A 65,264-nucleotide genomic window follows, 5' to 3' on the forward strand; every position below is an offset into this window, starting at 1 on the left:
GTAAGTGCTGAATGTGCGGGACTGAGAGATGGGTTGGAAATGGGGGGGATTACGGCCTATAATGGGAAGGAGCAAGGAGGGTCAGGGCACAACAGGGAGGCAAGATCAAATCAGTATCTTAGATGCCTATATACAAATCCAAGAAGTATGGGTAATAAGCAGGAAGAACTGGAATTGCTAACCAATAAATACAACTTTGATATCATTGGTATTACAGAAACCTGGTGGGATGGGACGCACGATTGGAATGTTGGTATGGAAGGGTACGGCTTGCTCAGGAAGGACAGACAGGGAAAAAAGGGAGGAGGGGTTGCCTTGTATATTAAAAATGTACACACTTGGACTGAAGTGGAGATGAACGTAGGAGATAGCTGTGTAGACAGTCTCTGGGTTAAGCTAAAAGGGGTAAAAAACGAGGGTGATATCATGCTAGGAGTCTACTACAGGCCACCTAGCCAGGTGGAAGAGGTGGATGAGGCCTTTTTTAAACAATTAACAAAACTAGCCAAAGCCCAAGATTTGGTGGTGATGGGGGACTTCAACTATCCAGACATATGTTGGGAAACTAACACAGCGGGGCGCAGGCTATCCAAGAAGTTTCTGGACTGCATTGGAGACAACTTTCTGTTTCAGAAGGTTGAAAAAGCTACCAGAGGAGAAGCTGTTCTGGATTTGGTTTTAAGAAATAGGGAGGAACTAGTTGAGAACTTGAAAGTGGAAGACAGTATAGGGGACAGTGACCACGAAATAATAGAGTTCATGATCTTAAGGAAAGGTAGAAGGGAGACCAGCACAATTGAGCTAATGGATTTCAGGAAGGCAGATTTTGATAAGTTCAGAGAACTTGTAGGTAAGGTCCCATGGGAAGCAAGACTGAAGGGAAAAACAACTGAGGAGAGTTGGAAGTATTTCAAAGGGACGTTGTTAAGGGCCCAAAAGCAAACAATTCCTCTGTGTAGGAAAGATAGAAAATATGGCAAAAGACCAGCTTGGCTTAACAAGGAGAACTTGCATGATCTCAAAATAAAAAAGGAGTCGTATAAAAAATGGAAACTAGGACAACTAACAAAGGATGAATATAGGCAAGCAACACGGGAATGCAGGGGCAAGATTAGAAAGGCAAAGGCACAAAATGAGATCAAACTAGCTACAGGCATAAAGGGAAACAAGAAGACCTTTTATAAATACATTAAAAGCAAGAGGAAGACCAAGGACAGGGTAGGCCCACTGCTTAGTGAGGAGGGAGAAGCAGTAACAGGAAACTTGGAAATGGCAGAGATGCTCAATGACTTCTTTGTTTCGGTCTTCACCGAGAAGTCTGGAGGTGTGCCTAACGTAGTGAATACAAGCAGAGAGAGGGTAAGTTTAGAAGATAGGATACACAAAGAACAAGTTAAAAATCACTTAGGAAAGTTAGATGTCAGCAAGTCACCAGCTCCTGATGAAATGCATCCCAGGATACTCAAGGAGCTGATAGAGGAGCTATCTGAGCCTTTAGCTATGATTTTTGAAAAATCATGGCAGACAGGGGAGATTCCAGAAGACTGGAAAAGGGCAAATATTGTGCCCATCTATAAAAAGGGGAATAAGAACAACCCAGGAAACTACAGACCGGTCAGTTTAACGTCTGTCCCAGGGAAGATAATGGAGCAGGTAATTAAGGAAATCATATGCAAACACTTGGAAGGTAATAAAGTGATAGGGAATAGCCAGCATGGGTTTGTGAAGAACAAGTCATGCCAAACTAATCTGATAGCTTTCTTTGATAGGATAACGAGCCTTGTGGATAAGGGAGAAGCGGTGGATGTCATATACCTAGACTTTAGTAAGGCATTTGATACGGTCTCGCATGATATTCTTATTGATAAACTAGGCAAATATAACTTAGATAGGGCCACGATAAGGTGGGTGCATAATTGGTTGGATAACCGTAGTCAGAGAGTTGTTGTTAACGGTTCTAAATCCTGCTGGAAAGGGATAACAAGTGGAGTTCCTCAAGGGTCTGTTTTGGGACCCGTACTGTTCAATATCTTCATCAATGATGTAGATATTGGGATAGAGAGTACGCTTATTAAGTTTGCAGATGATACCAAACTGGGTGGGGTTGCAACTTCTTTGGAGGAGAGGGACATAATTCAAAATGACCTTAGCAAGTTAGGGAAATGGTCAGAGGTAAACAGGATGAGGATTAATAAAGAGAAATGCAAAGTGCTCCACTTAGGAAGGAACAATCAGTTCCATACATACAAGATGGGATGCGACTGTCTAGGAAGGAGCATGGTGGAAAGAGATCTAGGGGTCATAGTGGACCACAAGTTGAATATGAGTCAACAGTGTGATGCTGTTGCAAAAAAAGCAAATATGATTCTAGGTTGTATCAACAGGTGTGTTGTAAGCAAAACTCGTGAAGTTGTGGTACCGCCCCAGGGTCAGGAGCATGTCAGGTCTCTTCAGACATGCATGTGCCTATTGGGCCACGGCCCCTGGGTGTCACGCAGCTGGAGCGTGGCATGGCATGTGCTTGCACGTGCACAGGTGTCTGTGTGATCCGTGGGAGGCATGGCCCACGTGCGCGGTCCCTGGTCTCCCTCCCGCCTCCTCCCCCGAACTACTTAATTGGAACTACTTCCCCGGTACGGTCTCCCTGGATGACCCTGCCGACTCCAGTGCTGGAACTCCTTGTGGTGGCCCCTCCGGTGTGCCCAGGTCAGGGCCCTCCAGTCCCGGCTCGCTGCCTCCCGGGCTGGCACGGACCGCCCCGCCCCCCAAGAGTCGGTCGAGGGCAGGGAAGTAGGGGCAGGTGGCAGCCCCTGCTGCGGCGCCGCCCCTGGTGGCCATGGCGTACGCCTGCCGCAGCTGTTTTACTTTCAGGTGCTCCCACGGCAGAAGATGCAAAAGGCCCTGGAAGGAAAGCCCTCCTGCTTTTTTACCACGGGAGGATGTGGGCTACCAACCGAAGCTCTGAGCCAAGGACTGAAGGACCCGTCCAAGCCGTGGCCGTACTCCCGAGACTTGACCGAAGCCAGCTCTCTCTTCCATGACTGCTGCAAGCCTCAACCGAGAACGTGGCGAGTGCTCCCACAATTCCCTCTCCCCCTTTCCATTGAGGATTCTGAAGGACCGTCAGCTGGTGATTTTTGGCTCTGACTGTAAGGGATGAATTGAGCCGGGAACGTAGCTGGTCCTCTTGGGCTGGGCAGAAGCTTTTGATGGGATGAGATGGGTTTTGGTCAGCCGGCGTGTGCCTAAAGAGCGTGGGTGGTGGCGATGCGGGAGAAGCGGCGCGTCGGAGGGAATTGCTCGCGTGTCCTGTTGTTGAGCAGTATGGCGAAGGCAGAAGTTCTCTTTGTGAGGGGTTTGGCGTGCCTGGGAGTAGTAGAGCAAGGCCAGTGTTGATGCTGTGGCAGCTCTCTGTCTAGGCGTTTTGTCTAGGCCTGAATGAAGGCTCTGGGTAGCGTGGTCCAGAAGTGCTTTGTTCCACGAGCGTCTGGAGAGCCTCCCTGGCGCGCTCCCTGAGCGGGTCCCGGCGGCCCTTGTGGGTGGGAAAAGGGCAGGAGGAAGCCCTGTTGCCTGAGGACAGAAGAGGAGGCCTCCGTGCCTCCCACACAGGAAGCGGGGGGCTGCCGAGAGCTTCCCCGCAGGCGGCATCCTGGCCTGGCCTTTAGCTACTTGCAGCCTGGAGTGAAGGCGCGGAGTCAAAAGAGGCCGGCCCACACGTAGCAGAGGATGGTTTCGAGCCATCGACCACTGGGTTATGGGCCCAGCACGCTTCCGCTGCGCCACTCTGCTCCCTTGGGGCTAGACTGCCCGCAATCCACTCTAGCACCTGGGCTGCACTGGCACGGCCAGGCAGAGGAGCAGGCTGCTAGGCAGCGTTTCGGAAAGCCCTTCGAGGTCTCTGTGGCGCAATGGGTCAGCGCGTTCGGCTGTTAACCGAAAGGATGGTGGTTCGAGCCCACCCGGGGACGTGGCTACGCTCGGCCTCCTGGCGCTTGCTAGCGGGCTCCCTTTTGCCACCTCCAAGCCATCCCTCTCGGCCTCGGTGAGGTCACCTTGTGGCCGGCAAGGTTCAGGGGCCGTGCCGTGCCACGGGAGCCCGTCTCCCAGCAACCGCGCCGGGGCCTCGGCCTCGGGGCTTAAGCCCCGAGCCCAAGCGCAAAAGCTCCAGCCGGGCAGGTTTCGTTCCCCTCCCGCCTCTACGCCAGCTGAGAGGGAGAAACGCACGAGCCGCGCGGGTTCTTAGCCGCCTCCCTCCTGCGGGCCTGTTTGCTGCGCAGACCTCTGGGCCTGTCTCATGCCTCCCCTGGGAAGCGTGGCCGCGCGAACTGAGCCCCAGTCGCAGCTCCTGAGGTTTCCTGTGCAGCCTTGGACTTGCATGGCTGCCATGGTTTCTCTTTGGAAGGGACTCGGTCCCGCTTGGACAGGCGACTCGCCCGTGTGACTCCAAACGCCATCTTGTGGCTGTCTTTTTCCCCCACAGCCAGAACACCAGGATTCGCCTCCCACGGCAGAAGATGCAAAAGGCCCTGGAAGGAAAGCCCTCCTGCTTTTTTACCTCGGGAGGATGTGGGCTACCAACCGAAGCTCTGAGCCAAGGACTGAAGGACCCGTCCAAGCCGTGGCCGTACTCCCGAGATTTGACCGAAGCCAGCTCTCTCTTCCATGACTGCTGCAAGCCTCAACCGAGACCGTGGCGAGTGCTCCCACAATTCCCTCTCCCCCTTTCCATTGAGGATTCTGAAGGACCGTCAGCTGGTGATTTTTGGCTCTGACTGTAAGGGATGAATTGAGCCGGGAACGTAGCTGGTCCTCTTGGGCTGGGCAGAAGCTTTTGATGGGATGAGATGGGTTTTGGTCAGCCGGCGTGTGCCTAAAGAGCGTGGGTGGTGGCGATGCGGGAGAAGCGGCGCGTCGGAGGGAATTGCTCGCGTGTCCTGTTGTTGAGCAGTATGGCGAAGGCAGAAGTTCTCTTTGTGAGGGGTTTGGCGTGCCTGGGAGTAGTAGAGCAAGGCCAGTGTTGATGCTGTGGCAGCTCTCTGTCTAGGCGTTTTGTCTAGGCCTGAATGAAGGCTCTGGGTAGCGTGGTCCAGAAGTGCTTTGTTCCACGAGCGTCTGGAGAGCCTCCCTGGCGCGCTCCCTGAGCGGGTCCCGGCGGCCCTTGTGGGTGGGAAAAGGGCAGGAGGAAGCCCTGTTGCCTGAGGACAGAAGAGGAGGCCTCCGTGCCTCCCACACAGGAAGCGGGGGGCTGCCGAGAGCTTCCCCGCAGGCGGCATCCTGGCCTGGCCTTTAGCTACTTGCAGCCTGGAGTGAAGGCGCGGAGTCAAAAGAGGCCGGCCCACACGTAGCAGAGGATGGTTTCGATCCATCGACCTCTGGGTTATGGGCCCAGCACGCTTCCGCTGCGCCACTCTGCTCCCTTTGGGCTAGACTGCCCGCAATCCACTCTAGCACCTGGGCTGCACTGGCACGGCCAGCCAGAGGAGCAGGCTGCTAGGCAGCGTTTCGGAAAGCCCTTCGAGGTCTCTGTGGCGCAATGGGTCAGCGCGTTCGGCTGTTAACCGAAAGGATGGTGGTTCGAGCCCACCCGGGGTCGTGGCTACGCTCGGCCTCCTGGCGCTTGCTAGCGGGCTCCCTTTTGCCACCTCCAAGCCATCCCTCTCGGCCTCGGTGAGGTCACCTTGTGGCCGGCAAGGTTCAGGGGCCGTGCCGTGCCACAGGAGCCTGTCTCCCAGCAACCGCGCCGGGGCCTCGGCCTCAGGGCTTAAGCCCCGAGCCCAAGCGCGAAAGCTCCAGCCGGGCAGGTGTCGTTCCCCTCCCGCCTCTACGCCAGCTGAGAGGGAGAAACGCACGAGCCGCGCGGGTTCTTAGCCGCCTCCCTCCTGCGGGCCTGTTTGCTGCGCAGACCTCTGGGCCTGTCTCATGCCTCCCCTGGGAAGCGTGGCCGCGCGAACTGAGCCCCAGTCGCAGCTCCTGAGGTTTCCTGTGCAGCCTTGGACTTGCATGGCTGCCATGGTTTCTCTTTGGAAGGGACTCGGTCCCGCTTGGACAGGCGACTCGCCCGTGTGACTCCAAACGCCATCTTGTGGCTGTCTTTTTCCCCCACAGCCAGAACACCAGGATTCGCCTCCCACGGCAGAAGATGCAAAAGGCCCTGGAAGGAAAGCCCTCCTGCTTTTTTACCTCGGGAGGATGTGGGCTACCAACCGAAGCTCTGAGCCAAGGACTGAAGGACCCGTCCAAGCCGTGGCCGTACTCCCGAGATTTGACCGAAGCCAGCTCTCTCTTCCATGACTGCTGCAAGCCTCAACCGAGACCGTGGCGAGTGCTCCCACAATTCCCTCTCCCCCTTTCCATTGAGGATTCTGAAGGACCGTCAGCTGGTGATTTTTGGCTCTGACTGTAAGGGATGAATTGAGCCGGGAACGTAGCTGGTCCTCTTGGGCTGGGCAGAAGCTTTTGATGGGATGAGATGGGTTTTGGTCAGCCGGCGTGTGCCTAAAGAGCGTGGGTGGTGGCGATGCGGGAGAAGCGGCGCGTCGGAGGGAATTGCTCGCGTGTCCTGTTGTTGAGCAGTATGGCGAAGGCAGAAGTTCTCTTTGTGAGGGGTTTGGCGTGCCTGGGAGTAGTAGAGCAAGGCCAGTGTTGATGCTGTGGCAGCTCTCTGTCTAGGCGTTTTGTCTAGGCCTGAATGAAGGCTCTGGGTAGCGTGGTCCAGAAGTGCTTTGTTCCACGAGCGTCTGGAGAGCCTCCCTGGCGCGCTCCCTGAGCGGGTCCCGGCGGCCCTTGTGGGTGGGAAAAGGGCAGGAGGAAGCCCTGTTGCCTGAGGACAGAAGAGGAGGCCTCCGTGCCTCCCACACAGGAAGCGGGGGGCTGCCGAGAGCTTCCCCGCAGGCGGCATCCTGGCCTGGCCTTTAGCTACTTGCAGCCTGGAGTGAAGGCGCGGAGTCAAAAGAGGCCGGCCCACACGTAGCAGAGGATGGTTTCGATCCATCGACCTCTGGGTTATGGGCCCAGCACGCTTCCGCTGCGCCACTCTGCTCCCTTGGGGCTAGACTGCCCGCAATCCACTCTAGCACCTGGGCTGCACTGGCACGGCCAGCCAGAGGAGCAGGCTGCTAGGCAGCGTTTCGGAAAGCCCTTCGAGGTCTCTGTGGCGCAATGGGTCAGCGCGTTCGGCTGTTAACCGAAAGGATGGTGGTTCGAGCCCACCCGGGGTCGTGGCTACGCTCGGCCTCCTGGCGCTTGCTAGCGGGCTCCCTTTTGCCACCTCCAAGCCATCCCTCTCGGCCTCGGTGAGGTCACCTTGTGGCCGGCAAGGTTCAGGGGCCGTGCCGTGCCACAGGAGCCTGTCTCCCAGCAACCGCGCCGGGGCCTCGGCCTCAGGGCTTAAGCCCCGAGCCCAAGCGCGAAAGCTCCAGCCGGGCAGGTGTCGTTCCCCTCCCGCCTCTACGCCAGCTGAGAGGGAGAAACGCACGAGCCGCGCGGGTTCTTAGCCGCCTCCCTCCTGCGGGCCTGTTTGCTGCGCAGACCTCTGGGCCTGTCTCATGCCTCCCCTGGGAAGCGTGGCCGCGCGAACTGAGCCCCAGTCGCAGCTCCTGAGGTTTCCTGTGCAGCCTTGGACTTGCATGGCTGCCATGGTTTCTCTTTGGAAGGGACTCGGTCCCACTTGGACAGGCGACTCGCCCGTGTGACTCCAAACGCCATCTTGTGGCTGTCTTTTTCCCCCACAGCCAGAACACCAGGATTCGCCTCCCACGGCAGAAGATGCAAAAGGCCCTGGAAGGAAAGCCCTCCTGCTTTTTTACCTCGGGAGGATGTGGGCTACCAACCGAAGCTCTGAGCCAAGGACTGAAGGACCCGTCCAAGCCGTGGCCGTACTCCCGAGACTTGACCGAAGCCAGCTCTCTCTTCCATGACTGCTGCAAGCCTCAACCGAGACCGTGGCGAGTGCTCCCATTATTCCCTCTCCCCCTTTCCATTGAGGATTCTGAAGGACCGTCAGCTGGTGATTTTTGGCTCTGACTGTAAGGGATGAATTGAGCCGGGAACGTAGCTGGTCCTCTTGGGCTGGGCAGAAGCTTTTGATGGGATGAGATGGGTTTTGGTCAGCCGGCGTGTGCCTAAAGAGCGTGGGTGGTGGCGATGCGGGAGAAGCGGCGCGTCGGAGGGAATTGCTCGCGTGTCCTGTTGTTGAGCAGTATGGCGAAGGCAGAAGTTCTCTTTGTGAGGGGTTTGGCGTGCCTGGGAGTAGTAGAGCAAGGCCAGTGTTGATGCTGTGGCAGCTCTCTGTCTAGGCGTTTTGTCTAGGCCTGAATGAAGGCTCTGGGTAGCGTGGTCCAGAAGTGCTTTGTTCCACGAGCGTCTGGAGAGCCTCCCTGGCGCGCTCCCTGAGCGGGTCCCGGCGGCCCTTGTGGGTGGGAAAAGGGCAGGAGGAAGCCCTGTTGCCTGAGGACAGAAGAGGAGGCCTCCGTGCCTCCCACACAGGAAGCGGGGGGCTGCCGAGAGCTTCCCCGCAGGCGGCATCCTGGCCTGGCCTTTAGCTACTTGCAGCCTGGAGTGAAGGCGTGGAGTCAAAAGAGGCTGGCCCACACGTAGCAGAGGACGGCTTTGATCCATCGACCTCTGGGTTATGGGCCCAGCACGCTTCCGCTGCGCCACTCTGCTCCCTTGGGGCTAGACTGCCCGCAATCCACTCTAGCACCTGGGCTGCACTGGCACGGCCAGGCAGAGGAGCAGGCTGCTAGGCAGCGTTTCGGAAAGCCTTTCGAGGTCTCTGTGGCGCAATGGCTCAGCGCGTTCGGCTGTTAACCGAAAGGATGGTGGTTCGAGCCCACCCGGGGACGTGGCTACGCTCGGCCTCCTGGCGCTTGCTAGCGGGCTCCCTTTTGCCACCTCCAAGCCATCCCTCTCGGCCTCGGTGAGGTCACCTTGTGGCCGGCAAGGTTCAGGGGCCGTGCCGTGCCACGGGAGCCCGTCTCCCAGCAACCGCGCCGGGGCCTCGGCCTCGGGGCTTAAGCCCCGAGCCCAAGCGCGAAAGCTCCAGCCGGGCAGGTTTCGTTCCCCTCCCGCCTCTACGCCAGCTGAGAGGGAGAAACGCACGAGCCGTGCGGGTTCTTAGCCGCCTCCCTCCTGCGGGCCTGTTTGCTGTGCAGACCTCTGGGCCTGTCTCATGCCTCCCCTGGGAAGCGTGGCCGCGCGAACTGAGCCCCAGTCGCAGCTCCTGAGGTTTCCTGTGCAGCCTTGGACTTGCATGGCTGCCATGGTTTCTCTTTGGAAGGGACTCGGTCCCGCTTGGACAGGCGACTCGCCCGTGTGACTCCAAACGCCATCTTGTGGCTGTCTTTTTCCCCCACAGCCAGAACACCAGGATTCGCCTCCCACGGCAGAAGATGCAAAAGGCCCTGGAAGGAAAGCCCTCCTGCTTTTTTACCTCGGGAGGATGTGGGCTACCAACCGAAGCTCTGAGCCAAGGACTGAAGGACCCGTCCAAGCCGTGGCCGTACTCCCGAGATTTGACCGAAGCCAGCTCTCTCTTCCATGACTGCTGCAAGCCTCAACCGAGACCGTGGCGAGTGCTCCCACAATTCCCTCTCCCCCTTTCCATTGAGGATTCTGAAGGACCGTCAGCTGGTGATTTTTGGCTCTGACTGTAAGGGATGAATTGAGCCGGGAACGTAGCTGGTCCTCTTGGGCTGGGCAGAAGCTTTTGATGGGATGAGATGGGTTTTGGTCAGCCGGCGTGTGCCTAAAGAGCGTGGGTGGTGGCGATGCGGGAGAAGCGGCGCGTCGGAGGGAATTGCTCGCGTGTCCTGTTGTTGAGCAGTATGGCGAAGGCAGAAGTTCTCTTTGTGAGGGGTTTGGCGTGCCTGGGAGTAGTAGAGCAAGGCCAGTGTTGATGCTGTGGCAGCTCTTTGTCTAGGCGTTTTGTCTAGGCCTGAATGAAGGCTCTGGGTAGCGTGGTCCAGAAGTGCTTTGTTCCACGAGCGTCTGGAGAGCCTCCCTGGCGCGCTCCCTGAGCGGGTCCCGGCGGCCCTTGTGGGTGGGAAAAGGGCAGGAGGAAGCCCTGTTGCCTGAGGACAGAAGAGGAGGCCTCCGTGCCTCCCACACAGGAAGCGGGGGGCTGCCGAGAGCTTCCCCGCAGGCGGCATCCTGGCCTGGCCTTTAGCTACTTGCAGCCTGGAGTGAAGGCGCGGAGTCAAAAGAGGCCGGCCCACACGTAGCAGAGGATGGTTTCGATCCATCGACCTCTGGGTTATGGGCCCAGCACGCTTCCGCTGCGCCACTCTGCTCCCTTGGGGCTAGACTGCCCGCAATCCACTCTAGCACCTGGGCTGCACTGGCACGGCCAGGCAGAGGAGCAGGCTGCTAGGCAGCGTTTCGGAAAGCCCTTCGAGGTCTCTGTGGCGCAATGGGTCAGCGCGTTCGGCTGTTAACCGAAAGGATGGTGGTTCGAGCCCACCCGGGGACGTGGCTACGCTCGGCCTCCTGGCGCTTGCTAGCGGGCTCCCTTTTGCCACCTCCAAGCCATCCCTCTCGGCCTCGGTGAGGTCACCTTGTGGCCGGCAAGGTTCAGGGGCCGTGCCGTGCCACAGGAGCCCGTCTCCCAGCAACCGCGCCGGGGCCTCGGCCTCAGGGCTTAAGCCCCGAGCCCAAGCGCGAAAGCTCCAGCCGGGCAGGTGTCGTTCCCCTCCCGCCTCTACGCCAGCTGAGAGGGAGAAACGCACGAGCCGCGCGGGTTCTTAGCCGCCTCCCTCCTGCGGGCCTGTTTGCTGCGCAGACCTCTGGGCCTGTCTCATGCCTCCCCTGGGAAGCGTGGCCGCGCGAACTGAGCCCCAGTCGCAGCTCCTGAGGTTTCCTGTGCAGCCTTGGACTTGCATGGCTGCCATGGTTTCTCTTTGGAAGGGACTCGGTCCCGCTTGGACAGGCGACTCGCCCGTGTGACTCCAAACGCCATCTTGTGGCTGTCTTTTTCCCCCACAGCCAGAACACCAGGATTCGCCTCCCACGGCAGAAGATGCAAAAGGCCCTGGAAGGAAAGCCCTCCTGCTTTTTTACCTCGGGAGGATGTGGGCTACCAACCGAAGCTCTGAGCCAAGGACTGAAGGACCCGTCCAAGCCGTGGCCGTACTCCCGAGACTTGACCGAAGCCAGCTCTCTCTTCCATGACTGCTGCAAGCCTCAACCGAGACCGTGGCGAGTGCTCCCACAATTCCCTCTCCCCCTTTCCATTGAGGATTCTGAAGGACCGTCAGCTGGTGATTTTTGGCTCTGACTGTAAGGGATGAATTGAGCCGGGAACGTAGCTGGTCCTCTTGGGCTGGGCAGAAGCTTTTGATGGGATGAGATGGGTTTTGGTCAGCCGGCGTGTGCCTAAAGAGCGTGGGTGGTGGCGATGCGGGAGAAGCGGCGCGTCGGAGGGAATTGCTCGCGTGTCCTGTTGTTGAGCAGTATGGCGAAGGCAGAAGTTCTCTTTGTGAGGGGTTTGGCGTGCCTGGGAGTAGTAGAGCAAGGCCAGTGTTGATGCTGTGGCAGCTCTCTGTCTAGGCGTTTTGTCTAGGCCTGAATGAAGGCTCTGGGTAGCGTGGTCCAGAAGTGCTTTGTTCCACGAGCGTCTGGAGAGCCTCCCTGGCGCGCTCCCTGAGCGGGTCCCGGCGGCCCTTGTGGGTGGGAAAAGGGCAGGAGGAAGCCCTGTTGCCTGAGGACAGAAGAGGAGGCCTCCGTGCCTCCCACACAGGAAGCGGGGGGCTGCCGAGAGCTTCCCCGCAGGCGGCATCCTGGCCTGGCCTTTAGCTACTTGCAGCCTGGAGTGAAGGCGTGGAGTCAAAAGAGGCTGGCCCACACGTAGCAGAGGATGGTTTCGATCCATCGACCTCTGGGTTATGGGCCCAGCACGCTTCCGCTGCGCCACTCTGCTCCCTTGGGGCTAGACTGCCCGCAATCCACTCTAGCACCTGGGCTGCACTGGCACGGCCAGGCAGAGGAGCAGGCTGCTAGGCAGCGTTTCGGAAAGCCCTTCGAGGTCTCTGTGGCGCAATGGGTCAGCGCGTTCGGCTGTTAACCGAAAGGATGGTGGTTCGAGCCCACCCGGGGACGTGGCTACGCTCGGCCTCCTGGCGCTTGCTAGCGGGCTCCCTTTTGCCACCTCCAAGCCATCCCTCTCGGCCTCGGTGAGGTCACCTTGTGGCCGGCAAGGTTCAGGGGCCGTGCCGTGCCACGGGAGCCCGTCTCCCAGCAACCGCCCCGGGGCCTCGGCCTCGGGGCTTAAGCCCCGAGCCCAAGCGCGAAAGCTCCAGCCGGGCAGGTGTCGTTCCCCTCCCGCCTCTACGCCAGCTGAGAGGGAGAAACGCACGAGCCGCGCGGGTTCTTAGCCGCCTCCCTCCTGCGGGCCTGTTTGCTGCGCAGACCTCTGGGCCTGTCTCATGCCTCCCCTGGGAAGCGTGGCCGCGCGAACTGAGCCCCAGTCGCAGCTCCTGAGGTTTCCTGTGCAGCCTTGGACTTGCATGGCTGCCATGGTTTCTCTTTGGAAGGGACTCGGTCCCGCTTGGACAGGCGACTCGCCCGTGTGACTCCAAACGCCATCTTGTGGCTGTCTTTTTCCCCCACAGCCAGAACACCAGGATTCGCCTCCCACGGCAGAAGATGCAAAAGGCCCTGGAAGGAAAGCCCTCCTGCTTTTTTACCTCGGGAGGATGTGGGCTACCAACCGAAGCTCTGAGCCAAGGACTGAAGGACCCGTCCAAGCCGTGGCCGTACTCCCGAGACTTGACCGAAGCCAGCTCTCTCTTCCATGACTGCTGCAAGCCTCAACCGAGAACGTGGCGAGTGCTGCCCGTGCTGCCACAATTCCCTCTCCCCCTTTCCATTGAGGATTCTGAAGGACCGTCAGCTGGTGATTTTTGGCTCTGACTGTAAGGGATGAATTGAGCCGGGAACGTAGCTGGTCCTCTTGGGCTGGGCAGAAGCTTTTGATGGGATGAGATGGGTTTTGGTCAGCCGGCGTGTGCCTAAAGAGCGTGGGTGGTGGCGATGCGGGAGAAGCGGCGCGTCGGAGGGAATTGCTCGCGTGTCCTGTTGTTGAGCAGTATGGCGAAGGCAGAAGTTCTCTTTGTGAGGGGTTTGGCGTGCCTGGGAGTAGTAGAGCAAGGCCAGTGTTGATGCTGTGGCAGCTCTTTGTCTAGGCGTTTTGTCTAGGCCTGAATGAAGGCTCTGGGTAGCGTGGTCCAGAAGTGCTTTGTTCCACGAGCGTCTGGAGAGCCTCCCTGGCGCGCTCCCTGAGCGGGTCCCGGCGGCCCTTGTGGGTGGGAAAAGGGCAGGAGGAAGCCCTGTTGCCTGAGGACAGAAGAGGAGGCCTCCGTGCCTCCCACACAGGAAGCGGGGGGCTGCCGAGAGCTTCCCCGCAGGCGGCATCCTGGCCTGGCCTTTAGCTACTTGCAGCCTGGAGTGAAGGCGCGGAGTCAAAAGAGGCCGGCCCACACGTAGCAGAGGATGGTTTCGATCCATCGACCTCTGGGTTATGGGCCCAGCACGCTTCCGCTGCGCCACTCTGCTCCCTTGGGGCTAGACTGCCCGCAATCCACTCTAGCACCTGGGCTGCACTGGCACGGCCAGGCAGAGGAGCAGGCTGCTAGGCAGCGTTTCGGAAAGCCCTTCGAGGTCTCTGTGGCGCAATGGGTCAGCGCGTTCGGCTGTTAACCAAAAGGATGGTGGTTCGAGCCCACCCAGGGACGTGGCTACGCTCGGCCTCCTGGCGCTTGCTAGCGGGCTCCCTTTTGCCACCTCCAAGCCATCCCTCTCGGCCTCGGTGAGGTCATCTTGTGGCCGGCAAGGTTCAGGGGCCGTGCCGTGCCACGGGAGCCCGTCTCCCAGCAACCGCGCCGGGGCCTCGGCCTCGGGGCTTAAGCCCCGAGCCCAAGCGCGAAAGCTCCAGCCGGGCAGGTGTCGTTCCCCTCCCGCCTCTACGCCAGCTGAGAGGGAGAAACGCACGAGCCGCGCGGGTTCTTAGCCGCCTCCCTCCTGCGGGCCTGTTTGCTGCGCAGACCTCTGGGCCTGTCTCATGCCTCCCCTGGGAAGCGTGGCCGCGCGAACTGAGCCCCAGTCGCAGCTCCTGAGGTTTCCTGTGCAGCCTTGGACTTGCATGGCTGCCATGGTTTCTCTTTGGAAGGGACTCGGTCCCGCTTGGACAGGCGACTCGCCCGTGTGACTCCAAACGCCATCTTGTGGCTGTCTTTTTCCCCCACAGCCAGAACACCAGGATTCGCCTCCCACGGCAGAAGATGCAAAAGGCCCTGGAAGGAAAGCCCTCCTGCTTTTTTACCTCGGGAGGATGTGGGCTACCAACCGAAGCTCTGAGCCAAGGACTGAAGGACCCGTCCAAGCCGTGGCCGTACTCCCGAGACTTGACCGAAGCCAGCTCTCTCTTCCATGACTGCTGCAAGCCTCAACCGAGACCGTGGCGAGTGCTCCCACAATTCCCTCTCCCCCTTTCCATTGAGGATTCTGAAGGACCGTCAGCTGGTGATTTTTGGCTCTGACTGTAAGGGATGAATTGAGCCGGGAACGTAGCTGGTCCTCTTGGGCTGGGCAGAAGCTTTTGATGGGATGAGATGGGTTTTGGTCAGCCGGCGTGTGCCTAAAGAGCGTGGGTGGTGGCGATGCGGGAGAAGCGGCGCGTCGGAGGGAATTGCTCGCGTGTCCTGTTGTTGAGCAGTATGGCGAAGGCAGAAGTTCTCTTTGTGAGGGGTTTGGCGTGCCTGGGAGTAGTAGAGCAAGGCCAGTGTTGATGCTGTGGCAGCTCTTTGTCTAGGCGTTTTGTCTAGGCCTGAATGAAGGCTCTGGGTAGCGTGGTCCAGAAGTGCTTTGTTCCACGAGCGTCTGGAGAGCCTCCCTGGCGCGCTCCCTGAGCGGGTCCCGGCGGCCCTTGTGGGTGGGAAAAGGGCAGGAGGAAGCCCTGTTGCCTGAGGACAGAAGAGGAGGCCTCCGTGCCTCCCACACAGGAAGCGGGGGGCTGCCGAGAGCTTCCCCGCAGGCGGCATCCTGGCCTGGCCTTTAGCTACTTGCAGCCTGGAGTGAAGGCGCGGAGTCAAAAGAGGCCGGCCCACACGTAGCAGAGGATGGTTTCGATCCATCGACCTCTGGGTTATGGGCCCAGCACGCTTCCGCTGCGCCACTCTGCTCCCTTGGGGCTAGACTGCCCGCAATCCACTCTAGCACCTGGGCTGCACTGGCACGGCCAGGCAGAGGAGCAGGCTGCTAGGCAGCGTTTCGGAAACCCCTTCGAGGTCTCTGTGGCGCAATGGGTCAGCGCGTTTGGCTGTTAACCAAAAGGATGGTGGTTCGAGCCCACCCAGGGACGTGGCTACGCTCGGCCTCCTGGCGCTTGCTAGCGGGCTCCCTTTTGCCACCTCCAAGCCATCCCTCTCGGCCTCGGTGAGGTCACCTTGTGGCCGGCAAGGTTCAGGGGCCGTGCCGTGCCACGGGAGCCCGTCTCCCAGCAACCGCGCCGGGGCCTCGGCCTCGGGGCTTAAGCCCCGAGCCCAAGCGCGAAAGCTCCAGCCGGGCAGGTGTCGTTCCCCTCCCGCCTCTACGCCAGCTGAGAGGGAGAAACGCACGAGCCGCGCGGGTTCTTAGCCGCCTCCCTCCTGCGGGCCTGTTTGCTGCGCAGACCTCTGGGCCTGTCTCATGCCTCCCCTGGGAAGCGTGGCCGCGCGAACTGAGCCCCAGTCGCAGCTCCTGAGGTTTCCTGTGCAGCCTTGGACTTGCATGGCTGCCATGGTTTCTCTTTGGAAGGGACTCGGTCCCGCTTGGACAGGCGACTCGCCCGTGTGACTCCAAACGCCATCTTGTGGCTGTCTTTTTCCCCCACAGCCAGAACACCAGGATTCGCCTCCCACGGCAGAAGATGCAAAAGGCCCTGGAAGGAAAGCCCTCCTGCTTTTTTACCTCGGGAGGATGTGGGCTACCAACCGAAGCTCTGAGCCAAGGACTGAAGGACCCGTCCAAGCCGTGGCCGTACTCCCGAGACTTGACCGAAGCCAGCTCTCTCTTCCATGACTGCTGCAAGCCTCAACCGAGAACGTGGCGAGTGCTGCCCGTGCTGCCACAATTCCCTCTCCCCCTTTCCATTGAGGATTCTGAAGGACCGTCAGCTGGTGATTTTTGGCTCTGACTGTAAGGGATGAATTGAGCCGGGAACGTAGCTGGTCCTCTTGGGCTGGGCAGAAGCTTTTGATGGGATGAGATGGGTTTTGGTCAGCCGGCGTGTGCCTAAAGAGCGTGGGTGGTGGCGATGCGGGAGAAGCGGCGCGTCGGAGGGAATTGCTCGCGTGTCCTGTTGTTGAGCAGTATGGCGAAGGCAGAAGTTCTCTTTGTGAGGGGTTTGGCGTGCCTGGGAGTAGTAGAGCAAGGCCAGTGTTGATGCTGTGGCAGCTCTTTGTCTAGGCGTTTTGTCTAGGCCTGAATGAAGGCTCTGGGTAGCGTGGTCCAGAAGTGCTTTGTTCCACGAGCGTCTGGAGAGCCTCCCTGGCGCGCTCCCTGAGCGGGTCCCGGCGGCCCTTGTGGGTGGGAAAAGGGCAGGAGGAAGCCCTGTTGCCTGAGGACAGAAGAGGAGGCCTCCGTGCCTCCCACACAGGAAGCGGGGGGCTGCCGAGAGCTTCCCCGCAGGCGGCATCCTGGCCTGGCCTTTAGCTACTTGCAGCCTGGAGTGAAGGCGCGGAGTCAAAAGAGGCCGGCCCACACGTAGCAGAGGATGGTTTCGATCCATCGACCTCTGGGTTATGGGCCCAGCACGCTTCCGCTGCGCCACTCTGCTCCCTTGGGGCTAGACTGCCCGCAATCCACTCTAGCACCTGGGCTGCACTGGCACGGCCAGGCAGAGGAGCAGGCTGCTAGGCAGCGTTTCGGAAAGCCCTTCGAGGTCTCTGTGGCGCAATGGGTCAGCGCGTTCGGCTGTTAACCAAAAGGATGGTGGTTCGAGCCCACCCAGGGACGTGGCTACGCTCGGCCTCCTGGCGCTTGCTAGCGGGCTCCCTTTTGCCACCTCCAAGCCATCCCTCTCGGCCTCGGTGAGGTCATCTTGTGGCCGGCAAGGTTCAGGGGCCGTGCCGTGCCACGGGAGCCCGTCTCCCAGCAACCGCGCCGGGGCCTCGGCCTCGGGGCTTAAGCCCCGAGCCCAAGCGCGAAAGCTCCAGCCGGGCAGGTGTCGTTCCCCTCCCGCCTCTACGCCAGCTGAGAGGGAGAAACGCACGAGCCGCGCGGGTTCTTAGCCGCCTCCCTCCTGCGGGCCTGTTTGCTGCGCAGACCTCTGGGCCTGTCTCATGCCTCCCCTGGGAAGCGTGGCCGCGCGAACTGAGCCCCAGTCGCAGCTCCTGAGGTTTCCTGTGCAGCCTTGGACTTGCATGGCTGCCATGGTTTCTCTTTGGAAGGGACTCGGTCCCGCTTGGACAGGCGACTCGCCCGTGTGACTCCAAACGCCATCTTGTGGCTGTCTTTTTCCCCCACAGCCAGAACACCAGGATTCGCCTCCCACGGCAGAAGATGCAAAAGGCCCTGGAAGGAAAGCCCTCCTGCTTTTTTACCTCGGGAGGATGTGGGCTACCAACCGAAGCTCTGAGCCAAGGACTGAAGGACCCGTCCAAGCCGTGGCCGTACTCCCGAGACTTGACCGAAGCCAGCTCTCTCTTCCATGACTGCTGCAAGCCTCAACCGAGACCGTGGCGAGTGCTCCCACAATTCCCTCTCCCCCTTTCCATTGAGGATTCTGAAGGACCGTCAGCTGGTGATTTTTGGCTCTGACTGTAAGGGATGAATTGAGCCGGGAACGTAGCTGGTCCTCTTGGGCTGGGCAGAAGCTTTTGATGGGATGAGATGGGTTTTGGTCAGCCGGCGTGTGCCTAAAGAGCGTGGGTGGTGGCGATGCGGGAGAAGCGGCGCGTCGGAGGGAATTGCTCGCGTGTCCTGTTGTTGAGCAGTATGGCGAAGGCAGAAGTTCTCTTTGTGAGGGGTTTGGCGTGCCTGGGAGTAGTAGAGCAAGGCCAGTGTTGATGCTGTGGCAGCTCTTTGTCTAGGCGTTTTGTCTAGGCCTGAATGAAGGCTCTGGGTAGCGTGGTCCAGAAGTGCTTTGTTCCACGAGCGTCTGGAGAGCCTCCCTGGCGCGCTCCCTGAGCGGGTCCCGGCGGCCCTTGTGGGTGGGAAAAGGGCAGGAGGAAGCCCTGTTGCCTGAGGACAGAAGAGGAGGCCTCCGTGCCTCCCACACAGGAAGCGGGGGGCTGCCGAGAGCTTCCCCGCAGGCGGCATCCTGGCCTGGCCTTTAGCTACTTGCAGCCTGGAGTGAAGGCGCGGAGTCAAAAGAGGCCGGCCCACACGTAGCAGAGGATGGTTTCGATCCATCGACCTCTGGGTTATGGGCCCAGCACGCTTCCGCTGCGCCACTCTGCTCCCTTGGGGCTAGACTGCCCGCAATCCACTCTAGCACCTGGGCTGCACTGGCACGGCCAGGCAGAGGAGCAGGCTGCTAGGCAGCGTTTCGGAAACCCCTTCGAGGTCTCTGTGGCGCAATGGGTCAGCGCGTTTGGCTGTTAACCAAAAGGATGGTGGTTCGAGCCCACCCAGGGACGTGGCTACGCTCGGCCTCCTGGCGCTTGCTAGCGGGCTCCCTTTTGCCACCTCCAAGCCATCCCTCTCGGCCTCGGTGAGGTCACCTTGTGGCCGGCAAGGTTCAGGGGCCGTGCCGTGCCACGGGAGCCCGTCTCCCAGCAACCGCGCCGGGGCCTCGGCCTCGGGGCTTAAGCCCCGAGCCCAAGCGCGAAAGCTCCAGCCGGGCAGGTGTCGTTCCCCTCCCGCCTCTACGCCAGCTGAGAGGGAGAAACGCACGAGCCGCGCGGGTTCTTAGCCGCCTCCCTCCTGCGGGCCTGTTTGCTGCGCAGACCTCTGGGCCTGTCTCATGCCTCCCCTGGGAAGCGTGGCCGCGCGAACTGAGCCCCAGTCGCAGCTCCTGAGGTTTCCTGTGCAGCCTTGGACTTGCATGGCTGCCATGGTTTCTCTTTGGAAGGGACTCGGTCCCGCTTGGACAGGCGACTCGCCCGTGTGACTCCAAACGCCATCTTGTGGCTGTCTTTTTCCCCCACAGCCAGAACACCAGGATTCGCCTCCCACGGCAGAAGATGCAAAAGGCCCTGGAAGGAAAGCCCTCCTGCTTTTTTACCTCGGGAGGATGTGGGCTACCAACCGAAGCTCTGAGCCAAGGACTGAAGGACCCGTCCAAGCCGTGGCCGTACTCCCGAGACTTGACCGAAGCCAGCTCTCTCTTCCATGACTGCTGCAAGCCTCAACCGAGACCGTGGCGAGTGCTCCCACAATTCCCTCTCCCCCTTTCCATTGAGGATTCTGAAGGACCGTCAGCTGGTGATTTTTGGCTCTGACTGTAAGGGATGAATTGAGCCGGGAACGTAGCTGGTCCTCTTGAGCTGGGCAGAAGCTTTTGATGGGATGAGATGGGTTTTGGTCAGCCGGCGTGTGCCTAAAGAGCGTGGGTGGTGGCGATGCGGGAGAAGCGGCGCGTCGGAGGGAATTGCTCGCGTGTCCTGTTGTTGAGCAGTATGGCGAAGGCAGAAGTTCTCTTTGTGAGGGGTTTGGCGTGCCTGGGAGTAGTAGAGCAAGGCCAGTGTTGATGCTGTGGCAGCTCTTTGTCTAGGCGTTTTGTCTAGGCCTGAATGAAGGCTCTGGGTAGCGTGGTCCAGAAGTGCTTTGTTCCACGAGCGTCTGGAGAGCCTCCCTGGCGCGCTCCCTGAGCGGGTCCCGGCGGCCCTTGTGGGTGGAAAAAGGGCAGGAGGAAGCCCTGTTGCCTGAGGACAGAAGAGGAGGCCTCCGTGCCTCCCACACAGGAAGCGGGGGGCTGCCGAGAGCTTCCCCGCAGGCGGCATCCTGGCCTGGCCTTTAGCTACTTGCAGCCTGGAGTGAAGGCGCGGAGTCAAAAGAAGACGGCCCACACGTAGCAGAGGATGGTTTCGATCCATCGACCTCTGGGTTATGGGCCCAGCACGCTTCCGCTGCGCCACTCTGCTCCCTTGGGGCTAGACTGCCCGCAATCCACTCTAGCACCTGGGCTGCACTGGCACGGCCAGCCAGAGGAGCAGGCTGCTAGGCAGCGTTTCGGAAACCCCTTCGAGGTCTCTGTGGCGCAATGGGTCAGCGCGTTCGGCTGTTAACCGAAAGGATGGTGGTTCGAGCCCACCCGGGGACGTGGCTACGCTCGGCCTCCTGGCGCTTGCTAGCGGGCTCCCTTTTGCCACCTCCAAGCCATCCCTCTCGGCCTCGGTGAGGTCACCTTGTGGCCGGCAAGGTTCAGGGGCCGTGCCGTGCCACAGGAGCCCGTCTCCCAGCAACCGCGCCGGGGCCTCGGCCTCGGGGCTTAAGCCCCGAGCCCAAGCGCGAAAGCTCCAGCCGGGCAGGTGTCGTTCCCCTCCCGCCTCTACGCCAGCTGAGAGGGAGAAACGCACGAGCCGCGCGGGTTCTTAGCCGCCTCCCTCCTGCGGGCCTGTTTGCTGCGCAGACCTCTGGGCCTGTCTCATGCCTCCCCTGGGAAGCGTGGCCGCGCGAACTGAGCCCCAGTCGCAGCTCCTGAGGTTTCCTGTGCAGCCTTGGACTTGCATGGCTGCCATGGTTTCTCTTTGGAAGGGACTCGGTCCCGCTTGGACAGGCGACTCGCCCGTGTGACTCCAAACGCCATCTTGTGGCTGTCTTTTTCCCCCACAGCCAGAACACCAGGATTCGCCTCCCACGGCAGAAGATGCAAAAGGCCCTGGAAGGAAAGCCCTCCTGCTTTTTTACCTCGGGAGGATGTGGGCTACCAACCGAAGCTCTGAGCCAAGGACTGAAGGACCCGTCCAAGCCGTGGCCGTACTCCCGAGACTTGACCGAAGCCAGCTCTCTCTTCCATGACTGCTGCAAGCCTCAACCGAGACCGTGGCGAGTGCTCCCACAATTCCCTCTCCCCCTTTCCATTGAGGATTCTGAAGGACCGTCAGCTGGTGATTTTTGGCTCTGACTGTAAGGGATGAATTGAGCCGGGAACGTAGCTGGTCCTCTTGGGCTGGGCAGAAGCTTTTGATGGGATGAGATGGGTTTTGGTCAGCCGGCGTGTGCCTAAAGAGCGTGGGTGGTGGCGATGCGGGAGAAGCGGCGCGTCGGAGGGAATTGCTCGCGTGTCCTGTTGTTGAGCAGTATGGCGAAGGCAGAAGTTCTCTTTGTGAGGGGTTTGGCGTGCCTGGGAGTAGTAGAGCAAGGCCAGTGTTGATGCTGTGGCAGCTCTCTGTCTAGGCGTTTTGTCTAGGCCTGAATGAAGGCTCTGGGTAGCGTGGTCCAGAAGTGCTTTGTTCCACGAGCGTCTGGAGAGCCTCCCTGGCGCGCTCCCTGAGCGGGTCCCGGCGGCCCTTGTGGGTGGGAAAAGGGCAGGAGGAAGCCCTGTTGCCTGAGGACAGAAGAGGAGGCCTCCGTGCCTCCCACACAGGAAGCGGGGGGCTGCCGAGAGCTTCCCCGCAGGCGGCATCCTGGCCTGGCCTTTAGCTACTTGCAGCCTGGAGTGAAGGCGTGGAGTCAAAAGAGGCTGGCCCACACGTAGCAGAGGATGGTTTCGATCCATCGACCTCTGGGTTATGGGCCCAGCACGCTTCCGCTGCGCCACTCTGCTCCCTTGGGGCTAGACTGCCCGCAATCCACTCTAGCACCTGGGCTGCACTGGCACGGCCAGGCAGAGGAGCAGGCTGCTAGGCAGCGTTTCGGAAAGCCCTTCGAGGTCTCTGTGGCGCAATGGGTCAGCGCGTTCGGCTGTTAACCGAAAGGATGGTGGTTCGAGCCCACCCGGGGACGTGGCTACGCTCGGCCTCCTGGCGCTTGCTAGCGGGCTCCCTTTTGCCACCTCCAAGCCATCCCTCTCGGCCTCGGTGAGGTCACCTTGTGGCCGGCAAGGTTCAGGGGCCGTGCCGTGCCACGGGAGCCCGTCTCCCAGCAACCGCCCCGGGGCCTCGGCCTCGGGGCTTAAGCCCCGAGCCCAAGCGCGAAAGCTCCAGCCGGGCAGGTGTCGTTCCCCTCCCGCCTCTACGCCAGCTGAGAGGGAGAAACGCACGAGCCGCGCGGGTTCTTAGCCGCCTCCCTCCTGCGGGCCTGTTTGCTGCGCAGACCTCTGGGCCTGTCTCATGCCTCCCCTGGGAAGCGTGGCCGCGCGAACTGAGCCCCAGTCGCAGCTCCTGAGGTTTCCTGTGCAGCCTTGGACTTGCATGGCTGCCATGGTTTCTCTTTGGAAGGGACTCGGTCCCGCTTGGACAGGCGACTCGCCCGTGTGACTCCAAACGCCATCTTGTGGCTGTCTTTTTCCCCCACAGCCAGAACACCAGGATTCGCCTCCCACGGCAGAAGATGCAAAAGGCCCTGGAAGGAAAGCCCTCCTGCTTTTTTACCTCGGGAGGATGTGGGCTACCAACCGAAGCTCTGAGCCAAGGACTGAAGGACCCGTCCAAGCCGTGGCCGTACTCCCGAGACTTGACCGAAGCCAGCTCTCTCTTCCATGACTGCTGCAAGCCTCAACCGAGAACGTGGCGAGTGCTGCCCGTGCTGCCACAATTCCCTCTCCCCCTTTCCATTGAGGATTCTGAAGGACCGTCAGCTGGTGATTTTTGGCTCTGACTGTAAGGGATGAATTGAGCCGGGAACGTAGCTGGTCCTCTTGGGCTGGGCAGAAGCTTTTGATGGGATGAGATGGGTTTTGGTCAGCCGGCGTGTGCCTAAAGAGCGTGGGTGGTGGCGATGCGGGAGAAGCGGCGCGTCGGAGGGAATTGCTCGCGTGTCCTGTTGTTGAGCAGTATGGCGAAGGCAGAAGTTCTCTTTGTGAGGGGTTTGGCGTGCCTGGGAGTAGTAGAGCAAGGCCAGTGTTGATGCTGTGGCAGCTCTTTGTCTAGGCGTTTTGTCTAGGCCTGAATGAAGGCTCTGGGTAGCGTGGTCCAGAAGTGCTTTGTTCCACGAGCGTCTGGAGAGCCTCCCTGGCGCGCTCCCTGAGCGGGTCCCGGCGGCCCTTGTGGGTGGGAAAAGGGCAGGAGGAAGCCCTGTTGCCTGAGGACAGAAGAGGAGGCCTCCGTGCCTCCCACACAGGAAGCGGGGGGCTGCCGAGAGCTTCCCCGCAGGCGGCATCCTGGCCTGGCCTTTAGCTACTTGCAGCCTGGAGTGAAGGCGCGGAGTCAAAAGAGGCCGGCCCACACGTAGCAGAGGATGGTTTCGATCCATCGACCTCTGGGTTATGGGCCCAGCACGCTTCCGCTGCGCCACTCTGCTCCCTTGGGGCTAGACTGCCCGCAATCCACTCTAGCACCTGGGCTGCACTGGCACGGCCAGGCAGAGGAGCAGGCTGCTAGGCAGCGTTTCGGAAAGCCCTTCGAGGTCTCTGTGGCGCAATGGGTCAGCGCGTTCGGCTGTTAACCAAAAGGATGGTGGTTCGAGCCCACCCAGGGACGTGGCTACGCTCGGCCTCCTGGCGCTTGCTAGCGGGCTCCCTTTTGCCACCTCCAAGCCATCCCTCTCGGCCTCGGTGAGGTCATCTTGTGGCCGGCAAGGTTCAGGGGCCGTGCCGTGCCACGGGAGCCCGTCTCCCAGCAACCGCGCCGGGGCCTCGGCCTCGGGGCTTAAGCCCCGAGCCCAAGCGCGAAAGCTCCAGCCGGGCAGGTGTCGTTCCCCTCCCGCCTCTACGCCAGCTGAGAGGGAGAAACGCACGAGCCGCGCGGGTTCTTAGCCGCCTCCCTCCTGCGGGCCTGTTTGCTGCGCAGACCTCTGGGCCTGTCTCATGCCTCCCCTGGGAAGCGTGGCCGCGCGAACTGAGCCCCAGTCGCAGCTCCTGAGGTTTCCTGTGCAGCCTTGGACTTGCATGGCTGCCATGGTTTCTCTTTGGAAGGGACTCGGTCCCGCTTGGACAGGCGACTCGCCCGTGTGACTCCAAACGCCATCTTGTGGCTGTCTTTTTCCCCCACAGCCAGAACACCAGGATTCGCCTCCCACGGCAGAAGATGCAAAAGGCCCTGGAAGGAAAGCCCTCCTGCTTTTTTACCTCGGGAGGATGTGGGCTACCAACCGAAGCTCTGAGCCAAGGACTGAAGGACCCGTCCAAGCCGTGGCCGTACTCCCGAGACTTGACCGAAGCCAGCTCTCTCTTCCATGACTGCTGCAAGCCTCAACCGAGACCGTGGCGAGTGCTCCCACAATTCCCTCTCCCCCTTTCCATTGAGGATTCTGAAGGACCGTCAGCTGGTGATTTTTGGCTCTGACTGTAAGGGATGAATTGAGCCGGGAACGTAGCTGGTCCTCTTGGGCTGGGCAGAAGCTTTTGATGGGATGAGATGGGTTTTGGTCAGCCGGCGTGTGCCTAAAGAGCGTGGGTGGTGGCGATGCGGGAGAAGCGGCGCGTCGGAGGGAATTGCTCGCGTGTCCTGTTGTTGAGCAGTATGGCGAAGGCAGAAGTTCTCTTTGTGAGGGGTTTGGCGTGCCTGGGAGTAGTAGAGCAAGGCCAGTGTTGATGCTGTGGCAGCTCTTTGTCTAGGCGTTTTGTCTAGGCCTGAATGAAGGCTCTGGGTAGCGTGGTCCAGAAGTGCTTTGTTCCACGAGCGTCTGGAGAGCCTCCCTGGCGCGCTCCCTGAGCGGGTCCCGGCGGCCCTTGTGGGTGGGAAAAGGGCAGGAGGAAGCCCTGTTGCCTGAGGACAGAAGAGGAGGCCTCCGTGCCTCCCACACAGGAAGCGGGGGGCTGCCGAGAGCTTCCCCGCAGGCGGCATCCTGGCCTGGCCTTTAGCTACTTGCAGCCTGGAGTGAAGGCGCGGAGTCAAAAGAGGCCGGCCCACACGTAGCAGAGGATGGTTTCGATCCATCGACCTCTGGGTTATGGGCCCAGCACGCTTCCGCTGCGCCACTCTGCTCCCTTGGGGCTAGACTGCCCGCAATCCACTCTAGCACCTGGGCTGCACTGGCACGGCCAGGCAGAGGAGCAGGCTGCTAGGCAGCGTTTCGGAAACCCCTTCGAGGTCTCTGTGGCGCAATGGGTCAGCGCGTTTGGCTGTTAACCAAAAGGATGGTGGTTCGAGCCCACCCAGGGACGTGGCTACGCTCGGCCTCCTGGCGCTTGCTAGCGGGCTCCCTTTTGCCACCTCCAAGCCATCCCTCTCGGCCTCGGTGAGGTCACCTTGTGGCCGGCAAGGTTCAGGGGCCGTGCCGTGCCACGGGAGCCCGTCTCCCAGCAACCGCGCCGGGGCCTCGGCCTCGGGGCTTAAGCCCCGAGCCCAAGCGCGAAAGCTCCAGCCGGGCAGGTGTCGTTCCCCTCCCGCCTCTACGCCAGCTGAGAGGGAGAAACGCACGAGCCGCGCGGGTTCTTAGCCGCCTCCCTCCTGCGGGCCTGTTTGCTGCGCAGACCTCTGGGCCTGTCTCATGCCTCCCCTGGGAAGCGTGGCCGCGCGAACTGAGCCCCAGTCGCAGCTCCTGAGGTTTCCTGTGCAGCCTTGGACTTGCATGGCTGCCATGGTTTCTCTTTGGAAGGGACTCGGTCCCGCTTGGACAGGCGACTCGCCCGTGTGACTCCAAACGCCATCTTGTGGCTGTCTTTTTCCCCCACAGCCAGAACACCAGGATTCGCCTCCCACGGCAGAAGATGCAAAAGGCCCTGGAAGGAAAGCCCTCCTGCTTTTTTACCTCGGGAGGATGTGGGCTACCAACCGAAGCTCTGAGCCAAGGACTGAAGGACCCGTCCAAGCCGTGGCCGTACTCCCGAGACTTGACCGAAGCCAGCTCTCTCTTCCATGACTGCTGCAAGCCTCAACCGAGACCGTGGCGAGTGCTCCCACAATTCCCTCTCCCCCTTTCCATTGAGGATTCTGAAGGACCGTCAGCTGGTGATTTTTGGCTCTGACTGTAAGGGATGAATTGAGCCGGGAACGTAGCTGGTCCTCTTGGGCTGGGCAGAAGCTTTTGATGGGATGAGATGGGTTTTGGTCAGCCGGCGTGTGCCTAAAGAGCGTGGGTGGTGGCGATGCGGGAGAAGCGGCGCGTCGGAGGGAATTGCTCGCGTGTCCTGTTGTTGAGCAGTATGGCGAAGGCAGAAGTTCTCTTTGTGAGGGGTTTGGCGTGCCTGGGAGTAGTAGAGCAAGGCCAGTGTTGATGCTGTGGCAGCTCTTTGTCTAGGCGTTTTGTCTAGGCCTGAATGAAGGCTCTGGGTAGCGTGGTCCAGAAGTGCTTTGTTCCACGAGCGTCTGGAGAGCCTCCCTGGCGCGCTCCCTGAGCGGGTCCCGGCGGCCCTTGTGGGTGGGAAAAGGGCAGGAGGAAGCCCTGTTGCCTGAGGACAGAAGAGGAGGCCTCCGTGCCTCCCACACAGGAAGCGGGGGGCTGCCGAGAGCTTCCCCGCAGGCGGCATCCTGGCCTGGCCTTTAGCTACTTGCAGCCTGGAGTGAAGGCGCGGAGTCAAAAGAGGCCGGCCCACACGTAGCAGAGGATGGTTTCGATCCATCGACCTCTGGGTTATGGGCCCAGCACGCTTCCGCTGCGCCACTCTGCTCCCTTGGGGCTAGACTGCCCGCAATCCACTCTAGCACCTGGGCTGCACTGGCACGGCCAGGCAGAGGAGCAGGCTGCTAGGCAGCGTTTCGGAAACCCCTTCGAGGTCTCTGTGGCGCAATGGGTCAGCGCGTTTGGCTGTTAACCAAAAGGATGGTGGTTCGAGCCCACCCAGGGACGTGGCTACGCTCGGCCTCCTGGCGCTTGCTAGCGGGCTCCCTTTTGCCACCTCCAAGCCATCCCTCTCGGCCTCGGTGAGGTCACCTTGTGGCCGGCAAGGTTCAGGGGCCGTGCCGTGCCACGGGAGCCCGTCTCCCAGCAACCGCGCCGGGGCCTCGGCCTCGGGGCTTAAGCCCCGAGCCCAAGCGCGAAAGCTCCAGCCGGGCAGGTGTCGTTCCCCTCCCGCCTCTACGCCAGCTGAGAGGGAGAAACGCACGAGCCGCGCGGGTTCTTAGCCGCCTCCCTCCTGCGGGCCTGTTTGCTGCGCAGACCTCTGGGCCTGTCTCATGCCTCCCCTGGGAAGCGTGGCCGCGCGAACTGAGCCCCAGTCGCAGCTCCTGAGGTTTCCTGTGCAGCCTTGGACTTGCATGGCTGCCATGGTTTCTCTTTGGAAGGGACTCGGTCCCGCTTGGACAGGCGACTCGCCCGTGTGACTCCAAACGCCATCTTGTGGCTGTCTTTTTCCCCCACAGCCAGAACACCAGGATTCGCCTCCCACGGCAGAAGATGCAAAAGGCCCTGGAAGGAAAGCCCTCCTGCTTTTTTACCTCGGGAGGATGTGGGCTACCAACCGAAGCTCTGAGCCAAGGACTGAAGGACCCGTCCAAGCCGTGGCCGTACTCCCGAGACTTGACCGAAGCCAGCTCTCTCTTCCATGACTGCTGCAAGCCTCAACCGAGACCGTGGCGAGTGCTCCCACAATTCCCTCTCCCCCTTTCCATTGAGGATTCTGAAGGACCGTCAGCTGGTGATTTTTGGCTCTGACTGTAAGGGATGAATTGAGCCGGGAACGTAGCTGGTCCTCTTGAGCTGGGCAGAAGCTTTTGATGGGATGAGATGGGTTTTGGTCAGCCGGCGTGTGCCTAAAGAGCGTGGGTGGTGGCGATGCGGGAGAAGCGGCGCGTCGGAGGGAATTGCTCGCGTGTCCTGTTGTTGAGCAGTATGGCGAAGGCAGAAGTTCTCTTTGTGAGGGGTTTGGCGTGCCTGGGAGTAGTAGAGCAAGGCCAGTGTTGATGCTGTGGCAGCTCTTTGTCTAGGCGTTTTGTCTAGGCCTGAATGAAGGCTCTGGGTAGCGTGGTCCAGAAGTGCTTTGTTCCACGAGCGTCTGGAGAGCCTCCCTGGCGCGCTCCCTGAGCGGGTCCCGGCGGCCCTTGTGGGTGGAAAAAGGGCAGGAGGAAGCCCTGTTGCCTGAGGACAGAAGAGGAGGCCTCCGTGCCTCCCACACAGGAAGCGGGGGGCTGCCGAGAGCTTCCCCGCAGGCGGCATCCTGGCCTGGCCTTTAGCTACTTGCAGCCTGGAGTGAAGGCGCGGAGTCAAAAGAAGACGGCCCACACGTAGCAGAGGATGGTTTCGATCCATCGACCTCTGGGTTATGGGCCCAGCACGCTTCCGCTGCGCCACTCTGCTCCCTTGGGGCTAGACTGCCCGCAATCCACTCTAGCACCTGGGCTGCACTGGCACGGCCAGCCAGAGGAGCAGGCTGCTAGGCAGCGTTTCGGAAACCCCTTCGAGGTCTCTGTGGCGCAATGGGTCAGCGCGTTCGGCTGTTAACCGAAAGGATGGTGGTTCGAGCCCACCCGGGGACGTGGCTACGCTCGGCCTCCTGGCGCTTGCTAGCGGGCTCCCTTTTGCCACCTCCAAGCCATCCCTCTCGGCCTCGGTGAGGTCACCTTGTGGCCGGCAAGGTTCAGGGGCCGTGCCGTGCCACAGGAGCCCGTCTCCCAGCAACCGCGCCGGGGCCTCGGCCTCGGGGCTTAAGCCCCGAGCCCAAGCGCGAAAGCTCCAGCCGGGCAGGTGTCGTTCCCCTCCCGCCTCTACGCCAGCTGAGAGGGAGAAACGCACGAGCCGCGCGGGTTCTTAGCCGCCTCCCTCCTGCGGGCCTGTTTGCTGCGCAGACCTCTGGGCCTGTCTCATGCCTCCCCTGGGAAGCGTGGCCGCGCGAACTGAGCCCCAGTCGCAGCTCCTGAGGTTTCCTGTGCAGCCTTGGACTTGCATGGCTGCCATGGTTTCTCTTTGGAAGGGACTCGGTCCCGCTTGGACAGGCGACTCGCCCGTGTGACTCCAAACGCCATCTTGTGGCTGTCTTTTTCCCCCACAGCCAGAACACCAGGATTCGCCTCCCACGGCAGAAGATGCAAAAGGCCCTGGAAGGAAAGCCCTCCTGCTTTTTTACCTCGGGAGGATGTGGGCTACCAACCGAAGCTCTGAGCCAAGGACTGAAGGACCCGTCCAAGCCGTGGCCGTACTCCCGAGACTTGACCGAAGCCAGCTCTCTCTTCCATGACTGCTGCAAGCCTCAACCGAGACCGTGGCGAGTGCTCCCACAATTCCCTCTCCCCCTTTCCATTGAGGATTCTGAAGGACCGTCAGCTGGTGATTTTTGGCTCTGACTGTAAGGGATGAATTGAGCCGGGAACGTAGCTGGTCCTCTTGGGCTGGGCAGAAGCTTTTGATGGGATGAGATGGGTTTTGGTCAGCCGGCGTGTGCCTAAAGAGCGTGGGTGGTGGCGATGCGGGAGAAGCGGCGCGTCGGAGGGAATTGCTCGCGTGTCCTGTTGTTGAGCAGTATGGCGAAGGCAGAAGTTCTCTTTGTGAGGGGTTTGGCGTGCCTGGGAGTAGTAGAGCAAGGCCAGTGTTGATGCTGTGGCAGCTCTCTGTCTAGGCGTTTTGTCTAGGCCTGAATGAAGGCTCTGGGTAGCGTGGTCCAGAAGTGCTTTGTTCCACGAGCGTCTGGAGAGCCTCCCTGGCGCGCTCCCTGAGCGGGTCCCGGCGGCCCTTGTGGGTGGGAAAAGGGCAGGAGGAAGCCCTGTTGCCTGAGGACAGAAGAGGAGGCCTCCGTGCCTCCCACACAGGAAGCGGGGGGCTGCCGAGAGCTTCCCCGCAGGCGGCATCCTGGCCTGGCCTTTAGCTACTTGCAGCCTGGAGTGAAGGCGTGGAGTCAAAAGAGGCTGGCCCACACGTAGCAGAGGATGGTTTCGATCCATCGACCTCTGGGTTATGGGCCCAGCACGCTTCCGCTGCGCCACTCTGCTCCCTTGGGGCTAGACTGCCCGCAATCCACTCTAGCACCTGGGCTGCACTGGCACGGCCAGGCAGAGGAGCAGGCTGCTAGGCAGCGTTTCGGAAAGCCCTTCGAGGTCTCTGTGGCGCAATGGGTCAGCGCGTTCGGCTGTTAACCGAAAGGATGGTGGTTCGAGCCCACCCGGGGACGTGGCTACGCTCGGCCTCCTGGCGCTTGCTAGCGGGCTCCCTTTTGCCACCTCCAAGCCATCCCTCTCGGCCTCGGTGAGGTCACCTTGTGGCCGGCAAGGTTCAGGGGCCGTGCCGTGCCACGGGAGCCCGTCTCCCAGCAACCGCCCCGGGGCCTCGGCCTCGGGGCTTAAGCCCCGAGCCCAAGCGCGAAAGCTCCAGCCGGGCAGGTGTCGTTCCCCTCCCGCCTCTACGCCAGCTGAGAGGGAGAAACGCACGAGCCGCGCGGGTTCTTAGCCGCCTCCCTCCTGCGGGCCTGTTTGCTGCGCAGACCTCTGGGCCTGTCTCATGCCTCCCCTGGGAAGCGTGGCCGCGCGAACTGAGCCCCAGTCGCAGCTCCTGAGGTTTCCTGTGCAGCCTTGGACTTGCATGGCTGCCATGGTTTCTCTTTGGAAGGGACTCGGTCCCGCTTGGACAGGCGACTCGCCCGTGTGACTCCAAACGCCATCTTGTGGCTGTCTTTTTCCCCCACAGCCAGAACACCAGGATTCGCCTCCCACGGCAGAAGATGCAAAAGGCCCTGGAAGGAAAGCCCTCCTGCTTTTTTACCTCGGGAGGATGTGGGCTACCAACCGAAGCTCTGAGCCAAGGACTGAAGGACCCGTCCAAGCCGTGGCCGTACTCCCGAGACTTGACCGAAGCCAGCTCTCTCTTCCATGACTGCTGCAAGCCTCAACCGAGAACGTGGCGAGTGCTGCCCGTGCTGCCACAATTCCCTCTCCCCCTTTCCATTGAGGATTCTGAAGGACCGTCAGCTGGTGATTTTTGGCTCTGACTGTAAGGGATGAATTGAGCCGGGAACGTAGCTGGTCCTCTTGGGCTGGGCAGAAGCTTTTGATGGGATGAGATGGGTTTTGGTCAGCCGGCGTGTGCCTAAAGAGCGTGGGTGGTGGCGATGCGGGAGAAGCGGCGCGTCGGAGGGAATTGCTCGCGTGTCCTGTTGTTGAGCAGTATGGCGAAGGCAGAAGTTCTCTTTGTGAGGGGTTTGGCGTGCCTGGGAGTAGTAGAGCAAGGCCAGTGTTGATGCTGTGGCAGCTCTTTGTCTAGGCGTTTTGTCTAGGCCTGAATGAAGGCTCTGGGTAGCGTGGTCCAGAAGTGCTTTGTTCCACGAGCGTCTGGAGAGCCTCCCTGGCGCGCTCCCTGAGCGGGTCCCGGCGGCCCTTGTGGGTGGGAAAAGGGCAGGAGGAAGCCCTGTTGCCTGAGGACAGAAGAGGAGGCCTCCGTGCCTCCCACACAGGAAGCGGGGGGCTGCCGAGAGCTTCCCCGCAGGCGGCATCCTGGCCTGGCCTTTAGCTACTTGCAGCCTGGAGTGAAGGCGCGGAGTCAAAAGAGGCCGGCCCACACGTAGCAGAGGATGGTTTCGATCCATCGACCTCTGGGTTATGGGCCCAGCACGCTTCCGCTGCGCCACTCTGCTCCCTTGGGGCTAGACTGCCCGCAATCCACTCTAGCACCTGGGCTGCACTGGCACGGCCAGGCAGAGGAGCAGGCTGCTAGGCAGCGTTTCGGAAAGCCCTTCGAGGTCTCTGTGGCGCAATGGGTCAGCGCGTTCGGCTGTTAACCAAAAGGATGGTGGTTCGAGCCCACCCAGGGACGTGGCTACGCTCGGCCTCCTGGCGCTTGCTAGCGGGCTCCCTTTTGCCACCTCCAAGCCATCCCTCTCGGCCTCGGTGAGGTCATCTTGTGGCCGGCAAGGTTCAGGGGCCGTGCCGTGCCACGGGAGCCCGTCTCCCAGCAACCGCGCCGGGGCCTCGGCCTCGGGGCTTAAGCCCCGAGCCCAAGCGCGAAAGCTCCAGCCGGGCAGGTGTCGTTCCCCTCCCGCCTCTACGCCAGCTGAGAGGGAGAAACGCACGAGCCGCGCGGGTTCTTAGCCGCCTCCCTCCTGCGGGCCTGTTTGCTGCGCAGACCTCTGGGCCTGTCTCATGCCTCCCCTGGGAAGCGTGGCCGCGCGAACTGAGCCCCAGTCGCAGCTCCTGAGGTTTCCTGTGCAGCCTTGGACTTGCATGGCTGCCATGGTTTCTCTTTGGAAGGGACTCGGTCCCGCTTGGACAGGCGACTCGCCCGTGTGACTCCAAACGCCATCTTGTGGCTGTCTTTTTCCCCCACAGCCAGAACACCAGGATTCGCCTCCCACGGCAGAAGATGCAAAAGGCCCTGGAAGGAAAGCCCTCCTGCTTTTTTACCTCGGGAGGATGTGGGCTACCAACCGAAGCTCTGAGCCAAGGACTGAAGGACCCGTCCAAGCCGTGGCCGTACTCCCGAGACTTGACCGAAGCCAGCTCTCTCTTCCATGACTGCTGCAAGCCTCAACCGAGACCGTGGCGAGTGCTCCCACAATTCCCTCTCCCCCTTTCCATTGAGGATTCTGAAGGACCGTCAGCTGGTGATTTTTGGCTCTGACTGTAAGGGATGAATTGAGCCGGGAACGTAGCTGGTCCTCTTGGGCTGGGCAGAAGCTTTTGATGGGATGAGATGGGTTTTGGTCAGCCGGCGTGTGCCTAAAGAGCGTGGGTGGTGGCGATGCGGGAGAAGCGGCGCGTCGGAGGGAATTGCTCGCGTGTCCTGTTGTTGAGCAGTATGGCGAAGGCAGAAGTTCTCTTTGTGAGGGGTTTGGCGTGCCTGGGAGTAGTAGAGCAAGGCCAGTGTTGATGCTGTGGCAGCTCTTTGTCTAGGCGTTTTGTCTAGGCCTGAATGAAGGCTCTGGGTAGCGTGGTCCAGAAGTGCTTTGTTCCACGAGCGTCTGGAGAGCCTCCCTGGCGCGCTCCCTGAGCGGGTCCCGGCGGCCCTTGTGGGTGGGAAAAGGGCAGGAGGAAGCCCTGTTGCCTGAGGACAGAAGAGGAGGCCTCCGTGCCTCCCACACAGGAAGCGGGGGGCTGCCGAGAGCTTCCCCGCAGGCGGCATCCTGGCCTGGCCTTTAGCTACTTGCAGCCTGGAGTGAAGGCGCGGAGTCAAAAGAGGCCGGCCCACACGTAGCAGAGGATGGTTTCGATCCATCGACCTCTGGGTTATGGGCCCAGCACGCTTCCGCTGCGCCACTCTGCTCCCTTGGGGCTAGACTGCCCGCAATCCACTCTAGCACCTGGGCTGCACTGGCACGGCCAGGCAGAGGAGCAGGCTGCTAGGCAGCGTTTCGGAAACCCCTTCGAGGTCTCTGTGGCGCAATGGGTCAGCGCGTTTGGCTGTTAACCAAAAGGATGGTGGTTCGAGCCCACCCAGGGACGTGGCTACGCTCGGCCTCCTGGCGCTTGCTAGCGGGCTCCCTTTTGCCACCTCCAAGCCATCCCTCTCGGCCTCGGTGAGGTCACCTTGTGGCCGGCAAGGTTCAGGGGCCGTGCCGTGCCACGGGAGCCCGTCTCCCAGCAACCGCGCCGGGGCCTCGGCCTCGGGGCTTAAGCCCCGAGCCCAAGCGCGAAAGCTCCAGCCGGGCAGGTGTCGTTCCCCTCCCGCCTCTACGCCAGCTGAGAGGGAGAAACGCACGAGCCGCGCGGGTTCTTAGCCGCCTCCCTCCTGCGGGCCTGTTTGCTGCGCAGACCTCTGGGCCTGTCTCATGCCTCCCCTGGGAAGCGTGGCCGCGCGAACTGAGCCCCAGTCGCAGCTCCTGAGGTTTCCTGTGCAGCCTTGGACTTGCATGGCTGCCATGGTTTCTCTTTGGAAGGGACTCGGTCCCGCTTGGACAGGCGACTCGCCCGTGTGACTCCAAACGCCATCTTGTGGCTGTCTTTTTCCCCCACAGCCAGAACACCAGGATTCGCCTCCCACGGCAGAAGATGCAAAAGGCCCTGGAAGGAAAGCCCTCCTGCTTTTTTACCTCGGGAGGATGTGGGCTACCAACCGAAGCTCTGAGCCAAGGACTGAAGGACCCGTCCAAGCCGTGGCCGTACTCCCGAGACTTGACCGAAGCCAGCTCTCTCTTCCATGACTGCTGCAAGCCTCAACCGAGACCGTGGCGAGTGCTCCCACAATTCCCTCTCCCCCTTTCCATTGAGGATTCTGAAGGACCGTCAGCTGGTGATTTTTGGCTCTGACTGTAAGGGATGAATTGAGCCGGGAACGTAGCTGGTCCTCTTGAGCTGGGCAGAAGCTTTTGATGGGATGAGATGGGTTTTGGTCAGCCGGCGTGTGCCTAAAGAGCGTGGGTGGTGGCGATGCGGGAGAAGCGGCGCGTCGGAGGGAATTGCTCGCGTGTCCTGTTGTTGAGCAGTATGGCGAAGGCAGAAGTTCTCTTTGTGAGGGGTTTGGCGTGCCTGGGAGTAGTAGAGCAAGGCCAGTGTTGATGCTGTGGCAGCTCTTTGTCTAGGCGTTTTGTCTAGGCCTGAATGAAGGCTCTGGGTAGCGTGGTCCAGAAGTGCTTTGTTCCACGAGCGTCTGGAGAGCCTCCCTGGCGCGCTCCCTGAGCGGGTCCCGGCGGCCCTTGTGGGTGGAAAAAGGGCAGGAGGAAGCCCTGTTGCCTGAGGACAGAAGAGGAGGCCTCCGTGCCTCCCACACAGGAAGCGGGGGGCTGCCGAGAGCTTCCCCGCAGGCGGCATCCTGGCCTGGCCTTTAGCTACTTGCAGCCTGGAGTGAAGGCGCGGAGTCAAAAGAAGACGGCCCACACGTAGCAGAGGATGGTTTCGATCCATCGACCTCTGGGTAATGGGCCCAGCACGCTTCCGCTGCGCCACTCTGCTCCCTTGGGGCTAGACTGCCCGCAATCCACTCTAGCACCTGGGCTGCACTGGCACGGCCAGCCAGAGGAGCAGGCTGCTAGGCAGCGTTTCGGAAACCCCTTCGAGGTCTCTGTGGCGCAATGGGTCAGCGCGTTCGGCTGTTAACCGAAAGGATGGTGGTTCGAGCCCACCCGGGGACGTGGCTACGCTCGGCCTCCTGGCGCTTGCTAGCGGGCTCCCTTTTGCCACCTCCAAGCCATCCCTCTCGGCCTCGGTGAGGTCACCTTGTGGCCGGCAAGGTTCAGGGGCCGTGCCGTGCCACAGGAGCCCGTCTCCCAGCAACCGCGCCGGGGCCTCGGCCTCGGGGCTTAAGCCCCGAGCCCAAGCGCGAAAGCTCCAGCCGGGCAGGTGTCGTTCCCCTCCCGCCTCTACGCCAGCTGAGAGGGAGAAACGCACGAGCCGCGCGGGTTCTTAGCCGCCTCCCTCCTGCGGGCCTGTTTGCTGCGCAGACCTCTGGGCCTGTCTCATGCCTCCCCTGGGAAGCGTGGCCGCGCGAACTGAGCCCCAGTCGCAGCTCCTGAGGTTTCCTGTGCAGCCTTGGACTTGCATGGCTGCCATGGTTTCTCTTTGGAAGGGACTCGGTCCCGCTTGGACAGGCGACTCGCCCGTGTGACTCCAAACGCCATCTTGTGGCTGTCTTTTTCCCCCACAGCCAGAACACCAGGATTCGCCTCCCACGGCAGAAGATGCAAAAGGCCCTGGAAGGAAAGCCCTCCTGCTTTTTTACCTCGGGAGGATGTGGGCTACCAACCGAAGCTCTGAGCCAAGGACTGAAGGACCCGTCCAAGCCGTGGCCGTACTCCCGAGACTTGACCGAAGCCAGCTCTCTCTTCCATGACTGCTGCAAGCCTCAACCGAGAACGTGGCGAGTGCTGCCCGTGCTGCCACAATTCCCTCTCCCCATTTCCATTGAGGATTCTGAAGGACCGTCAGCTGGTGATTTTTGGCTCTGACTGTAAGGGATGAATTGAGCCGGGAACGTAGCTGGTCCTCTTGGGCTGGGCAGAAGCTTTTGATGGGATGAGATGGGTTTTGGTCAGCCGGCGTGTGCCTAAAGAGCGTGGGTGGTGGCGATGCGGGAGAAGCGGCGCGTCGGAGGGAATTGCTCGCGTGTCCTGTTGTTGAGCAGTATGGCGAAGGCAGAAGTTCTCTTTGTGAGGGGTCTGGCGTGCCTGGGAGTAGTAGAGCAAGGCCAGTGTTGATGCTGTGGCAGCTCTTTGTCTAGGCGTTTTGTCTAGGCCTGAATGAAGGCTCTGGGTAGCGTGGTCCAGAAGTGCTTTGTTCCACGAGCGTCTGGAGAGCCTCCCTGGCGCGCTCCCTGAGCGGGTCCCGGCGGCCCTTGTGGGTGGGAAAAGGGCAGGAGGAAGCCCTGTTGCCTGAGGACAGAAGAGGAGGCCTCCGTGCCTCCCACACAGGAAGCGGGGGGCTGCCGAGAGCTTCCCCGCAGGCGGCATCCTGGCCTGGCCTTTAGCTACTTGCAGCCTGGAGTGAAGGCGCGGAGTCAAAAGAGGCCGGCCCACACATAGCAGAGGATGGTTTCGATCCATCGACCTCTGGGTTATGGGACCAGCACGCTTCCGCTGCGCCACTCTGCTCCCTTTGGGCTAGACTGCCCGCAATCCACTCTAGCACCTGCGCTGCACTGGCACGGCCAGGCAGAGGAGCAGGCTGCTAGGCAGCGTTTCGGAAAGCACTTCGAGGTCTCTGTGGCGCAATGGGTCAGCGCGTTCAGCTGTTAACCGAAAGGATGGTGGTTCGAGCCCACCCGGGGACGTGGCTACGCTCGGCCTCCTGGCGCTTGCTAGCGGGCTCCCTTTTGCCACCTCCAAGCCATCCCTCTCGGCCTCGGTGAGGTCACCTTGTGGCCGGCAAGGTTCAGGGGCCGTGCCGTGCCACGGGAGCCCGTCTCCCAGCAACCGCACCGGGGCCTCGGCCTCGGGGCTTAAGCCCCGAGCCCAAGCGCGAAAGCTCCAGCCGGGCAGGTGTCGTTCCCCTCCCGCCTCTACGCCAGCTGAGAGGGAGAAACGCACGAGCCGCGCGGGTTCTTAGCCGCCTCCCTCCTGCGGGCCTGTTTGCTGCGCAGACCTCTGGGCCTGTCTCATGCCTCCCCTGGGAAGCGTGGCCGCGCGAACTGAGCCCCAGTCGCAGCTCCTGAGGTTTCCTGTGCAGCCTTGGACTTGCATGGCTGCCATGGTTTCTCTTTGGAAGGGACTCGGTCCCGCTTGGACAGGCGACTCGCCCGTGTGACTCCAAACGCCATCTTGTGGCTGTCTTTTTCCCCCACAGCCAGAACACCAGGATTCGCCTCCCACGGCAGAAGATGCAAAAGGCCCTGGAAGGAAAGCCCTCCTGCTTTTTTACCTCGGGAGGATGTGGGCTACCAACCGAAGCTCTGAGCCAAGGACTGAAGGACCCGTCCAAGCCGTGGCCGTACTCCCGAGACTTGACCGAAGCCAGCTCTCTCTTCCATGACTGCTGCAAGCCTCAACCGAGACCGTGGCGAGTGCTCCCACAATTCCCTCTCCCCCTTTCCATTGAGGATTCTGAAGGACCGTCAGCTGGTGATTTTTGGCTCTGACTGTAAGGGATGAATTGAGCCGGGAACGTAGCTGGTCCTCTTGAGCTGGGCAGAAGCTTTTGATGGGATGAGATGGGTTTTGGTCAGCCGGCGTGTGCCTAAAGAGCGTGGGTGGTGGCGATGCGGGAGAAGCGGCGCGTCGGAGGGAATTGCTCGCGTGTCCTGTTGTTGAGCAGTATGGCGAAGGCAGAAGTTCTCTTTGTGAGGGGTTTGGCGTGCCTGGGAGTAGTAGAGCAAGGCCAGTGTTGATGCTGTGGCAGCTCTTTGTCTAGGCGTTTTGTCTAGGCCTGAATGAAGGCTCTGGGTAGCGTGGTCCAGAAGTGCTTTGTTCCACGAGCGTCTGGAGAGCCTCCCTGGCGCGCTCCCTGAGCGGGTCCCGGCGGCCCTTGTGGGTGGGAAAAGGGCAGGAGGAAGCCCTGTTGCCTGAGGACAGAAGAGGAGGCCTCCGTGCCTCCCACACAGGAAGCGGGGGGCTGCCGAGAGCTTCCCCGCAGGCGGCATCCTGGCCTGGCCTTTAGCTACTTGCAGCCTGGAGTGAAGGCGCGGAGTCAAAAGAAGACGGCCCACACGTAGCAGAGGATGGTTTCGATCCATCGACCTCTGGGTTATGGGCCCAGCACGCTTCCGCTGCGCCACTCTGCTCCCTTGGGGCTAGACTGCCCGCAATCCACTCTAGCACCTGGGCTGCACTGGCACGGCCAGGCAGAGGAGCAGGCTGCTAGGCAGCGTTTCGGAAAGCCCTTCGAGGTCTCTGTGGCGCAATGGGTCAGCGCGTTCGGCTGTTAACCGAAAGGATGGTGGTTCGAGCCCACCCGGGGACGTGGCTACGCTCGGCCTCCTGGCGCTTGCTAGCGGGCTCCCTTTTGCCACCTCCAAGCCATCCCTCTCGGCCTCGGTGAGGTCACCTTGTGGCCGGCAAGGTTCAGGGGCCGTGCCGTGCCACGGGAGCCCGTCTCCCAGCAACCGCACCGGGGCCTCGGCCTCGGGGCTTAAGCCCCGAGCCCAAGCGCGAAAGCTCCAGCCGGGCAGGTGTCGTTCCCCTCCCGCCTCTACGCCAGCTGAGAGGGAGAAACGCACGAGCCGCGCGGGTTCTTAGCCGCCTCCCTCCTGCGGGCCTGTTTGCTGCGCAGACCTCTGGGCCTGTCTCATGCCTCCCCTGGGAAGCGTGGCCGCGCGAACTGAGCCCCAGTCGCAGCTCCTGAGGTTTCCTGTGCAGCCTTGGACTTGCATGGCTGCCATGGTTTCTCTTTGGAAGGGACTCGGTCCCGCTTGGACAGGCGACTCGCCCGTGTGACTCCAAACGCCATCTTGTGGCTGTCTTTTTCCCCCACAGCCAGAACACCAGGATTCGCCTCCCACGGCAGAAGATGCAAAAGGCCCTGGAAGGAAAGCCCTCCTGCTTTTTTACCTCGGGAGGATGTGGGCTACCAACCGAAGCTCTGAGCCAAGGACTGAAGGACCCGTCCAAGCCGTGGCCGTACTCCCGAGACTTGACCGAAGCCAGCTCTCTCTTCCATGACTGCTGCAAGCCTCAACCGAGACCGTGGCGAGTGCTCCCACAATTCCCTCTCCCCCTTTCCATTGAGGATTCTGAAGGACCGTCAGCTGGTGATTTTTGGCTCTGACTGTAAGGGATGAATTGAGCCGGGAACGTAGCTGGTCCTCTTGGGCTGGGCAGAAGCTTTTGATGGGATGAGATGGGTTTTGGTCAGCCGGCGTGTGCCTAAAGAGCGTGGGTGGTGGCGATGCGGGAGAAGCGGCGCGTCGGAGGGAATTGCTCGCGTGTCCTGTTGTTGAGCAGTATGGCGAAGGCAGAAGTTCTCTTTGTGAGGGGTTTGGCGTGCCTGGGAGTAGTAGAGCAAGGCCAGTGTTGATGCTGTGGCAGCTCTTTGTCTAGGCGTTTTGTCTAGGCCTGAATGAAGGCTCTGGGTAGCGTGGTCCAGAAGTGCTTTGTTCCACGAGCGTCTGGAGAGCCTCCCTGGCGCGCTCCCTGAGCGGGTCCCGGCGGCCCTTGTGGGTGGGAAAAGGGCAGGAGGAAGCCCTGTTGCCTGAGGACAGAAGAGGAGGCCTCCGTGCCTCCCACACAGGAAGCGGGGGGCTGCCGAGAGCTTCCCCGCAGGCGGCATCCTGGCCTGGCCTTTAGCTACTTGCAGCCTGGAGTGAAGGCGCGGAGTCAAAAGAAGACGGCCTACACGTAGCAGAGGATGGTTTCGATCCATCGACCTCTGGGTTATGGGCCCAGCACGCTTCCGCTGCGCCACTCTGCTCCCTTGGGGCTAGACTGCCCGCAATCCACTCTAGCACCTGGGCTGCACTGGCACGGCCAGCCAGAGGAGCAGGCTGCTAGGCAGCGTTTCGGAAAGCCCTTCGAGGTCTCTGTGGCGCAATGGGTCAGCGCGTTCGGCTGTTAACCGAAAGGATGGTGGTTCGAGCCCACCCGGGGACGTGGCTACGCTCGGCCTCCTGGCGCTTGCTAGCGGGCTCCCTTTTGCCACCTCCAAGCCATCCCTCTCGGCCTCGGTGAGGTCACCTTGTGGCCGGCAAGGTTCAGGGGCCGTGCCGTGCCACGGGAGCCCGTCTCCCAGCAACCGCACCGGGGCCTCGGCCTCAGGGCTTAAGCCCCGAGCCCAAGCGCGAAAGCTCCAGCCGGGCAGGTGTCGTTCCCCTCCCGCCTCTACGCCAGCTGAGAGGGAGAAACGCACGAGCCGCGCGGGTTCTTAGCCGCCTCCCTCCTGCGGGCCTGTTTGCTGCGCAGACCTCTGGGCCTGTCTCATGCCTCCCCTGGGAAGCGTGGCCGCGCGAACTGAGCCCCAGTCGCAGCTCCTGAGGTTTCCTGTGCAGCCTTGGACTTGCATGGCTGCCATGGTTTCTCTTTGGAAGGGACTCGGTCCCGCTTGGACAGGCGACTCGCCCGTGTGACTCCAAACGCCATCTTGTGGCTGTCTTTTTCCCCCACAGCCAGAACACCAGGATTCGCCTCCCACGGCAGAAGATGCAAAAGGCCCTGGAAGGAAAGCCCTCCTGCTTTTTTACCTCGGGAGGATGTGGGCTACCAACCGAAGCTCTGAGCCAAGGACTGAAGGACCCGTCCAAGCCGTGGCCGTACTCCCGAGACTTGACCGAAGCCAGCTCTCTCTTCCATGACTGCTGCAAGCCTCAACCGAGACCGTGGCGAGTGCTGCCCGTGCTGCCACAATTCCCTCTCCCCCTTTCCATTGAGGATTCTGAAGGACCGTCAGCTGGTGATTTTTGGCTCTGACTGTAAGGGATGAATTGAGCCGGGAACGTAGCTGGTCCTCTTGGGCTGGGCAGAAGCTTTTGATGGGATGAGATGGGTTTTGGTCAGCCGGCGTGTGCCTAAAGAGCGTGGGTGGTGGCGATGCGGGAGAAGCGGCGCGTCGGAGGGAATTGCTCGCGTGTCCTGTTGTTGAGCAGTATGGCGAAGGCAGAAGTTCTCTTTGTGAGGGGTTTGGCGTGCCTGGGAGTAGTAGAGCAAGGCCAGTGTTGATGCTGTGGCAGCTCTTTGTCTAGGCGTTTTGTCTAGGCCTGAATGAAGGCTCTGGGTAGCGTGGTCCAGAAGTGCTTTGTTCCACGAGCGTCTGGAGAGCCTCCCTGGCGCGCTCCCTGAGCGGGTCCCGGCGGCCCTTGTGGGTGGGAAAAGGGCAGGAGGAAGCCCTGTTGCCTGAGGACAGAAGAGGAGGCCTCCGTGCCTCCCACACAGGAAGCGGGGGGCTGCCGAGAGCTTCCCCGCAGGCGGCATCCTGGCCTGGCCTTTAGCTACTTGCAGCCTGGAGTGAAGGCGCGGAGTCAAAAGAAGACAGCCCACACGTAGCAGAGGATGGTTTCGATCCATCGACCTCTGGGTTATGGGCCCAGCACGCTTCCGCTGCGCCACTCTGCTCCCTTGGGGCTAGACTGCCCGCAATCCACTCTAGCACCTGGGCTGCACTGGCACGGCCAGGCAGAGGAGCAGGCTGCTAGGCAGCGTTTCGGAAAGCCCTTCGAGGTCTCTGTGGCGCAATGGGTCAGCGCGTTCGGCTGTTAACCGAAAGGATGGTGGTTCGAGCCCACCCAGGGACGTGGCTACGCTCGGCCTCCTGGCGCTTGCTAGCGGGCTCCCTTTTGCCACCTCCAAGCCATCCCTCTCGGCCTCGGTGAGGTCACCTTGTGGCCGGCAAGGTTCAGGGGCCGTGCCGTGCCACGGGAGCCCGTCTCCCAGCAACCGCGCCGGGGCCTCGGCCTCGGGGCTTAAGCCCCGAGCCCAAGCGCGAAAGCTCCAGCCGGGCAGGTGTCGTTCCCCTCCCGCCTCTACGCCAGCTGAGAGGGAGAAACGCACGAGCCGCGCGGGTTCTTAGCCGCCTCCCTCCTGCGGGCCTGTTTGCTGCGCAGACCTCTGGGCCTGTCTCATGCCTCCCCTGGGAAGCGTGGCCGCGCGAACTGAGCCCCAGTCGCAGCTCCTGAGGTTTCCTGTGCAGCCTTGGACTTGCATGGCTGCCATGGTTTCTCTTTGGAAGGGACTCGGTCCCGCTTGGACAGGCGACTCGCCCGTGTGACTCCAAACGCCATCTTGTGGCTGTCTTTTTCCCCCACAGCCAGAACACCAGGATTCGCCTCCCACGGCAGAAGATGCAAAAGGCCCTGGAAGGAAAGCCCTCCTGCTTTTTTACCTCGGGAGGATGTGGGCTACCAACCGAAGCTCTGAGCCAAGGACTGAAGGACCCGTCCAAGCCGTGGCCGTACTCCCGAGACTTGACCGAAGCCAGCTCTCTCTTCCATGACTGCTGCAAGCCTCAACCGAGACCGTGGCGAGTGCTGCCCGTGCTGCCACAATTCCCTCTCCCCCTTTCCATTGAGGATTCTGAAGGACCGTCAGCTGGTGATTTTTGGCTCTGACTGTAAGGGATGAATTGAGCCGGGAACGTAGCTGGTCCTCTTGGGCTGGGCAGAAGCTTTTGATGGGATGAGATGGGTTTTGGTCAGCCGGCGTGTGCCTAAAGAGCGTGGGTGGTGGCGATGCGGGAGAAGCGGCGCGTCGGAGGGAATTGCTCGCGTGTCCTGTTGTTGAGCAGTATGGCGAAGGCAGAAGTTCTCTTTGTGAGGGGTTTGGCGTGCCTGGGAGTAGTAGCGCAAGGCCAGTGTTGATGCTGTAGCAGCTCTTTGTCTAGGCGTTTTGTCTAGGCCTGAATGAAGGCTCTGGGTAGCGTGGTCCAGAAGTGCTTTGTTCCACGAGCGTCTGGAGAGCCTCCCTGGCGCGCTCCCTGAGCGGGTCCCGGCGGCCCTTGTGGGTGGGAAAAGGGCAGGAGGAAGCCCTGTTGCCTGAGGACAGAAGAGGAGGCCTCCGTGCCTCCCACACAGGAAGCGGGGGGCTGCCGAGAGCTTCCCCGCAGGCGGCATCCTGGCCTGGCCTTTAGCTACTTGCAGCCTGGAGTGAAGGCGCGGAGTCAAAAGAAGACGGCCCACACGTAGCAGAGGATGGTTTCGATCCATCGACCTCTGGGTTATGGGCCCAGCACGCTTCCGCTGCGCCACTCTGCTCCCTTGGGGCTAGACTGCCCGCAATCCACTCTAGCACCTGGGCTGCACTGGCACGGCCAGGCAGAGGAGCAGGCTGCTAGGCAGCGTTTCGGAAAGCCCTTCGAGGTCTCTGTGGCGCAATGGGTCAGCGCGTTCGGCTGTTAACCGAAAGGATGGTGGTTCGAGCCCACCCAGGGACATGGCTACGCTCGGCCTCCTGGCGCTTGCTAGCGGGCTCCCTTTTGCCACCTCCAAGCCATCCCTCTCGGCCTCGGTGAGGTCACCTTGTGGCCGGCAAGGTTCAGGGGCCGTGCCGTGCCACGGGAGCCCGTCTCCCAGCAACCGCACCGGGGCCTCGGCCTCAGGGCTTAAGCCCCGAGCCCAAGCGCGAAAGCTCCAGCCGGGCAGGTGTCGTTCCCCTCCCGCCTCTACGCCAGCTGAGAGGGAGAAACGCACGAGCCGCGCGGGTTCTTAGCCGCCTCCCTCCTGCGGGCCTGTTTGCTGCGCAGACCTCTGGGCCTGTCTCATGCCTCCCCTGGGAAGCGTGGCCGCGCGAACTGAGCCCCAGTCGCAGCTCCTGAGGTTTCCTGTGCAGCCTTGGACTTGCATGGCTGCCATGGTTTCTCTTTGGAAGGGACTCGGTCCCGCTTGGACAGGCGACTCGCCCGTGTGACTCCAAACGCCATCTTGTGGCTGTCTTTTTCCCCCACAGCCAGAACACCAGGATTCGCCTCCCACGACAGAAGATGCAAAAGGCCCTGGAAGGAAAGCCCTCCTGCTTTTTTACCTCGGGAGGATGTGGGCTACCAACCGAAGCTCTGAGCCAAGGACTGAAGGACCCGTCCAAGCCGTGGCCGTACTCCCGAGACTTGACCGAAGCCAGCTCTCTCTTCCATGACTGCTGCAAGCCTCAACCGAGACCGTGGCGAGTGCTGCCCGTGCTGCCACAATTCCCTCTCCCCCTTTCCATTGAGGATTCTGAAGGACCGTCAGCTGGTGATTTTTGGCTCTGACTGTAAGGGATGAATTGAGCCGGGAACGTAGCTGGTCCTCTTGGGCTGGGCAGAAGCTTTTGATGGGATGAGATGGGTTTTGGTCAGCCGGCGTGTGCCTAAAGAGCGTGGGTGGTGGCGATGCGGGAGAAGCGGCGCGTCGGAGGGAATTGCTCGCGTGTCCTGTTGTTGAGCAGTATGGCGAAGGCAGAAGTTCTCTTTGTGAGGGGTTTGGCGTGCCTGGGAGTAGTAGAGCAAGGCCAGTGTTGATGCTGTGGCAGCTCTTTGTCTAGGCGTTTTGTCTAGGCCTGAATGAAGGCTCTGGGTAGCGTGGTCCAGAAGTGCTTTGTTCCACGAGCGTCTGGAGAGCCTCCCTGGCGCGCTCCCTGAGCGGGTCCCGGCGGCCCTTGTGGGTGGGAAAAGGGCAGGAGGAAGCCCTGTTGCCTGAGGACAGAAGAGGAGGCCTCCGTGCCTCCCACACAGGAAGCGGGGGGCTGCCGAGAGCTTCCCTGCAGGCGGCATCCTGGCCTGGCCTTTAGCTACTTGCAGCCTGGAGTGAAGGCGCGGAGTCAAAAGAGGCCGGCCCACACGTAGCAGAGGTTGGTTTCGATCCATCGACCTCTGGGTTATGGGCCCAGCACGCTTCCGCTGCGCCACTCTGCTCCCTTGGTGCAAGACTGCCCGCAATCCACTCTAGCACCTGGGCTGCACTGGCACGGCCAGGCAGAGGAGCAGGCTGCTAGGCAGCGTTTCGGAAAGCCCTTCGAGGTCTCTGTGGTGCAATGGGTCAGCGTGTTCGGCTGTTAACCGAAAGGATGGTGGTTTGAGCCCACCCCGGGACGTGGCTACGCTCGGCCTCCTGGCGCTTGCTAGAGGGCTCCCTTTTGCCACCTCCAAGCCATCCCTCTCGGCCTCGGTGAGGTCACCTTGTGGCCGGCAAGGTTCAGGGGCCGTGCCGTGCCACGGGAGCCCGTCTCCCAGCAACCGCGCCGGGGCCTCGGCCTCGGGGCTTAAGCCCCGAGCCCAAGCGCGAAAGCTCCAGCCGGGCAGGTTTCGTTCCCCTCCCGCCTCTACGCCAGCTGAGAGGGAGAAACGCACGAGCCGCGCGGGTTCTTAGCCGCCTCCCTCCTGCGGGCCTGTTTGCTGCGCAGACCTCTGGGCCTGTCTCATGCCTCCCCTGGGAAGCGTGGCCGCGCGAACTGAGCCCCAGTCGCAGCTCCTGAGGTTTCCTGTGCAGCCTTGGACTTGCATGGCTGCCATGGTTTCTCTTTGGAAGGGACTCGGTCCCGCTTGGACAGGCGACTCGCCCGTGTGACTCCAAACGCCATCTTGTGGCTGTCTTTTTCCCCCACAGCCAGAACACCAGGATTCGCCTCCCACGGCAGAAGATGCAAAAGGCCCTGGAAGGAAAGCCCTCCTGCTTTTTTACCTCGGGAGGATGTGGGCTACCAACCGAAGCTCTGAGCCGAGGACTGAAGGACCCGTCCAAGCCGTGGCCGTACTCCCGAGACTTGACCGAAGCCAGCTCTCTCTTCCATGACTGCTGCAAGCCTCAACCGAGACCGTGGCGAGTGCTGCCCGTGCTGCCACAATTCCCTCTCCCCCTTTCCATTGAGGATTCTGAAGGACCGTCAGCTGGTGATTTTTGGCTCTGACTGTAAGGGATGAATTGAGCCGGGAACGTAGCTGGTCCTCTTGGGCTGGGCAGAAGCTTTTGATGGGATGAGATGGGTTTTGGTCAGCCGGCGTGTGCCTAAAGAGCGTGGGTGGTGGCGATGCGGGAGAAGCGGCGCGTCGGAGGGAATTGCTCGCGTGTCCTGTTGTTGAGCAGTATGGCGAAGGCAGAAGTTCTCTTTGTGAGGGGTTTGGCGTGCCTGGGAGTAGTAGAGCAAGGCCAGTGTTGATGCTGTGGCAGCTCTTTGTCTAGGCGTTTTGTCTAGGCCTGAATGAAGGCTCTGGGTAGCGTGGTCCAGAAGTGCTTTGTTCCACGAGCGTCTGGAGAGCCTCCCTGGCGCGCTCCCTGAGCGGGTCCCGGCGGCCCTTGTGGGTGGGAAAAGGGCAGGAGGAAGCCCTGTTGCCTGAGGACAGAAGAGGAGGCCTCCGTGCCTCCCACACAGGAAGCGGGGGGCTGCCGAGAGCTTCCCCGCAGGCGGCATCCTGGCCTGGCCTTTAGCTACTTGCAGCCTGGAGTGAAGGCGCGGAGTCAAAAGAAGACGGCCCACACGTAGCAGAGGATGGTTTCGATCCATCGACCTCTGGGTTATGGGCCCAGCACGCTTCCGCTGCGCCACTCTGCTCCCTTGGGGCTAGACTGCCCGCAATCCACTCTAGCACCTGGGCTGCACTGGCACGGCCAGGCAGAGGAGCAGGCTGCTAGGCAGCGTTTCGGAAAGCCCTTCGAGGTCTCTGTGGCTCAATGGGTCAGCGCGTTCGGCTGTTAACCGAAAGGATGGTGGTTCGAGCCCACCCAGGGACGTGGCTACGCTCGGCCTCCTGGCGCTTGCTAGCGGGCTCCCTTTTGCCACCTCCAAGCCATCCCTCTCGGCCTCGGTGAGGTCACCTTGTGGCCGGCAAGGTTCAGGGGCCGTGCCGTGCCACGGGAGCCCGTCTCCCAGCAACCGCGCCGGGGCCTCGGCCTCGGGGCTTAAGCCCCGAGCCCAAGCGCGAAAGCTCCAGCCGGGCAGGTGTCGTTCCCCTCCCGCCTCTACGCCAGCTGAGAGGGAGAAACGCACGAGCCGCGCGGGTTCTTAGCCGCCTCCCTCCTGCGGGCCTGTTTGCTGCGCAGACCTCTGGGCCTGTCTCATGCCTCCCCTGGGAAGCGTGGCCGCGCGAACTGAGCCCCAGTCGCAGCTCCTGAGGTTTCCTGTGCAGCCTTGGACTTGCATGGCTGCCATGGTTTCTCTTTGGAAGGGACTCGGTCCCGCTTGGACAGGCGACTCGCCCGTGTGACTCCAAACGCCATCTTGTGGCTGTCTTTTTCCCCCACAGCCAGAACACCAGGATTCGCCTCCCACGGCAGAAGATGCAAAAGGCCCTGGAAGGAAAGCCCTCCTGCTTTTTTACCTCGGGAGGATGTGGGCTACCAACCGAAGCTCTGAGCCAAGGACTGAAGGACCCGTCCAAGCCGTGGCCGTACTCCCGAGACTTGACCGAAGCCAGCTCTCTCTTCCATGACTGCTGCAAGCCTCAACCGAGACCGTGGCGAGTGCTGCCCGTGCTGCCACAATTCCCTCTCCCCCTTTCCATTGAGGATTCTGAAGGACCGTCAGCTGGTGATTTTTGGCTCTGACTGTAAGGGATGAATTGAGCCGGGAACGTAGCTGGTCCTCTTGGGCTGGGCAGAAGCTTTTGATGGGATGAGATGGGTTTTGGTCAGCCGGCGTGTGCCTAAAGAGCGTGGGTGGTGGCGATGCGGGAGAAGCGGCGCGTCGGAGGGAATTGCTCGCGTGTCCTGTTGTTGAGCAGTATGGCGAAGGCAGAAGTTCTCTTTGTGAGGGGTTTGGCGTGCCTGGGAGTAGTAGCGCAAGGCCAGTGTTGATGCTGTAGCAGCTCTTTGTCTAGGCGTTTTGTCTAGGCCTGAATGAAGGCTCTGGGTAGCGTGGTCCAGAAGTGCTTTGTTCCACGAGCGTCTGGAGAGCCTCCCTGGCGCGCTCCCTGAGCGGGTCCCGGCGGCCCTTGTGGGTGGGAAAAGGGCAGGAGGAAGCCCTGTTGCCTGAGGACAGAAGAGGAGGCCTCCGTGCCTCCCACACAGGAAGCGGGGGGCTGCCGAGAGCTTCCCCGCAGGCGGCATCCTGGCCTGGCCTTTAGCTACTTGCAGCCTGGAGTGAAGGCGCGGAGTCAAAAGAAGACGGCCCACACGTAGCAGAGGATGGTTTCGATCCATCGACCTCTGGGTTATGGGCCCAGCACGCTTCCGCTGCGCCACTCTGCTCCCTTGGGGCTAGACTGCCCGCAATCCACTCTAGCACCTGGGCTGCACTGGCACGGCCAGGCAGAGGAGCAGGCTGCTAGGCAGCGTTTCGGAAAGCCCTTCGAGGTCTCTGTGGCGCAATGGGTCAGCGCGTTCGGCTGTTAACCGAAAGGATGGTGGTTCGAGCCCACCCAGGGACGTGGCTACGCTCGGCCTCCTGGCGCTTGCTAGCGGGCTCCCTTTTGCCACCTCCAAGCCATCCCTCTCGGCCTCGGTGAGGTCACCTTGTGGCCGGCAAGGTTCAGGGGCCGTGCCGTGCCACGGGAGCCCGTCTCCCAGCAACCGCACCGGGGCCTCGGCCTCAGGGCTTAAGCCCCGAGCCCAAGCGCGAAAGCTCCAGCCGGGCAGGTGTCGTTCCCCTCCCGCCTCTACGCCAGCTGAGAGGGAGAAACGCACGAGCCGCGCGGGTTCTTAGCCGCCTCCCTCCTGCGGGCCTGTTTGCTGCGCAGACCTCTGGGCCTGTCTCATGCCTCCCCTGGGAAGCGTGGCCGCGCGAACTGAGCCCCAGTCGCAGCTCCTGAGGTTTCCTGTGCAGCCTTGGACTTGCATGGCTGCCATGGTTTCTCTTTGGAAGGGACTCGGTCCCGCTTGGACAGGCGACTCGCCCGTGTGACTCCAAACGCCATCTTGTGGCTGTCTTTTTCCCCCACAGCCAGAACACCAGGATTCGCCTCCCACGGCAGAAGATGCAAAAGGCCCTGGAAGGAAAGCCCTCCTGCTTTTTTACCTCGGGAGGATGTGGGCTACCAACCGAAGCTCTGAGCCAAGGACTGAAGGACCCGTCCAAGCCGTGGCCGTACTCCCGAGACTTGACCGAAGCCAGCTCTCTCTTCCATGACTGCTGCAAGCCTCAACCGAGACCGTGGCGAGTGCTGCCCGTGCTGCCACAATTCCCTCTCCCCCTTTCCATTGAGGATTCTGAAGGACCGTCAGCTGGTGATTTTTGGCTCTGACTGTAAGGGATGAATTGAGCCGGGAACGTAGCTGGTCCTCTTGGGCTGGGCAGAAGCTTTTGATGGGATGAGATGGGTTTTGGTCAGCCGGCGTGTGCCTAAAGAGCGTGGGTGGTGGCGATGCGGGAGAAGCGGCGCGTCGGAGGGAATTGCTCGCGTGTCCTGTTGTTGAGCAGTATGGCGAAGGCAGAAGTTCTCTTTGTGAGGGGTTTGGCGTGCCTGGGAGTAGTAGAGCAAGGCCAGTGTTGATGCTGTGGCAGCTCTTTGTCTAGGCGTTTTGTCTAGGCCTGAATGAAGGCTCTGGGTAGCGTGGTCCAGAAGTGCTTTGTTCCACGAGCGTCTGGAGAGCCTCCCTGGCGCGCTCCCTGAGCGGGTCCCGGCGGCCCTTGTGGGTGGGAAAAGGGCAGGAGGAAGCCCTGTTGCCTGAGGACAGAAGAGGAGGCCTCCGTGCCTCCCACACAGGAAGCGGGGGGCTGCCGAGAGCTTCCCTGCAGGCGGCATCCTGGCCTGGCCTTTAGCTACTTGCAGCCTGGAGTGAAGGCGCGGAGTCAAAAGAGGCCGGCCCACACGTAGCAGAGGTTGGTTTCGATCCATCGACCTCTGGGTTATGGGCCCAGCACGCTTCCGCTGCGCCACTCTGCTCCCTTGGTGCAAGACTGCCCGCAATCCACTCTAGCACCTGGGCTGCACTGGCACGGCCAGGCAGAGGAGCAGGCTGCTAGGCAGCGTTTCGGAAAGCCCTTCGAGGTCTCTGTGGTGCAATGGGTCAGCGTGTTCGGCTGTTAACCGAAAGGATGGTGGTTCGAGCCCACCCAGGGACGTGGCTACGCTCGGCCTCCTGGCGCTTGCTAGCGGGCTCCCTTTTGCCACCTCCAAGCCATCCCTCTCGGCCTCGGTGAGGTCACCTTGTGGCCGGCAAGGTTCAGGGGCCGTGCCGTGCCACGGGAGCCCGTCTCCCAGCAACCGCACCGGGGCCTCGGCCTCAGGGCTTAAGCCCCGAGCCCAAGCGCGAAAGCTCCAGCCGGGCAGGTGTCGTTCCCCTCCCGCCTCTACGCCAGCTGAGAGGGAGAAACGCACGAGCCGCGCGGGTTCTTAGCCGCCTCCCTCCTGCGGGCCTGTTTGCTGCGCAGACCTCTGGGCCTGTCTCATGCCTCCCCTGGGAAGCGTGGCCGCGCGAACTGAGCCCCAGTCGCAGCTCCTGAGGTTTCCTGTGCAGCCTTGGACTTGCATGGCTGCCATGGTTTCTCTTTGGAAGGGACTCGGTCCCGCTTGGACAGGCGACTCGCCCGTGTGACTCCAAACGCCATCTTGTGGCTGTCTTTTTCCCCCACAGCCAGAACACCAGGATTCGCCTCCCACGGCAGAAGATGCAAAAGGCCCTGGAAGGAAAGCCCTCCTGCTTTTTTACCTCGGGAGGATGTGGGCTACCAACCGAAGCTCTGAGCCAAGGACTGAAGGACCCGTCCAAGCCGTGGCCGTACTCCCGAGACTTGACCGAAGCCAGCTCTCTCTTCCATGACTGCTGCAAGCCTCAACCGAGACCGTGGCGAGTGCTGCCCGTGCTGCCACAATTCCCTCTCCCCCTTTCCATTGAGGATTCTGAAGGACCGTCAGCTGGTGATTTTTGGCTCTGACTGTAAGGGATGAATTGAGCCGGGAACGTAGCTGGTCCTCTTGGGCTGGGCAGAAGCTTTTGATGGGATGAGATGGGTTTTGGTCAGCCGGCGTGTGCCTAAAGAGCGTGGGTGGTGGCGATGCGGGAGAAGCGGCGCGTCGGAGGGAATTGCTCGCGTGTCCTGTTGTTGAGCAGTATGGCGAAGGCAGAAGTTCTCTTTGTGAGGGGTTTGGCGTGCCTGGGAGTAGTAGAGCAAGGCCAGTGTTGATGCTGTGGCAGCTCTTTGTCTAGGCGTTTTGTCTAGGCCTGAATGAAGGCTCTGGGTAGCGTGGTCCAGAAGTGCTTTGTTCCACGAGCGTCTGGAGAGCCTCCCTGGCGCGCTCCCTGAGCGGGTCCCGGCGGCCCTTGTGGGTGGGAAAAGGGCAGGAGGAAGCCCTGTTGCCTGAGGACAGAAGAGGAGGCCTCCGTGCCTCCCACACAGGAAGCGGGGGGCTGCCGAGAGCTTCCCCGCAGGCGGCATCCTGGCCTGGCCTTTAGCTACTTGCAGCCTGGAGTGAAGGCGCGGAGTCAAAAGAAGACGGCCTACACGTAGCAGAGGATGGTTTCGATCCATCGACCTCTGGGTTATGGGCCCAGCACGCTTCCGCTGCGCCACTCTGCTCCCTTGGGGCTAGACTGCCCGCAATCCACTCTAGCACCTGGGCTGCACTGGCACGGCCAGCCAGAGGAGCAGGCTGCTAGGCAGCGTTTCGGAAAGCCCTTCGAGGTCTCTGTGGCGCAATGGGTCAGCGCGTTCGGCTGTTAACCGAAAGGATGGTGGTTCGAGCCCACCCAGGGACGTGGCTACGCTCGGCCTCCTGGCGCTTGCTAGCGGGCTCCCTTTTGCCACCTCCAAGCCATCCCTCTCGGCCTCGGTGAGGTCACCTTGTGGCCGGCAAGGTTCAGGGGCCGTGCCGTGCCACGGGAGCCCGTCTCCCAGCAACCGCGCCGGGGCCTCGGCCTCGGGGCTTAAGCCCCGAGCCCAAGCGCGAAAGCTCCAGCCGGGCAGGTTTCGTTCCCCTCCCGCCTCTACGCCAGCTGAGAGGGAGAAACGCACGAGCCGCGCGGGTTCTTAGCCGCCTCCCTCCTGCGGGCCTGTTTGCTGCGCAGACCTCTGGGCCTGTCTCATGCCTCCCCTGGGAAGCGTGGCCGCGCGAACTGAGCCCCAGTCGCAGCTCCTGAGGTTTCCTGTGCAGCCTTGGACTTGCATGGCTGCCATGGTTTCTCTTTGGAAGGGACTCGGTCCCGCTTGGACAGGCGACTCGCCCGTGTGACTCCAAACGCCATCTTGTGGCTGTCTTTTTCCCCCACAGCCAGAACACCAGGATTCGCCTCCCACGGCAGAAGATGCAAAAGGCCCTGGAAGGAAAGCCCTCCTGCTTTTTTACCTCGGGAGGATGTGGGCTACCAACCGAAGCTCTGAGCCAAGGACTGAAGGACCCGTCCAAGCCGTGGCCGTACTCCCGAGACTTGACCGAAGCCAGCTCTCTCTTCCATGACTGCTGCAAGCCTCAACCGAGACCGTGGCGAGTGCTGCCCGTGCTCCCACAATTCCCTCTCCCCCTTTCCATTGAGGATTCTGAAGGACCGTCAGCTGGTGATTTTTGGCTCTGACTGTAAGGGATGAATTGAGCCGGGAACGTAGCTGGTCCTCTTGGGCTGGGCAGAAGCTTTTGATGGGATGAGATGGGTTTTGGTCAGCCGGCGTGTGCCTAAAGAGCGTGGGTGGTGGCGATGCGGGAGAAGCGGCGCGTCGGAGGGAATTGCTCGCGTGTCCTGTTGTTGAGCAGTATGGCGAAGGCAGAAGTTCTCTTTGTGAGGGGTTTGGCGTGCCTCGGAGTAGTAGAGCAAGGCCAGTGTTGATGCTGTGGCAGCTCTTTGTCTAGGCGTTTTGTCTAGGCCTGAATGAAGGCTCTGGGTAGCGTGGTCCAGAAGTGCTTTGTTCCACGAGCGTCTGGAGAGCCTCCCTGGCGCGCTCCCTGAGCGGGTCCCGGCGGCCCTTGTGGGTGGGAAAAGGGCAGGAGGAAGCCCTGTTGCCTGAGGACAGAAGAGGAGGCCTCCGTGCCTCCCACACAGGAAGCGGGGGGCTGCCGAGAGCTTCCCCGCAGGCGGCATCCTGGCCTGGCCTTTAGCTACTTGCAGCCTGGAGTGAAGGCGCGGAGTCAAAAGAGGCCGGCCCACACGTAGCAGAGGATGGTTTCAATCCATCGACCTCTGGGTTATGGGCCCAGCACGCTTCCGCTGCGCCACTCTGCTCCCTTGGGGCTAGACTGCCCGCAATCCACTCTAGCACCTGGGCTGCACTGGCACGGCCAGGCAGAGGAGCAGGCTGCTAGGCAGCGTTTCGGAAAGCCCTTCGAGGTCTCTGTGGCGCAATGGGTCAGCGCGTTCGGCTGTTAACCGAAAGGATGGTGGTTCGAGCCCACCCGGGGACGTGGCTACGCTCGGCCTCCTGGCGCTTGCTAGCGGGCTCCCTTTTGCCACCTCCAAGCCATCCCTCTCGGCCTCGGTGAGGTCACCTTGTGGCCGGCAAGGTTCAGGGGCCGTGCCGTGCCACGGGAGCCCGTCTCCCAGCAACCGCGCCGGGGCCTCGGCCTCGGGGCTTAAGCCCCGAGCCCAAGCGCGAAAGCTCCAGCCGGGCAGGTGTCGTTCCCCTCCCGCCTCTACGCCAGCTGAGAGGGAGAAACGCACGAGCCGCGCGGGTTCTTAGCCGCCTCCCTCCTGCGGGCCTGTTTGCTGCGCAGACCTCTGGGCCTGTCTCATGCCTCCCCTGGGAAGCGTGGCCGCGCGAACTGAGCCCCAGTCGCAGCTCCTGAGGTTTCCTGTGCAGCCTTGGACTTGCATGGCTGCCATGGTTTCTCTTTGGAAGGGACTCGGTCCCGCTTGGACAGGCGACTCGCCCGTGTGACTCCAAACGCCATCTTGTGGCTGTCTTTTTCCCCCACAGCCAGAACACCAGGATTCGCCTGCTCCTGGGTGGCCTGTGTCCCTTTCGGGCCATGGCGGCCGCTATGCGCCCGTAGACGGCCACGTTCCTCCTCCTAGTACAGAGATCATGGACGCTGGGGCCCTGCCCCCAAACCTCAATGAGGTCCATGACCTCCACACTAGACCAGGAGGGTGCGCGCCATCTACGGCCCCTGGCTGGCCCCTGGGTGCTGGGGGACTGGGCGGGGGGACGGCTCGCTGGCACTGGCTGCCTGGCTCATCCTGCAGCCGCCGGCTCGGGGCAGAGACTGCTGGCAGGGCTGGCTCTGGCAAGTGCCGTCTGGCCAGAGTCTACCCCTTTAAGGGCCCCAGGGCTGGGGAGAGGAGAGGAGTTTTCCTGCTTTGGCCCAGAGCAGCCACCAGGGGAACCTGGGGAGGGCTGGGCTCCAGCTACTTCGAATTAAGTGGCTACACAGCCCTTAATTCCAACTACTGAATTCGAATTTGGCGTTACTCCTGGTAGAATGAAGTTTACCTAGTTCGAATTAAGTCCAAACTAGCGGTTTGTATGTGTAGCACCTATGAAAGTTACTTCCAACTAACGGCTGTTAGTTCGAATTAACTTTGTAGTGTAGACATACCCATAGTTCCTATACAACTAGCAGCTAATGGGTAGTCTCCAGTAGTTTAAATCTTGGGGCATTTGGAAAAGGAGGGGGAGCTACATGTGTGCGGGGTGTATTGTTGCCCTCTGCTGGATGGACTGTAAATGCTTTATGTATGTATCATATGCCCTATAGTGCTAACAGTTAATGGAGATTCTCCTCTAGCTCACACCTGGCATTTTCTAAAGTAATATATGTGTGTGTATGTGCGAGAGAGAGCAAGAGCCTGGGGGCTCCCTCATGTCTCCTCCCCATCCTGATCTGCTTGGCTTAAGTGCAGGAAAGAAGAAGTAGTGAGCTTTGTGTATTTGACATCAGGTGGAAGCAGGGGAATGGAGGAGTAGTGGGAACAAGAGCACTTGGCTTCTTTTCCTGCAGACCGAGAGGGGTGGGGACTGGGTTGAGCTATATAAATCAGATGCCGCTCCATGCCTCAGTTTCCCCCTTCATACAATGCCGATGACACAGAGAATGTTTGTAAAGTGCCTTGTTGTTAGCCCATGGGGCAGAGGGGGAAACTCGGTCTCAGAAGCAGACTGGGGGGAGGTAAAACCCTACCTAGGCAGCGCTGGTTCCACTACGTCACGCTGCCAGACCGGTCTGAGTGGGTCCCTCTCTTGGCTGCTCCTCCCCCCAGGAGGAGTGGGTTCCTCTCCATCGGCTGCAGGAACCAGCATTTCAAGGTCTTTGCCAATGGGCAGCCGTTCTGCAATTCAGCTCTGCCGCGGCTTCCAGCAGATCGATACACTGGAGATCGATGGTGCCGTGGTCGGGTCCTGTGCCCAGTTGTGAGCCCGACCGGTGCCGCTGCCCAGACGGAGATGAGTGGCACACACACGACACCCCCCTACGGCCGCCCTCGCAGACCCAATAAACCTCTCCCTTTCGCAGAACGACTCTGCTCCTGCGTGGTTCTGGGGCTACTTGTGTGTGTGTCCTAGACCCCCTTTCTGCTCAGCGCAGATAGAGACTCCTCTGCAGGTAGAGCTGAGTGCGACGCCTGCACTGGGATGGCGTATTGGGATAATGTACTGACAGCTCCTCTGCGCCACCCCTCCTCTTCCTGCCGCTGCAACATCAAATTAACCTTCCTGGTCTGCCCCCGTCCTCCCTCCGGTACCAGGAGACCCCACGCATGATGGGAGGGGCTGCAAACTGGGGAGCAGGCTACTGCAGGGCTGAGGGCAGCAAACCAGCCCCCAGAGCCCTGCAGGGCCTGGCCACGGGGAAGGGGAACTGATGTGAGCAGCATTTAGAGCTGGGGGGGGGCTGTGGGGAGGAGGACAACGGAGCCACGAGCAGGACAGGGGGTGAGCCAGCACCAGTGAGTCTCAGGGGGTATGTCTACACTACCCCGCTAGTTCGAACTAGGGGGGTAATGTATGCATACCGAACTTGCTAATGAAGCCCGGGATTTGAATTTCCCGGGCTTCATTAGCATAAAGCCGGCGCCGCCATTTTTAAAAGCCGGCTAGTGCGAACCCCTGCTTTGTGGGGTGCAGAACAATGACTGCTCCCGAGGGGGGAAAGGAAGGTGCCTGCACTGCAGGGCCTCCCTGGAGAGACAGTATCGGTCCCTGGCAGACAAAGGTGGAACCAGTTCCAGGGCCTGGCCAGGAAAGAGCCCAAGTCCTGGGAGAAATCAGGCTCCATGCTCAGCTGTGAGTCCGAGTCCCATAGACAAAAGCGCCCCAGGGCAGTGGTGGATTCTCCACATGTCAATGGGTCTAGTGCAGGCCAGAGGCCTTGCTGGGATGCGCTAGGGCAAAGCCCAGGGCTGGGGCCGGACGGGAGCCCGTGAGAGGCAGCGGGGCGAGTGGGAGGCTCTAACTCTTGCTCCTGGCCAGGAAGTCCAGTGCTGGGTGACACCAAGGCCACGTCTGCACTGCAGGCATTTTGCTCAAGAACAACTGTTCTTGTGGAAAAACTTGTGGCGCGTCTACACTGCACGTGAATTCTTGTGCAAGTAAATTTGCAGTAAAGCATCAGAAAAGAGGGCTTCTTGCACAGGAGTTATTCCTCTCCCCACGAGGAATAAGCCCCTTTTGTGCAAGAGCTGTTGTGCAAGAAGGCAGCGTGGACGGGCACCAGGGGCTTCTTGAGCAAGACACTTTTATGGCTAAAATGGTCATCAGAGCTTTCTTGCACAAGAAAGCGTTCACAGTGCCATGGACACTCTTGTGCAAAAGCACATGGCAGGGTGGAGATGCTCTTGCACGAGACCTTTTGCGCAAGAACTCCGGTGTGAAACAGTTCTTGTGCAAGGAGCCTGCAGTGTAGGGCAGGGAGCAGCCTATGGGGCTACTGGAGCTGCTGGCTGCAGGATGCCCAGTCAGGGAGTGCGGGGGACCCCTAGGAATGGCTCCAACTTCCCAGAGGGGTGGCCAGAGGCAGGACATTTGCCTGGCAGGGTGAGGTGGGGGGGCAGTGACCTCACAGGGGCTTTGGGCAGCCCTCAGCAGATCAGGCAAAGGGCAGGTGGGGAGGTGGTGACCTCACAGAGGAACCCACATCTCAGGCTGATAAAGGGGGGGGCGGGCCCAGGGGACTTTGGAGACCCCCGGTTGCTTTAGCTCTGGTGCGTCTCCTGCTCACAGTTGCTTTGTCCTCTGTGAGTTCCACATCCGGACAGCGTTTTGCAGAAGGTAAGAGCCCCCAGGGGTTTGGATCCCGCCCGGGGCCGGCTGGGTTCCAGGCAGGCCCAGCCCTCGGTCAAGGGCCAGAAGTGCCTGTGCAAGACCGAGCCGATAAGCAAGGGGCCATTTGGGGGCTGGGGGCAGTCGCTCTGGGGAGCTGGAACCCCTGGATTTCGCTCTGCAGGCTGCGCCCCAAGCTCCCCTTTGCTCCCCTCATTTGCAGCATGGCCAAACACATCAGGCTGTGGTTCCGCAAAGCCCTGAAGATGGCCCCAGGGCCGGTGGGAAGCAGCTCCTCCGTCCCCGCGGGCGGGGAAGCTGAATCCCACCAGCTCGGGGCGACTCGCCCACCGGCCAGGCCCCTCCGGACCTGGCTCCAGAGGCGGCTGGGAAGGCGGGACCCAGCCCAGCGGGGCAGCCGGGTAGGGTGGCTCTGGGGCCTCCTCTGTGGAGAGAAACACCTGCCCCAGGAGCCCAGCCCCCATTACCACCAGGGGGCATCGCCCTGCCCGGCCCCCGGGGACCTGCCAGTCTCCGGGAGCCCCCAGCCTCTCCGCACCAGCCCCTGCAGCTGTGGGTCCAGCTCAGTGAGCAGCAGCGCCTGGGCCTCCAGCTGCAGCCGGGCCACCTCCTGCAGCCGCTCAGACCCAGGTGAGGGGCCGTGAACATGCTGGGCCCAGGGGCTCACCCAGTACACGGGGGGGCAGCCCCAGTGTCTGCCCCGCAGCCAGGGCAATGGATGGGGGCGGGAGCTGCTGCTTGGCTCTCTTGTTCCTGGTGGGGGCTCTGCTGAGGGCGTTGGCAGATGTGAGGGTGGAAGGGGGATGGGTCCCTGCGAGGGGCGTGTGGGGCCCAACCTGCCCTGGGTCCCTGACATGGGGGCACGTGACCCCTGCTGGCCGCTGGAGTCACCCTGGTCCCTTCCCTCCCGCACAGAGCCCCCCTGCGCCTCGGCGGAGCTCTGCCAGGAGCGGATGGACTCCCGGGTGGAGGAAGGGGCCATCTATGATATTGAAGAGCAGCTCCACACCCGGGACACGGTAGGAACCTTCTCCACACGGGGGGGACCCGAGATTGTCCGGCCCCTTCCCAGCACGTCCCCCCCTCCGGGAGGGGCTTGTCCCTGGGGATCCCCCTGGGGCCCCTTCTCCTGCATGACCTGGGCCCCCCAAGCTGAGGTCTCTTGTCATGCACCAGCTGGGCCCCCACAAGCCTGAGGAAGCAGTTGGGGGGGGAGTGTGGGTGCTTGGACAACCGGCAGCTCCCACCTCCACTCCTGGGAGGCCTGAGCCCTGCAGCTGTCCGTGGGGGGCAGGCAGGCCCCAGGCTCACAGACTCTCTCTGGGGTGCAGAGCCCAGCCGCCCTGCAGCGGTTCCTCCTGGCCGTCCCCCCCGCCTGCCTCGCCGCCCTCCAAAGGGGCGAGGACACCCTGGCGCCGCGCTGCTGCAAGGACACCATGATGGCCAGGATCGTGGTGAGCGAGTCGCGGCGGCCGGGAGGAGGGGAGGGGATACCTGGGGTGGACAGGGGTCTGCCTGGGCCATGGCGGCGGGTGGGGGTGCTGGAAATCGGATGGGTGGGGCCAGGAGTGCTGGAGGGGAGGGGGAGGTGGACATGGGGAGGGTGGGTGGGGATGCTGGAGGAGGGAGGGACACAGAAATGGGGCAGGTCTGGGGTGCTGGACAGGGAGGGGGATTCGGAACAGGGAGGGGTCTCCCCGGGCCATGGGGGGGGAGCTGGAAGGTTAGCAGAGCGGGCTGCTGAGGATGCGCCTGGGGAGCAGGGATGTGGAGGTTCAGAGGCTGGTCACCAGGGCAGTGAGGGGCAGGAGACGGCCTGGGGACAAGGATTGAGCTGGTCCCGGTTTGGGAGGGGGGTGCTGGGAGGGGCCCTGTGCCGGGCAGGGGGGCTACAGGCCAGCGGGAGGCAGTGGGGTTGGATCCTGCTGGGTGGGGGCGCTGGCCGTGTGAGCGTCTCTTGGGGGCCCCAGCCTCACACGCCCCTTTGTCTCCTTGGGTCTCACAGGAGATCATGGAGGACTCCCCCCCCCCACTGGTCTTGGCCGACTGCCTCAACGCCGCCTGCAGCCTCAGGTACCGACCCCCCCCCCCCCCCCCCGCCGACTCCCCCCCAGAGCAGATCCCCTGACCAGGGAGTGGGAAAGTCTCTGTCTCCTGGGCTATGTCTAGACTGCAAGCCTCTTTCGAAAGAGAGCACCCAGTGAGTCTGGATGCTCTCTTTCGAAGAAGCCCTAGTTCCATTCAAGAACGCCTTCGTTCGAAAGAAGCACTTTCCAAAGAAGGCGTTCTTCCTCGTGAAATGAGGTTTACCGCCGTGGAAAGAAAAGCCGCGTTCTTTCGATTTAATTTCGAAAGAACGCGACTGCAGTCTAGACGCAGGTGATGATTTTTCGGAAAAAGGCTACTTTTCCCGAAAAACCCCCTGAGTCTGGACACAGCCCTGCTGCTGAATGAACAGTCTCTGCCCCTCTCTCCTGCCAGCACCTTGCAGCCTCCCCTACAGGCCCAGCTCCTGAGCCCCCTGCTGAGGGCGGCCGTGGGACAGACTGTGTCTGGGGACTGGCAGCAGGAGCCCATCCACACACAGGTACGTCCCTCCGGGCCCTGCTCCCGGGCTGGGCTGGAGCTCCAGAGAGGAGTGGGGGTGGGGGCAGAGGGAGAGAAGAAGCTGCAGGTTTGGATCCTTCCCTCCAGGTTTCCCGTTGCTCTCCCTGGGGGCCCGTCCCTTCCATGCCCAGCCTGGGCTCCTCCCTGCTCTGCGAGGCGGCTCAGACCCTGCTCAAGGCTGCACCCCGGAGCCAGCGGGTGGCCTGGATTCCCCAACCCCCCTCTGACCCAGGGCTCCCCCTTGTCTTGCAGCAGTTCATCCGGGCCCTTCCCGTCGACCTCCAGGCCCTACTGGCAAGCCTCCTCGCCGAGTCCCCAGACACCGCCAGGCTGCAGCTGATCATGGAGGTGAGCCCCGTGGGGGGGACGGGGCCATTGTCCCTGCTTCCTCGGGGGGCCGAGAGAGGAGCTGTGTCAGTGGCTGGGGGTGGGGGGGGGCACAGTCTGAGAGGAGCCCCAGGCTCTGCCCAGAACCGGCGCCTCCCTACGGGTCCTGACCTGCCTCTTTCCCCCCCAGCACCTGAGCCCGTGGCTGGAGTCCCGCCTGCCCCAGGAGCGAGCCAGGGCCCTTGGCAGCACCACGGCCCTGCTGGGAGTCGCCACCACCCTCCCGGGGTTTGAGGTAAGTGACCTCGGAGCCGGGGGGTCTGGGGCTGCAGGGCGCGGGGCTGGGAGCGTCCCCGGGAGGCAGAGCTGGGAATGGGCCGGGAATGGGCCGCGTTCTCCTTTCCCCGGGGAGGGGCGACCCTGGGCCTTTCCGGGGGGCACCTGGGCCCCAGACTGGGGAGTGGCCGTCAGTGGATCCCCTTGTTCCACCCCCGGAGTGACCCTTCAGTCGGGGCCATTGCTCAGGGTTGTCTCCTCGCAAGGCCGGCCCCGCCCCGCCCCGCCCCGCCCCGCCCCGGGAGGTGTCTCTGTCCGTCCCCGAGCTCAGAACCGCCTCGGCGGCCGTTAGCATGGGACGTGCAGCCCCAGGATGCTGAGGGACCCCCCCTCTTCTCTCCCCTCAGAACTCCGCCGACTGGCCGAGGATGGGTCACCACGTGGCCCAGCTGGGCCTTTTTATTTCGGACCCATCCGAAGACGTCAGCCGGCTGGCCCGGAAGGGGGTGCACAGCCTGTACCGACTCCTCCTGCACCACAGGGGTAAGGAACCCAGCCGGGACCTGGGCCCCAGGGACACCCTGAGGGTGCCGGCGGCGGGGGGAGGGGACCCAGCCCTTTTCCCCCAGACTGGCCCAAGGGGGGATGCGTCCCTCTGTGTTCCCCTTCTGCCCCCTGTGCCCCTCCATTTGCCCAGGGATGCCTGCAGGGACCCGTGGGAGGGGAAGGGCTCAGACCTGCCAGCAGAATCACCCTGGTTTGTCTCTTGCAGGCCTCAACATCCACCAGGCAGAGGACCTGTGGTGCAGGCACTACTATAAGGAGAGATGGGTCCTGGCGCACAGCAACACCGTGCGGGTGGGAGAGGTAAGGACGCGCTGCCAGGGCAGGGCAGGGCTCGGGGGTGGGGCTGGCTGGGGCCCTCGTGCGGGTAGGACGCGGGGTGGGAGCGGGGAGTCGCTGATCGAATGGTCGATGCATTTTCCCTCGACTATTCGAGCCGTGGACAGGGCGGCGCTGCCCCTTTGTGACGCTGTCCCGGCGTTTCAAAGGGGCGGCGCTTCCTAGGGGCAGCGCCGCACCTTGCCCCGGATCTCCCGTAGGAGGGGAAGCAGGGCGGGGGGGGGGCAACACTTTTTGATGGAGGTCGCTCCAAGATGTTGGCCAGTGGCCTAGGGCTGCTCTGTTGTGCGGAGGGGGGTGAGGTCTGGGAGGGTCTTGGGGGCAGGAGGAAGGTGTGACCTGGGGCAGGGGTTAGGGTGCAGGGTGAGGAGAGCGTCTGGGTGCAGGGTCTGGAAGGGAGTTTGCAGAAGGAGGAAGCTGTTTTAGCCCCAGGAGTTGGGGCCGGGCTCTGGGCCGTCAGCTGAAACCTCCCGTGCTCTTGATTTCAGGTCTTTGGGCAGCTCTTCACGCCAGAGCAGGAGAACTGCTTTTTAGACAAGGCTCTGCTCGCTGCCCGCTCCCCCCTGAGGCGCCCCAGCCAGGCCGGGCTGGTCCTGGCCCACGCCCTGCATGGGCAGGCCCATCAGCTCCTGGGATACATGGTGAGCAGCCGGAGCAGATGCAGGAGAGCGGGGCAGGGCCAGGGTCTCCTTCCCATCCCCTCAGGGAGTCCCCCGCCCCTTTCCTCATGCTGCCCCCACCCCACGTCCCTGCTGGGTGGGTCAGAAGCTCACCCTGCGGGCCTGACGGGGGGTGACCAGAGAGCAGAACAAGTCTCAGCGCAGGGGGGAGGAGGGTGGAAATGCTGGGGGGGCCCAGTACCCCTGAGTCCCCAGGGATGAATGTGACGGATTCTGCTTCCCTTGCAGCAGGAAGACAGCCAGTGAGAGCACAAGGAGCTGAGGAGCCAGCAGCTGCGTCCCCCTCCCCCCAACCCTCCCAATTGTATAGAATGTATTTAAATTCGGATTAAATAACGTTTCAAAAAACATTTGGATCAGGCTTTGTCAATAATTTTTAATGGGGGGGGGGGCATTTTGGCAAGTGGTCAAGGGCCACATTTCTACCGAGGAGTTTGGGGTCTGGGACGGGGCGGTTGGGTGCAGAAGAGAGCTGAGGGGAGGAGCCTGGGTGCGCACCGTCCATTGCATCATCACGCGGCGCCATTGTGCTAGTGCTGGAGCTTGGGTGACTGGTTTAATTTGAATGTTTACACAGATTAGGTGTTTTAACTTTAGGAAACTTCATTTTCAATAAGGTCAAATGTTAATTTCTGTCTACCACAAAGGGTTTCAAAGTTTTCTTTCTTAAAGGCAGGGATGAGGAACCTTTTTTGTCTCCAGGGCCACTGACCCCCAGAAAAACCAGTTGGGGACCACACACGAGAAAAGCAAAATACAAAAACCCTTCTTCCAAAGCCCACAAGCCTCACTGAGGTGAGGGGAAGGGACAGGGAGGACTGAGGTTCGGGGATCCCTCATTTTTGGCCCCCCCTCAGATTGAGAGGGACCCGCAAATGCCACTCTCCCTGGAACCCAGGAGAGTTAATCTGTGCTGGGGCTGGAGTGCCAGGGGAGTGAGATGTCTCAGTCGGGGCCACATTCGTGAGGCTTGGGTGGGGTTGGAGGCGCCAGGGACGCATTCAGATAGAGCAGGGGAGCCGGCAGGGACCCTGAGAGGAGAAGTGGGAGTGAGAGCCCAGCCGGGGAGACACAAGGAAACCAGAGTCAGTCTAGTATCTCTCAGGCAGCTGGGGTAGACACCCCCCACCCCAAACCCCAGCCTCCTGTTGGATCATCCTCCCACAGTTAACTGCCTCTGAGTCTGCACCCAAACTCCCATCGCTGCCCTGAACCTGTCCCAGAGCCTGCAACCCGCAGCCTCTCCCGCGCCCCACTCCCCAGCCATCCTGCACCGTAACCCCAGCCTCATGCCAGCGAACCTGAGTGAGGGTGGGGGAGCCCAAGCAGCAGAGGGAGGGGGGAGTGGAATGAGTGGGGGCGTGGCCTCAGAACAGGGGCAGGGGTAGGTGCGGGGAAGGGGGCGGGGCAATGGTAGTGGCCTCTAATGCCCACACCCCTCCCTTCGGCATCGCTTATGTCCCATGTCCGCCCCCTCCTGAGCCCACAGCCGGTGCCAAGGCCTCGTGCCCAGGGCGGGGTCGCCCCTGTGAGCTGCCAGCCATACTGGGGAGAGGCGAGAGGGTCTGGGCTGCTGTGTCCGTTGCTGGCTCCTGTCAGGCCTTTGCACCAAGTCCTGGTGCAGCCTGAGCAAACCTGGGTCCTTCCCTGCTCCTCCAACACCACCTGGGCAAAGGGAGGAGAGTCCCCAACAGCCTCTGTCACTTCGGCCTCCTGTCGGGGGAACATGCCCCCTGCAGCATGATCCCCTGTAGATCTAGCCCTCTGGGCACTCACCCAAGGTCTCTACACGGCAGCTGCTCTGTGCCTAGTGCTGGCACTGCAGAGCCATTTGCCACTTTGCACCCGACTGTCACCAGGTCCTTTCCATTTGCAGGGCCGGCCACATCTCCTGCCCGCTAGGCCATTGGCTGCACCCTCGTCTCGCTCCTCCTGGTGTCTGTATCCGTCATCACCTTGGTGATGCCCCAGCCTGCCGGGCTGCAAGGGACTCCTGTTGGGAGCAGCTGCATGGGAACCAGAGGCCCAAGAACGGGAGAACCCTATTGACCTGCTGTGAGCAGGAGACGGGGGTGGGGAGGGGGCTGGTGAGGTACCTGTACTCAGCTCTGAATGGGGGCTGGGGAGACACAGACACTGCTGATGATTGCTGCACTGTGGGCCCCTGGGTTACAGTCTATGCCCAGGCAGCTCCTCCAGTCACTGCCTGTCACATTACTGGATCTTGAGGGGAGCAGCCAGATCACTGCTGCACCCATAGGTGGGGGTGTTGGCCCCAGAAAATGGTAGAAAAGGGGGCCATGTGGGGTGCTGAATAGAAGCTTATTATCTGATAGTCCTATGTAAGCTATTTATGTGCTTGTATAACGTCTGTGTGTGTAGTTAGGAATCTGTAGTCTGTGTGGATCCTGAATATTTCTCTGCATGTGGTTGAGCATTGGGCAGAGCCCGGCCTGTGGACATGCTAATTAGCGAGGCCCTGTGGGACAATGGCACTGAATGGGCCAAGGACACACCTAAAGCATGAGGGCGGACACCTAAGAGCGGCCAGCAGAGAGAGGCTGAGGACCAGGTGATCTCCTGCAGCCAAGAAGAGGCCAGGAAGGAGGGATAAATAGGCCATGTGGTCGATGCCATCTTGGTTCTCAGCTCAGCACTTCATCCCAGAGGCAGCATTGCAGGGATCGAAGAGCCTGGAAGACCTGTGAACCCATCCTGACCCTAGGATGTGCAACAAGAACTCTTAAACCAGCAGCTGTAACATCTCTGCTAGAGGCTGCATCGAGAACTGGGAGATTCGGTGCATGTAACATACTATTCCTTTAACAACCTTACTCTCATGCTTTTCTTTATTGTAATAATAAACCTTTAGGTGTTAGATGCTAAAGGATTGGCTCAGCATGATTTGTGGGTAAGATCCAGAGGGTAAATTGACCAGGGATCTGTGGCTGGTTTCTTGGGACCAGACAGAACTTGTTCGGGGTAGGTGGGATTGGGTGCTAGGACCCCCACCGGTGTATGAGGCCCGGGGCCATCGGGGGCATGGATATTGCTGGGGTGCCGGAGGGGTTTTGCTCGTGAGGCTTCAGGCAGGCAGCTGAAGCGCTCTGTGGGACTGGTTTGTGGCCTGTGTGGAGAGGTCACCAGTCTGGGGGCTGTAAGGAGCCCCGGATTTGAGCAATTCGCCCTGAGCAGACGCCCTCAGCTGTGCCCAGACACGGCCCGGTCCGTCACACTGCCCCTCAGCCTGCAGGCCTCTCCTCGCTCTCAGCCAGGCCAAGGGCTGAGCCCTGCTGTGGCCTGCCCCAGCCAGCCAGCCAGCCCAGCTCCTCCTCCTGCACAAACAGTCCCGCCTGCTCCTTTAGCAAAGCAGAGCGGGCTGGTTGTGGAACTTCTGGGAGACTGAGGTTCAAGTCCCAGGTCTGCTGCAGATTCTAACTTGTCTAAGGGGAGCATTTTCAAAGCCCTAAGGGAGTTGGGAGCACAAGTGTGTGACTGTGCTTTGTGCCCTCTGCTTGGTGCTCCTAAATCCCCCAGGTGCTTAGCTTGGGAGCTTTTCTGGGCAGGGGCTGCGGCTAGGGTTGCCAGGTGTCCTGTTTGAACCGGACAGTCCAGTATTTGAGCTTTCTGTCCAGGAGATAAATTGAGAAAATATCTCAGTTTTCTAAATAAGATGTACTCTAGGTTGTGATGCAATGGCAAGTATGTCTGGTATTTTTATTGACCATCTGGCAACCCTGGCTGCGGCTGCCTCTCACTACTCTGGTGTGGACAAAGCACTGCAGTCATCCCGGGACAACGCCCCCAGAGACGCTCTCCCT

The 65,264-nt window shown here is 61.4% G+C and overlaps 21 non-coding genes across 21 annotated transcripts; all 21 read left to right on the plus strand.

Annotated features, from left to right (window-relative positions):
* The first annotated feature begins 3,894 nt into the window (after positions 1-3,894).
* On the plus strand, positions 3,895-3,968 carry TRNAN-GUU (transfer RNA asparagine (anticodon GUU)). The gene has a single exon. It is a non-coding gene; the product is annotated as a tRNA-Asn (tRNA).
* Positions 3,969-8,769: 4,801 nt separating this feature from the next.
* Positions 8,770-8,843, plus strand: TRNAN-GUU (transfer RNA asparagine (anticodon GUU)). The gene has a single exon. It is a non-coding gene; the product is annotated as a tRNA-Asn (tRNA).
* A 1,551-nt stretch (positions 8,844-10,394) lies between these two features.
* On the plus strand, positions 10,395-10,468 carry TRNAN-GUU (transfer RNA asparagine (anticodon GUU)). Its single transcript has one exon. It is a non-coding gene; the product is annotated as a tRNA-Asn (tRNA).
* A 1,551-nt stretch (positions 10,469-12,019) lies between these two features.
* Positions 12,020-12,093, plus strand: TRNAN-GUU (transfer RNA asparagine (anticodon GUU)). Its single transcript has one exon. It is a non-coding gene; the product is annotated as a tRNA-Asn (tRNA).
* Positions 12,094-15,278: 3,185 nt separating this feature from the next.
* TRNAN-GUU (transfer RNA asparagine (anticodon GUU)) lies at positions 15,279-15,352 on the plus strand. The gene has a single exon. It is a non-coding gene; the product is annotated as a tRNA-Asn (tRNA).
* Positions 15,353-18,537: 3,185 nt separating this feature from the next.
* TRNAN-GUU (transfer RNA asparagine (anticodon GUU)) lies at positions 18,538-18,611 on the plus strand. The gene has a single exon. It is a non-coding gene; the product is annotated as a tRNA-Asn (tRNA).
* A 1,551-nt stretch (positions 18,612-20,162) lies between these two features.
* Positions 20,163-20,236, plus strand: TRNAN-GUU (transfer RNA asparagine (anticodon GUU)). Its single transcript has one exon. It is a non-coding gene; the product is annotated as a tRNA-Asn (tRNA).
* A 1,551-nt stretch (positions 20,237-21,787) lies between these two features.
* Positions 21,788-21,861, plus strand: TRNAN-GUU (transfer RNA asparagine (anticodon GUU)). The gene has a single exon. It is a non-coding gene; the product is annotated as a tRNA-Asn (tRNA).
* A 3,185-nt stretch (positions 21,862-25,046) lies between these two features.
* On the plus strand, positions 25,047-25,120 carry TRNAN-GUU (transfer RNA asparagine (anticodon GUU)). Its single transcript has one exon. It is a non-coding gene; the product is annotated as a tRNA-Asn (tRNA).
* A 1,551-nt stretch (positions 25,121-26,671) lies between these two features.
* Positions 26,672-26,745, plus strand: TRNAN-GUU (transfer RNA asparagine (anticodon GUU)). Its single transcript has one exon. It is a non-coding gene; the product is annotated as a tRNA-Asn (tRNA).
* Positions 26,746-28,296: 1,551 nt separating this feature from the next.
* On the plus strand, positions 28,297-28,370 carry TRNAN-GUU (transfer RNA asparagine (anticodon GUU)). Its single transcript has one exon. It is a non-coding gene; the product is annotated as a tRNA-Asn (tRNA).
* Positions 28,371-29,921: 1,551 nt separating this feature from the next.
* On the plus strand, positions 29,922-29,995 carry TRNAN-GUU (transfer RNA asparagine (anticodon GUU)). The gene has a single exon. It is a non-coding gene; the product is annotated as a tRNA-Asn (tRNA).
* Positions 29,996-33,180: 3,185 nt separating this feature from the next.
* On the plus strand, positions 33,181-33,254 carry TRNAN-GUU (transfer RNA asparagine (anticodon GUU)). The gene has a single exon. It is a non-coding gene; the product is annotated as a tRNA-Asn (tRNA).
* A 1,551-nt stretch (positions 33,255-34,805) lies between these two features.
* On the plus strand, positions 34,806-34,879 carry TRNAN-GUU (transfer RNA asparagine (anticodon GUU)). The gene has a single exon. It is a non-coding gene; the product is annotated as a tRNA-Asn (tRNA).
* A 3,185-nt stretch (positions 34,880-38,064) lies between these two features.
* TRNAN-GUU (transfer RNA asparagine (anticodon GUU)) lies at positions 38,065-38,138 on the plus strand. Its single transcript has one exon. It is a non-coding gene; the product is annotated as a tRNA-Asn (tRNA).
* A 1,551-nt stretch (positions 38,139-39,689) lies between these two features.
* Positions 39,690-39,763, plus strand: TRNAN-GUU (transfer RNA asparagine (anticodon GUU)). Its single transcript has one exon. It is a non-coding gene; the product is annotated as a tRNA-Asn (tRNA).
* A 1,560-nt stretch (positions 39,764-41,323) lies between these two features.
* TRNAN-GUU (transfer RNA asparagine (anticodon GUU)) lies at positions 41,324-41,397 on the plus strand. Its single transcript has one exon. It is a non-coding gene; the product is annotated as a tRNA-Asn (tRNA).
* A 1,560-nt stretch (positions 41,398-42,957) lies between these two features.
* TRNAN-GUU (transfer RNA asparagine (anticodon GUU)) lies at positions 42,958-43,031 on the plus strand. Its single transcript has one exon. It is a non-coding gene; the product is annotated as a tRNA-Asn (tRNA).
* A 4,828-nt stretch (positions 43,032-47,859) lies between these two features.
* Positions 47,860-47,933, plus strand: TRNAN-GUU (transfer RNA asparagine (anticodon GUU)). The gene has a single exon. It is a non-coding gene; the product is annotated as a tRNA-Asn (tRNA).
* A 3,194-nt stretch (positions 47,934-51,127) lies between these two features.
* Positions 51,128-51,201, plus strand: TRNAN-GUU (transfer RNA asparagine (anticodon GUU)). The gene has a single exon. It is a non-coding gene; the product is annotated as a tRNA-Asn (tRNA).
* A 1,560-nt stretch (positions 51,202-52,761) lies between these two features.
* TRNAN-GUU (transfer RNA asparagine (anticodon GUU)) lies at positions 52,762-52,835 on the plus strand. Its single transcript has one exon. It is a non-coding gene; the product is annotated as a tRNA-Asn (tRNA).
* The last annotated feature ends 12,429 nt before the right edge of the window (positions 52,836-65,264 follow it).

Source organism: Pelodiscus sinensis, chromosome 25 (genome assembly GCF_049634645.1).
Source record: "Pelodiscus sinensis isolate JC-2024 chromosome 25, ASM4963464v1, whole genome shotgun sequence".
Taxonomy (NCBI): Eukaryota; Metazoa; Chordata; order Testudines; family Trionychidae; genus Pelodiscus; species Pelodiscus sinensis.